The following is a 68812-nucleotide window of genomic DNA, read 5'->3' on the forward strand; positions in this document are numbered from 1 at the left end:
TCCCCTAAAGGTTTAATAAGCTTAGGTGCTAGGGTATAGTACGTAGACATTACTAACAAATTGTTGTTATTGGAATATACGTATGTGCATTATTTGGTTTAGGTAGTGCATTATGTAGCTGTTAATTGTCATTATCTCAGTATATTATGCATTATTAGAGGTATTGTGTATATGGGTTAATCAACGGATTGAAGATTACATACGTGCATTTAGTAATGTCTACGTACTATTACCCTAGCCCCTAAGCTTATTAAACCCTTAGGGGAAACAAGAAACGTGTGTCAAACATCATAACATGGTACATCTTATTCGTATGCATTGCAATTCACATATTGTGCATTATATAGTTAATAACATCCATTACTCGTGACAATTTGGTGAATTATTCGTATCGTTTTATAATTTGTTATTAATGCGTACGTACTATACCCTAGCCCCTAAACTTATTAAACCCTTAGGGGAAACAAGAAACGTGTGTCAAACATCATAACACAACACATCTTGTTCGCATGCATTGCAGTTCACAAATTGTGCATTATATAGTCAATTATATCCATTACTCGTTACCATGTGAAGATTACATACGTGTCTACGTACTATACCCTAGCCCCTAAGCTTATTAAACCCTTAGGGGAAACAAGAAACGTGTGTTCAAACATCATAACATGGTACATCTTATTCGTATGCATTGCAGTTCACATATTGTGCATTATATAGTCAATTATATGCATTACTCGTGACCATGTGGTGCATTATTCGTAGCGGTTTCCAGCCATTATTAGATTACTATTGTACCCTCATAATGCACAAAATAGGACAAATAATGCAACACGGGATTAATTACCCAATGTTGATCTTGACCGTCCATTTCTCTAATCTAATGGCTGATATTAAGAAGGAAAAAGGAGGAAATATAGGAAAAGGAAATGAATACATGTATTCATTTCATTTTTGTATCTTTTGTCCTTTGTTCTTTTTAATCTCAGCCCCACGATTTTGTCATCCGACGGTTAGATTGGTGACACGTATAATTTAATAATGCAGATTTTCAGTTGAATATATATATATATTTCACCAATTCGTATTATAGTACATTGTAACATTGCAGTAATAATAATTACTAGGGCTGGCAATTTTAGATCCAACACGATAATCCGCACGAAGTTAACCCGACACGAACACGCACGTTTAGGATTTAGGTCCTTATAGGGTCGACCCAATAAGAACCCGGAAATTTTGGGTTGGGTTGGGTTGGGTTATCCGTTAAGAAAAAGAATAATTATTTTTATTAATTAAAATAATATATTAAATTTTAATTTTATTTATTTTTATTAATTAAAAAATATTATATTTTAATTTTATTAGTAAAAATATGATTAATACTATTATTAATTAATTTTTATGAAAAAAATATTACTGCATACTTAAATTTTATTAAAAAATAATTATTTTAACTTTATTATTTAGATTTAATTTTAATATAATTTGATTTTATTATTTGGATTTAAAAATTATTTAATTTAATTATTTTAATTTTGTAATATCTTATTTTATCGTGTAATATCAAATTTTAATTATATGATATCATATGTCGGTCGTTATCGTATAGCGTTAAACTATATTGTGTAGTACTTACTATCATTAAAAGATGACCGATATTATTTTGGATGACACGAAATCCGCACGAATCCGACACGAATCTGTTGGGTTGTACCCGATAAGAACACGGTGATTTCGGGTTGGGTTGGGTTGGGTTGGGTTGGGACCCGATAAGGTTAGGTTGATATTGGGTTGACCCAATAGCGACCCAATCCGCATGATTTGCCAGCCCTGATAATTACTACTTCTTGCAGCAAGATTGCTCAACTTGGCCTTTTGGGCTAGAAGGATACAAATCAATCCAAGGAAAGCCCGATTCAGTTAATGGACTTTAAATTTTAATCCAGTGTTGGATTATCGTTAATTCCACGCAGATAAACCGTTTCCTAAATCGTCATTGTCTGGCCCACTACATAACTTTCCTAACGTCGGATTGGTAAGTAGGAATTGAGTACTATTTGCTACTAAAAAATTATAAATGTAAGGTAGGAAATGGTAAGCAAGAGTAATAATATGCTACATGTGAGCTCCTAACAAAATAATAATTCAAGTTTTGAATTTTATGAATTTTGTAAAATTAAAAGTTTCAATAATATTTTTTAATTTAGTAGAATCAAACAAATAATAGATCGATATGAATAATACTAAACGTACGTCAAACGAGAGTGGTACTCACATAAGGTATGTAGCATATCATTCCTCTAGTAAGATACTATGGTCATGTTTGATTGACGAGAAAGTAAAGTTGTGAGTGATAATTTTGTAATAAGGGGGCAAGTATTGATTGGTTCTTTCTCTTGTAAAAAAGTTTGCATATGATTTATTATAGGGAAATGAATTTTAGATATAATATCCATATTCCTTAATACACTTATTTTAGATATAGGGATTATTTATCGTAATATATAATAATCATAATAAATATTATTATTATATTTATGAAAATTATAATTAAATAAAATTTATTATTTAAAATTTCACTAGAATTTATTGATTAATTATTAATTTATAAAATAATAATATTTATTTATTATTATATGATTTATATTATATAAATATATTTTAATTATGTAATAAATTATTAATTATATAAATAATATTAACAATTATATATAATTATTATAATAATATTTTTATAATTATGATAGTTTTAATTATAGTTTTTTTATATTGAAATTAAGTAGCATGATTTATAATTTTAAATTATTTTTAAAATATTTTAATTATTAATAATAGTAGTAGTAGTAATAATAGTAATAATAATAATAATAATAATAATAATAATAATAATAAACTATAATATATTGCATTAAATATGTAAGAATCATAAAATTGGGGAAAAGAATACCTAATAAGAGTTGGGATTCAGAATCATGGAAGGTTGTACTAACTTTCCTTGTTCTCGGGATTCTGATTACTTTCATAGTTTGATTAAAAATCAAAACAAACACATGAATTTAAAATTTAAGGAATCAGATTACTTTCCCAAACAGAATCCTGACAACTAAACATGACTCATATACGATGTAGGAATAATTATGGCGCATGTGCAATGAGGGGAGAAATCGGGAAATGAGTCATGACATATATATGGAATTTAGAGTAAAATAGTTAATCTATTTATTTTTAGTTTACTGTGCAACCAATTGTCTAGTCATATATAGTACTAGTATATAATTACATTTCTAATTTATGTAACCATGATAGATAGCTCTTCAGTCAGTCACGCAGAATTTACAAAATCCTTGCAACCATTTTTATGACTCATATACAATGTAGGAATAATTATGGCGCATGTGCAATGAGGGGAGAAATCGGGAAATGAGTCATGACATATATATGGAATTTAGAGTAAAATAGTTAATCTATTTATTTTTAGTTTACTGTGCAACCAATTGTCTAGTCATATATAGTACTAGTATATAATTACATTTCTAATTTATGTAACCATGATAGATAGCTCTTCAGTCAGTCACGCAGAATTTACAAAATCCTTGCAACCATTTTTATGGCAAGTTAGTTTCAATCAATTTACCAATTTTCAATATTTGAATTGTGACAAGTTCATTTACTTCATTTTTGGTTAGTAGGTTTTATACATTATCTTGTTGTTTTATTGTGGCTATTGATTGTGATACAATAGGAACAACCTTAGGTGCAACAAAATGTGGATGAACCTTATTGTGGACTACTTGAATATCCACCTTACTGGTTTCACCACTCCCACTAGTTTTCACCATTTTCAATGAACCTAGCATTTTCCGTTTAAACTATCCTCGTACTATGGTTAGAATAATAAGTGTATATCCCTTTAATTTTTTTTCCGAATAGCCAATAAAAAATTCACTAACAATCCTTGAACCAAGAATCTCTTCATGTGGATCATATATAACATTACTTATGCTCAACAACCCCAAATACGAATATGCTTAAGCTAAGTTGCCTTCCCATCCACAGTTCAAAAAAAGTTTTAGGAACTGTCTTACTAGGAACATGATTAAGCATATAAGTAGTATTTAAAGCATAAATCCACAATAAACAGGGTAAAATACAATAACTTAACATAAATCTAACCATTTTCCTTAAAGTACGATTCCACCTTTCCGTGTTAGAGTATCTGACATTGTATATCATGCACAAACGCCTCTACTTCGAGTAACTTTACAAATACATAAACTCTCCAACTTTATCCGATCTCACAACTTTAACTTTTATATTTAACTGCCATCCTTCTCGTCAATGAATACCTTTAAGACATTCACTGACTTGGATCTATCATGCAATAGACATTTATTCTATAATGTGAGTAATCGTCAATAAAGATGATAGAAGTATTTCTTACCAACCCAAGAAGGAGTATCAAAAGACCACATTTATAGTATGTATTAACATAATAAGCTGAGTGTTTCTCGTGGCTGATTTCCTTATAATGTGTTTTGAGGAAAACTTTCTATTTAGAGGAAAACTTTCATACTTTACCAACCTTATAATCATTTCTTTGGAAATAGAACCGAATCTTTAATGCCACAATAACGCTGAACTTTTACTTGACGAACTACGCTTAACGCATCGACTTTAAATATTAAATAAGGATTCAGAAAACTTTGCATCAAGATTGTATCTATTAAGTGAATCAAATAATATACCATTACCATCATAGTAATCATTTCTGTACGATGTAGATACACCATATCCAATCTTGTTATTAAAACTTAAGTTATCCAATCTACTTACGAAAACAAGAGTTATAGCATATTCAGGCTCATATAGATAATCTTTAAGATCTAAATGACATTCGATGTCTAAGATCAATCTGTAAGTCTCAATGCCTCTATTCAATGCTTTCGTCATGTTTTCCATGAACAAATATTGTTCAACTCCTTTTATAAATTGGATTGAACTGAATCCATGTTTAATATGAGACATATGAATTATAGCACCAAAACTTAACCACCAAGTATTACTAGGCTTTTCGATAAGATTTAATTCAAAGTAAACAAAACCGTTATGCTTAACTTTCTTATCGAACCAAGCCTTCCTTTTCGGAAAAACATTCCAGAAGTGTTCTATTTACTTGCAAATGAAATACTTCTTTTCATTATGGATTTACTTTTTCGTACCTTTAAGAAAAAGGTTAATCCTTCCTTTTTGTCTTTCTTACTTGGTTTTCTTTACTGGTGCCAACACCTCCAAGAACTATGAGATTCGCAATTTTATAATTTTTCTTCTTTAATCTCCCTTCCTTTTAAACTAACATAGCCTTTGATTCTTTAAACGTCCCATTTATCTTTAATGGTTTAATAATTCACCTGGAACGGCTAAATTCAACATATAGGGAGTTCATGATAAATTGGGCCGAGAATTGCTCAAGAACCTCCATTCTCAAGGTCGTTAACTTTACTGCCAAGTAAAACATGTTTGTCACATGATCGTAATTTGCTGAGACCAGTCAAACTTTTTTGTAGTCAGCTCATGCATTATGCTTTCTACAATTGACTTATCAGCCAAACCCGATTGAAAACACTCTTTAATTTTCTTAATGAATTCCCTTGCATTTCTGTCATGGGCAAAGATGACTTTAAATTTTCTGTCATCGTCATTCTCATAAGTGTCAACCTGTTTGATCACTCTCAAGTCTCACATTGAGATTTTTATTTTCAGAGTGACATCTATAATGGTTGAGGATCCCCTTCCGTTAGTATGACAGAGTCAGCATATGCATACAAATTTTATAAAGCATTAGCCGGATCTATTCAGACCATTCTCCATAATTTTGCCCATTAATTTAATGACAGAATCCGCATATGCATACAAATTTTATAAAGCTGCAACATTTATACATGCTTATCTATACATGCTTGAGATCTTTAACACAGATTCATAAACAATAATAAAACTTTAAATAACATGCATTCAAGTAACCTTTAGATAATACTTAAGCACATGTACTTTTAGCGATGCTAAATATATACTTTAACAATTAATCAGACTAAACATATATCAAATAAGCATGTTGCCTTTGGGTGTAGACACATGAATAAATGATTAATCCACTTCGTATTTATTAACTATATACAATGATCCACCTTTGGGTAGATAATAAAATAATTGATCAATCAAACTCTTATGTCATTTATAGCATCTCTTTAATCATGATCAATTAATAAACATTCATCATTTTTAATAAATAAATGCAATATAACAAAACCACTTTGGTGATAAACAAGTTATATATTATTTAATTAGTGAAATCTTTAATAGGTAGAATATCCTACTATTGTTTTAATATTTCATAAAACAATTACCCAACACAAGCGGAAGCATATTAACCAAAATCGAAAAATCCAAGACCATTCAAATTTTGATTTTGAAATCACATAAATGGTGAATTAACCAAATCTAGATTGGCTCTGATACCAACTGTAAGCCATATCTCAATGCTTTAATGATTTCGATAATGAAATCTATTTCTAGATTTGAATTAATTCAACCACAACATTTATACTATTAAGTGGAGATAAAGCATCAACCTCCATCCATGCTTTCTTTATTTGATGTTCTAGGTTGAAATCCACCATTTTGATGTTTATCTTCTTTTAACTGGATTCTCCAATTAATATTATCCCCTCTTTTACCTCTAGTCTTTAATGATTCTTTTAATGGATAAAGAATCGACAGTTATTAACACTATAAAATATATATGTGTAAACAATTGCCGATAGTATGCAAATTGTTTTTTTAGATATCTTGTTATGAATGAACCATGCATATTTATAGCCACTGCACAACCTTTTGTCAAAAAGTGCGTCGGTTTCCATATAGCATTCCATGCACCAACTGACGATTAAAAGGAACAAACATGACTGTTCATAAATATATTATAATGTCTTGATTAACTAAGTAAATCATTTTATATAATATACTTAACTGCCGTCACCTTTTATTTATTAAATATGGACATAACCGCTACACACATATTTACATGCATGTCACCCGTTTCCGATTTCCGTTAACTAGTGTCGGTTGGAATTGTGAATTAGTTTAGTAATAATAAACTAATTAACATTATTTCACACTTCAACCGTACCACACTTACACATGCATAGTAATACATATATGTATAGCAATTCCAAATGTCACGTACATGCTCATTCATACATATACGTATACACAATAATCATTACTTTATATATTGTAATGAAACCTTTCATATATATACATATATTCCTACACAATATATATTTATTACCATAATTAGAGGTAAGAGAGGAGGGTTATCAATACACCCAATTCTAATCCTTTAATCGAAACCGGTCCATCACTATGTCGTCTTTTATATTAGAATCATTAACCTTTAATATGAACTTAATCTTTAATATTAAACCAATAGATACATAGGTCACATAAGAATATAAATATTCTTACATTACTTTCGTCCGTTCTAAATGAAATATTTTTTGTCCGTTAATGAGTTTTTATGTAATGTTATTTTGTTAGTTAAATGAAAAGAAAATTAAATATAAAAAATATATTTTCACTTTATAAAATAAATATAGCAATTAGAATGAGATATTAAAAAAGAAAAATATGTCACTTGAGTAATTGGGATAAATGGAGTATATGTTAACTCAACATTTACAGTAAGGGAAATTTGGGTATCTCAAGATTTTAATAAGCTCTATTGTTAATAAATTAATTTTGTTTGATTCATATTTCATTGAAAGATTGTGATTGTAAAAATTATACATACTCAATCAACAGAATTATTATTTTACTTTTGTGATAAATATGAAGTGTGCTAAGGCCATTACTCGATAGCGGGGCTAAGTGCCCAATAGTACAAATGAACTAGAGCCAGCACAACTATTATTTCTTGACCAATCTTCACCACAAAGACGACGATGAATATACTAATACTAATACTAATATCAAAAACCAACTATTGAGGTGAAGGAGAAGCAGGAGCGTTTGCGAGCAAATCAACGGCCGCATATGCGGACAACCCAAATACTTTCACAAGTTGGTTACCTTGTACAATAATTTTGTCTTTAATTACCCTCGAGGCCACTACTTCTTCGCAATTGCGAATGTTGTCTGACCCAACCAGAAGTAGATCATACGTCGCCGTTTGATACTCTTTTATTTCTACTTCGCCAAGGGCACTGTTGAGCGACATTATGACCGAGTCATACGACGCCTTGCATTTTCCAAGTGCAACTTTCAAATTGGAATTCGTGCCGTTCTCCTTGAGTAGGGTTTTGATGTGGTCGAGCGTAGTTTTTGACTTTGTGATCCCCGATTTTATGATTTCGATGGAGAGTTCGTATAAGTTTTTCGCGGATGCCACTCTTGGTTCTGATTGAAGAGCTTTCTCGCACGTTGCGACGCTTATAAATTTTCCACTAACACATACTTTCTTGATCAAGGCTGGTGGAGAGGCGGCTTGGGGTGTTGAGGATAGGAGTAAAATGACGGATATGAAGACGATTGAAGCAATTGAAGAAGACATTGTTGTGGTTGATTTTTGTCTAAGGTGAGTTAGCTAGGTTATATAGTGTTCTTGTGGGTGATAATTATGTAATGACGGGACAAGTTAGTGATTGGTTATTTCTCTTATAAAAAGTTTGCATATGATTAATTCTAGGGAAATGAATTTTAGATATAATATCCCTATTCCATAATGCACTTATTTTTTCCCCATAGCTATATTCGAACTAATCATTAGATATAGAATTAATGGAAATCAAATTTGTTATAAAATTTGAAAAATATCACTTAATGCAGAGCCATAATATACTTTTTTTTATATTTAAAATTGCATTATATGAATTTGCATTGTTGAAAACTCTGAGAATTTTAATTGATACTTAGTACTTAAATGATTTTCATAATCAAAGAGTAATAATTTGGTTTAGTAATAGAATAAATTAGATGGTAAAAAAATCTACACATATAATCTGATGATAATTTATTAATACTTATTAGTATCTATTTGTAACGTAGGATTAGTAAGAAATCATATGTAGTCCTTTGAAAGGCTTGATTCTTGAAGACGATACATCTGAATTCATATACCCGAGTCAATTATTATTGCAATCAATTATGAATTTATAAAATCACTAAACCACCGGGATGAGTTTGATCACTAACCCTATTCCAAGCTTTTAATCACAATTATTAGCCTTAATTTTGTTTAATTCATATCTCCTTATCTTTTGAAACATTACGACTGGGAAAGTCGTAATCTTGAGTAATAAAAAAATTACGTCATATATCTCTTAAAAATTGCTTTAAATCATAAATCCATCAGATTATAAATAAATAGAAGAATAGAAGATAAGGAAGTATTCTTGCAGCAAAATTGCTCTTCTGGGCCTTTTGGGCTACAGGAATACAAATCAGTTCATGAAAAGCCCGATTCAGTTAATGGGCTCTAATCAAGTGTTGGATTTTCTTTAACTCCATGCAGATAAATGCGACGTCACGTTAGTAGGAGAATTAATTTTTTTAGTGTTCGCATTTAAATTAATAGTCATTATTTTGGTATTAATGGTTTTTTAGTTTACTATAAAACCTAGTTCAAAGAATACATGAAACTATTAATTTTAAAGAAATTACATTAACTGTTGTTTTTCTGTATTTCCTACAACGAACAATTAAGATAAAATCAGAAGTAGAGTTGGAAAACGTGTGTCTTAATATTTTAGGTACGGCTAATTAATGTCATAACTTGAATATTAAGTTAGCATGAATATCATCCATCTTGTCTCTTCATTTTCCGTTTTCTTCTCCAATCAAACCACCCCTTTTAAAGATCCAGCTGAGGCTTGGCTTCTTCAGACATTTGTCACATGTCATCTTCCTTCCTCTTTATCGTTGAACAACCATGGTCAACGAGTTGATGTCATTGCTTCCCATCTCATCATAGCCGATTTCCGAGGAGGGAGACTATATGCGTAGATCGTGCGGTGGAGCATCGAGGTGGAGATGAGGAAGTTAGATGGAGGAGGTCGCGCAAAGTTAAGATATAAGAGTGCAATGAAACATTTCCGGACCAAAGTAAAATGAAATTTAATGGGTTATTTGAATGTTCTATTTATGTTAGTGTTGCATTTGCATGCTTCCAATCCAAACTTTAATTTTACTTGAATTTGATTCGTTGTATGCGCTACTCAAAGTGGCTGCGCATCGCATCTGTCATGCCATCACACCACTTCTCCTCATTTAGTCACCCTAGTCCTTGTTGGTATATAGAAGTATTATTGTTAATATTAATCAAGATTCCAATAGGATTCGTGGGAGAATGGTAATGGACAAGAATAATTATGTATACGTATTATACTCAAGCTAACAGGTGTCAAACTTTGATTGGTTGTTAGTGTGGAGGCCCATCCTTCACCCACCACTACAATGAACAAACCAATCAGCTTTCGTCTTCTCCAATCCATTGACAAGAAAAACAAACCTTATCTATTTAACAATAATGCGTACAAAGGCAACTATACAGTACAATAATTACTACTCCCTCATTTTTATAAAAAAACTTAAATAAATTACAAGGTCGCATTGCATTCTAGATTCTAGAAGCTTCAGAGTAGCACAACAAAAGCCTATTTCCTCAGTCATCTGCTTGTCCTTCTCCTTCCTTTGGCCACTCACTCTTGAAATTCTAGGAAAATAAAACTTCAAAATGGCTAGCAGCCGCTGGATCAGACCTGAGGTATTCAAGATCCATCCTTTTTTTTTTTTACTGATTTGAGTTGATTTACTGTAAAACTTCTACTCTGGTGTTAAATTTAAGGGGGATTTGCATGTGTAGGTGTACCCACTGTTTGCAGCTATGGGAGTTGCTGTGGGCATCTGCGGCTTCCAGCTGTTCCGCAACATCACCATCAACCCTGAAGTCCGGTACTTTCTCTCTCTACAAATTTTGTATTCTGATGAACATGTTTGATGAGGAAAAGGTTAATCGCTAATTGGATCTAACTTATCACCGGTTTTTCAAATTAAATCCTAACTTTAAAGCGATGCAATTGTCAAAACCGTTCGATCCGTGCCAAGTTCTAGTATTTTGATTTTCGATGTTTTCTATGTGTTTAAATCTCAGTTTGGATGCTATTGCCATGTTTCAAAATTAGGGTTTAATTTGTTAAAATACTGAATGATTGAGATTGTATTTGCAAACTTCTTGGGCTTGGTAGTGATTCAAAGATTGAGATTGCTTTCTTCACTTAGTTTGGACTCAAAAACACAAATTCTTCAAGATGTTAGTATTCTTGCTTGAGTAGCTTCTGTTATCATTGGTGTGTTTATTTGAATAGTGTTCTTCGGAGTTTATCAAGAATGGTTCTTTCAGTTTCCTGATTGACATCTACATCTATAAACTGTAGTGATTAAAGGGCATACGATTATATCACCGGTGCTCCTCACACAAATGTGTTGAGGGAGATGTCTTGTTCATCGTTTTTTCTTGTTCAAATAGATCAATCGTCATAGAAATGGTGCTACCCTGGTTGGATTTTGTTGCCTAAAATCTTTGGTGATTGTAAATAGGGTGAACAAGCAAAACAGGGCTGCTGGAGTGCTGGAGAATTTCGAGGAGGGGCAGAAGTACTCTGAAAATTTTCTCAGAAAATTTGTTCGCAACAAGAAGCCTGAGATCATGCCGTCCCTCAACAGCTTCTTCTCTGACCCACAGAACTAATTGCCTTGTTGGGCTGATCGGAACGTGAAGGTTTCTATGTCCCATAGATGTGGTCGCTCATTCGTCTGTCAGAGATTGTATGTCTTTTCTTGGCTTTGAGTGAGGATTAATGGTGTACCTTAATAAACTCAAGGATCTTGCTACCTTTTAACACATGTTGTGATATTTCAGATTTTAATGCTATCATTGAAATTTCATCTTTTGTTCAAGAACAATTCCAGCATTTAATAACTTTTGTATATGATATAAAGAAAGATGAAGATTTCATTTATTCCAACCTTAAAATGCACCTTCCAATAAGATCTCAATGAACAGATGAATAATTGATAAGAAGAGGATACAAGCATCTAATAGTTGAAAATGTGTCAATAGATCACCACAACTTGTTGAAGATCTCACAGTATAATTTCCTCTTGAACACTCACATTCATAGTCTTGTTCGGAAGAACAATGCTGTTGATCACCACAACTTCATCTTCCACTGTCACCGATTCACCTGGTTCAACAGCTTGTTTGTAAGCTATGTATGGAAAAGGAGAGGACAAAAGCCCGTTCAATGAAGAAATACGAAAGGTGAAGGTACCTAGAATGGTGACCCCAAGCTTCGCGTTATGGGCACCTGAGGCCTGCAAAATGTAAGATGAACGTTATAAACATGCTGCACGTAGCAAGAGACGTGTGAATGGCCTCTTTCAATGTGGCCAGCGCAAATGAAATGAAAAAAAGGTAGAACTTGGAAGTAGCAGCAGAGTTGGGCTGCATATTGCTGAGAAAAATGTTGATTAAATAGGCATACCTGGACTCTAGACCACCTTCCTATGGACGATTTCCATCCAATAATCGCATGAATCACCACCGCATTTTCCTTATAATCAATAGGATAAATGAGTTTAAATACTCAGAGATACAGCATCACGAAATTTGAGTGATGAGTACCTTGATTTCGACATCATCAAGAATAATGCAGTTGACAAGCCTCACACCAGCTCCGATTCTAGCATTAGCTGAGATTGAAGCGTTGGGACCGATCTGTTTCACATTAGATAACACTAAATCAGAAAACGAGAGAGCATGCATAAATTACTATTAACTGTAGCCTACCTTAGCAGTTGGATGGACTTTTGCTGATGGATGGATGTATACGTTGCCAGAAATTGCAGCATTCTTCGTGCCGTCCCCACTAGCCAAGAGATGTGGTGAGGTGCGCCTGAACTGGGCGAGGTACAAACCCGAGCATCTCAGGGACATTCTGCACGACACCATGCCACGTAAGATAGGATCCAAAGGCACAAGACTCATGATAGAAGAAGAAATAATATATATCTTTAGCTCACCCGGGAGTTTTGATTTGTTCCCAGTAATCTGTCGTTTCATACACATAAAACTGCTTTTTTCCAGCAAGTGGTGATAGAATGTCCTGATCTAGTCTTACAAAATCTGACGGGAGACTCCTGTTTATGAAACGGACATCAGAAATGAAGATCAACAGATTTTCTAGCCAAACAATGTAAGCATTTTTCCGTGAAAAAGATTTACAATACTCTTGTGTAAATACAGATACTTTACCTGTTTGCTGGTTCAAGTGCTTCAAAACTGGATATACGCCTAAGGGTAGCTGAAAATACGAAGAACGGCCTAATTAATAAAACGAGGAACATACACCTCGTTACAATAGTTTTAATGCTACATGCAAGAAGATGAAAATAAGATTTCAAGAGTGCAGTGATCTACATTGTAAATCAGTAGTAGTAAATAAGTCTAGAAGATTAAAAACACAAAGATTTCAGATATTTCAAGCTTCTCATTATATACTTAACGTTTCTGTTTACATATATAAAACATTTACAGAAAAGCGAAATCAAATAAGCCAAAATCACAACTGTCGCTAGTAAATAGCATCTGATTTTAAGGTGATACAGTATAACTAAAGAAAATGTGTACAATCCCATCCATTATAACAAAGAAGGCAGGGTATGACTCACCTCGGTCTTTTCTTTGGGAGGACACGCCTTGAATGGCCGTGAATATATCAGGGGTAAATATATACACACCACAGTTGATCCGGTCGCTCACCTGTTTTATAGAGAGTTGGGAAAGTTAAGAAGTGACGAAGCACACATCAAAGGCATTAGCAAACTGTGAGCAGAAACTAAGTCGATCTTAGAAGTTTTACATACAAAAGTTTCAGGCTTCTCCGTGTAGTGCAACAATTCATTTGTAACGGGATCAGCTACAAGCTCCCCAAACTGGCTTGCTGACTCCGGAGAAACCTGCAGAAGATAAAAGAGGAAAGCATCAGCCTCTATCTTATAGTGAATTTAGTGTTAAGAATGACGAAGATTTGTGAACTATTTGCCCGAAGGAATTAGAGGTACCGACCTTGATCACCAAAATGGTTCCCATCCCATCATAGCTTGTGTGGGCCTCTGTATAATCAACCAAAAATTCAATTCACAACCAAAAAAAACACATCAAATGTTGACTAAAAATACATAAGTGATTCTCGGCCTGTGATGCACCGAATAAATAGCTAATATTCAGAAGCGACAGAGTGAGAATTACCAAGCATCTCTGCTAGAGGAAAACTGCAGCAAACATCACAATTCAGTAAAAAGATGTGAGACTGCAAGGTATAATACACCTCTATCAACAATATTGCCAAGAAACATTCAAAAGTGTATAGTAAATCAAAAGTAAGTGTTCATTATCCACTCATTAGTATAAAAAAAGTAAGCAACACGAGAATGGAGTAAGAATAGCAACTGGGCTCTCTTCCATGATTTGATCCCTGAAGTTATAAAGTCCACCTGCTGAACCATGTGGCCTGTCCTCTTTCAAGTATCTATGAAATTCCAAATACAGAACAACGAAAAGGTCACAATCTAACCTTTGGAAATGAGAAAAAAAGATATGATCTCATATAGCAATGGAAGTACCGGACAGGAACTCTGAGCTCATTGGATATTGATGCGACAAACAATGCAAATTCACGCTCCTCATAGAAACCAATAAGGTAGATCTGAGCTAAATTCGGTATCTAACACGAGCAGCATACATTAAAGGAGTTAGTCAACCTCTCACCTTCACAGTCATGAAGAAGGAAACATAATTATTTTGCTTTATTTGATTTTCACATACTCTCAACTTCATTAATACCACAAATCAAAATCAACTATCAAAGGATGAAACGAACAATACGCAGCATACCCTTTTACAAGCATATATAGGATGATTAACCATTGGCTGTCCAGCCAATTGGAATAGGGGCTTTGGAGTATTAAGTGATAATGGCCTAAATCTGGTCCCTGCATTTGCAAAACCATCACCAAACAATCAAGAAAGAGGACTAAAGTTGTCATTATTGCCCAACTTTCTCTCCTAACAAACTCACAGAATCTATAACATGGACATCAAAAGCTTAAGCAAATCACAATTATACAAGACACAAACATTGCTGATCAATCATCATTAGCCAAAGCTAGCAGCATTAAGCAAGAAAGAAAAGCTAAAGATGATACCTTTAGTTGGGCCACCCACCATGATCACAGCAACAACTCTCTCTTCTGAACCCCCCATTTCCCCAAACACCAGGAAAAGAAGACAAGAATGAAAAAGGCCCTAAACAACCAGATCTCTAAACTCACTCCCAGATTAGTTCAACAACAGAACTTTGAATTTAATAGATGAAATAATTGATTTGCTATAAAACACTGCAATAGGACAGGAAACCTTGAACCAATCCTGTGAGCTGAAAAGGGTAAGAAGTGATCAATAAAAGAGTGTTTCAAGATTGACTGAACAAATAAAAACACAATTGAAGATAAAATCTGTCAGTCAGGTAATTTTCAACTGGGGTGTGGGGTGAGGTGGCAAGCTTCCACCTTAAATTTCAAGAAAGAGAGAGAGAGAGAGAGAGAGAGAGAGAGAGAGAGAGAGAGAGAGAGAGAGAGATATGGGGTGGCACGTTGCTTGCATGTGGGGCAGAATGCATTGCCAATGACAGCTTAATACAAAGAACACATTTTTTGATAGTGAGTGAATGCTTCAGAGACAAGGGTATAATTCAGTTGGATTAATGGCAAATCGAATTCAATTGATGGGATTTTGGATTGCTGAATCTCTGAAACTACGTCAACAATTATTGAAATTTGACGAAATTAAGAATTGGATCGGATTTTAGAATTAAAAATTTATGGATAAAAAAATTGGAATTTGATTTGATTTGATGTGTGCATGTTTTTAATCGTTATGAAATAGACTTGTTGTCTTTTTTTTGTTTTTCTTCTAAACAAACTTAATTTCGTAATGTCAAGAAACAGTCCTACTTAATGCTTAATTACTCTGAAATGTTCAATTGGATATTTTTTTTGGTTATTAGCTGTAACACCGTTTAAGGAGTCATTCGGACTAATTTTTCAATAGTTGTTGATATGATTACAAATTTACAATCATGATTTTTAAATAACGACAGTTATAAGTAGCTCTGGCTTTGTAAGAGTATCCACAATGGTTATAGCCCAGCAATAGCTCAGTCATATCCCAGCCACAAACTCCTCCTGTCACATCATCAATACTAAAAATCCTCCTGCCACATCAAAAATAGCTCAGCCATAACCTAGTCATATCATAAATAGCCCAGCCACATCAATAGCCACATCACTAATAACACAATATACGGAATTTAATTTACGAGACATATACGAGAAACATTAATAATACTATTTTAATTTTAAAAAAAAAGTACAATAAATTAAAAAAAGTACAAAAATTTTAAAAAAGTACATTAATAAAAAAAAATTACATTCATAATCGAAAAAGTACATTGCTTAAAAAAATCACACGTCGGCTCCCTCGCCACTGTCACCGCCGCCTCCGTCGCCACTGTCACCGCCGCCTCCGCTGCCACCGCCGCTGCCACCTCCACGCAGATCGTCATTCATGCTCTCGAGCAATGTGAAGAGAAATCTCTTCTCCTGGGGGTCCGTTGCCGCTCGCCATTCGGCTAACGTCTTCACCATCATCTGGCGCGTTTGTTGACGCGCGAAGTACTTGAGATCCTCTGTAGACTGGCGGTCAAAGGGGGATGCCGACTGGACCTCCTGGGAACCCCCGGTGACCCCCCTCGCCTCCCGTTGCGCCCGCTTTTGCCCAGAGGGGCGAGGTCGGCGGCCGAACGAACGAGGGTTGGGGAGCACCTGGTCTGTCTCGGGGAGGTCGTGGGAACCACCGCTGCTGCCGTTGTAATCCCCGGTATAGTTCAATCGTTGCTTCTTCGGCCAGCCAGCGTCGACACCTACTCGGAATTTCTCGGAGTCGTTCAGCACAAGATAGCAGTTCCAGTAGGTGAAGTCCTTATACAACCCGGGCTAGGGGAAGGCTTTCTCCGCTATCCTCCTGCAGTCGTCCTCCGTTTGGCCACTACTCTGCATGCGGAGGGCGTTGGCGTACAAACCCAAAAATCGGGAGACGGCAGCCCTGATTCGGTTCCACGCCTTCCGGCAATCCTCCCCATTGTGTGGCCTCCCCTCCGGGCAAAATAGCTGGTAGGCTGCTGCTACCTTGCCCCACACGTTGACGATCCTCTGGTTATTAGAAACAAGAGGATCGTCGCAAACACTCACCCACGCCTTTGACAGCGCAACATTCTCCTCATCCGTCCACCTTCTCCGTACCGTGGGGTGATCCCCACCCGGCTGCGACGACTCCCCGACCTTCTTTCCCCTGCCCTTCTTCTTTGGGGCGCCACTACCCTGCACTGCTCCCCCGTTTGAACGGGAGTTTCCGGAACTCCGAAACTATCAAACCCCAAATCCGACAACGCAAAATCATCAAAACCGCTCGGCGTGAACTGCGCATCCGTTGGGGTCGATGTGTGCGACGAAGCAGTCAAAAAATCAACACTGGGGCGATAGACGTCCCCCCGCGTCACCTGCGTCGCCAGTACGCCCCCCGGCGTCCCCTGCGTCGCCGAACCTCCCCCGGGTATCATCTGCATATTGGGTGCCCACCCCGGCATCATCTGCATATTGGGTGCCCAACCCCGCATCTCCGGGAACCCCCCCGGCAGACTCCCTCCGGTCGGCATCCCGGGTAGCATCTGCTGCCACGGGTACATGTTGTAGTACCCGGGCATCTGATTCCATCCGCCTCCAACGGGGATTGGGGGAGTTTGAGGACCGCTCGTCCCTGAACTAGGCTCGTTGTTCAGATCCATTTCTCGGTGTTGATCTTGTACAGAAATTAAGATAGAGAGAGTACTCGTTAATACAAGTGGTGCGAATGAAAATGAAGTGCAAATCGCGTATATATAGTGTTTCAAAAATTAAAAAAAAAAAATCCGCTGGGCTATGCGCTGGGCGATCCGGGCGCTGCAATGGAGCCGAGCGGATCGCCCAGCGCATAGCCCAGCGGTTTTCGACCGCCTAGCGCTAGGCGAAATTGATTTCCGAAAAACCGCTCGGCGGTTTTCGGATTCTCCAATGGTTCGCCTAGTGCCGGCGCTCGGCTAGGCGGTGCGCTAGGCGCCATTGTGGATGCTCTAAATCATTTCTACTCCATCCGTTCCATAGTAGTAGAGTCATTTTGTCATTTTAGTACATTCCATAGTAGTGGAGTCATTTCCCTTTTTAGTAAAAACCAACATATTTCTTCTCACTTACTTTACTCTCTTTTACTTTATTCTATCTTCATCTCTCTACCTTTTTCATTTCCTACTTTATTCTTCTTTTACTTAATTCACTTAATACAATTTTTCTTAATATCCGTGTTGAAAGAAATGTCAATACTACTATGGAACGGAGGGAGTACTATTTTCGAAAGCAACTCATCTATCCACTTTCTGACACTACGAATTCACTAATCAATGTCTTAATTGAGAGTAGTTAATATCAGGAATGAATCAGGGAGTACTAAGGCCATCCACAACGTTGTTCCTATACCGTTCCTAAACCGTTCCTTAAACTACTATTTGCGAGCTCCACTGTACTTTTTTACTCCATTCCTTAACTAAGGAACGGAACCTGCAACCCTCCGTTTCTTATCCGTTCCTTAACCGTTCCTTAAATTACTATTCATTCAATTTCATTTCTTATTTTTATTTCCAATCCAATTCAATTAAAACAAACACACTTTATTAAATAAAATAAACTTACAACATAAAATTCGTAAAAAAAACATAATTTAATAATTTCCTAAAAAATAAAAGTACACAATTTTAATAATTTCATCCGCCAAAGTTTGCCCAAATGTGCTCAATTAGATCATGTTGGAGTTGGGTGTGGGCGCTAGAGTCGCGTGTCCTTGCACGAATAGATAACCGTTCTTGTATAGACGGATGCGCTCCACTTCGAGGCGGACTACTTGCGGTTGAGCTTCCGGAGGATTCAGGGTCGAACCAATTTCCCGCCTCGGGTCCTTCGTCTTGGACAATCATGTTGTGCAAGATTATGCACGTATACATGATGTCGACCATGTTCTCCATGAACCACGTACTAGCCGGGGCTTTGATGATGTTGAAGCGCGCTTGGAGAACCCCGAACGCCCTCTCCACATCCTTGCGAGCAGCCTCTTGCTTCTGCGCAAAAAGAGCCTGCTTTGGGTTAGCAGACCCACTGCACGTCTTCACGAAGGTAGGCCACTTCGGGTAGATGTCATCGGCGAGATAGTACCCCATTTTATAAAGCCGGTTGTTGGCGACGAAGTTGATGGCTGGCGCTTTACCATCCAAAACTTCGGTCAAGAGGTCGGACTGGTGGAGCACGTTTACGTCGTTGTTCGACCTGGGGACCCCGAAGTACGCGTGCCAGATCCAAAGGCGGTAGTCGGCAACGGCCTCGAGTATAACGGTTGGGTGGGTGCCTTTGTGGCCGCTCGTGTAGGAACCCTTCCACGCCACCGGGCAATTCTTTCATTGCCAGTGCATGCAATCGACGCTGCCGAGCATCCCGGGGAATCCGTGCACTGTTTCGTGATGGTCGAGCAGGAACTGACAATCGGTCGTGCTTGGCCTCCGGATAAATTCGTCGGTGAAGGCTGCCCGGACGCCTTTGCAGAATTTGAGCAAGCACATTCGCCCAGTGTTGTCTCCGATGTGGAGGTATTCGTCGAACATGTCGGCCGTTTGTCCAGTCACAAGCTGGCGGATTGCTGCAGTACATTTCTGCAGCGTTGTGTGGCTGGGACGGCCGACCGCGTCGAACCCTTCCTGGAAGAACTCTTCCCGGGCTGCCAAAGTATTCGCGATGTGGAGAAATAACGGTTTCCCCATTCGGAAACGGCGACGGAAGTACGTCTCTCCCCAAACTGGGTTATCGCAGAAGTAGTCGCGTACTAACCTTGCGGCGGCTTCCTCCCGGTTACGATGGATGTACGTAAGGGAGCGTCGTTGGGGCGACGCGGCTTCTTCCGCCTCCCGTCGTCGATCTTCTTTAAGTGGTTGTTCCAATATTTGACGCATTTGTTCAAAAGGATTCATTAGTTTGATTAAATTTGGGAGAAGAAAAACAGAGTTGATTTGAGATGAAAATTGGGGTGGAAATAGAGAGGATTTTAGAGGAATAGAAGTGTGTTTGTGAGTGAAATGAGTATGATATAGGAGTATTTATAGAGTAAATAAATTTTAAAAAATAAAAAACGGATACAAAAAACGGTAACAATACCGTTGCAAAAAAAATTTTTAATTAAATTCGATTTTTTTTTAAAAAAATGAATTATTGCGTCACCGTGACGAAACCCACTCGCGGGACAGCGAGTGGGCGTCACGCGTCGAATGAGAGCCTGCCACGTCGCCTCGGCGCGTGGCGGAACGTGTCGTGCCGCGTGCCGCGGCAACGACACCCGGAACGGCATCGGCATGGAATGGCGACGAAACGGCTGCTGCAATGCGTGCCGCCGCGGAACCGTTCCTCCGGAACGGCATAGGCACCGCAACGGCACAGCGTTGCGGGTGCTGTAAAGATTTTGACTGTGGCGTTGCGGGTGCTGTAAAGATTTTGACGTTTTGCTTCGCATTTCAATTTTCAACTCTTTGGTTGGTCTACCTATAATGCCCTGCTACAGTGACGAGCTTAATGAAATCATTTAATTCTGAAAAAGTGGCCACATTTCATAATTGAACAAAAATCTTGTGCGGCGCCCATAATTATAGTAGTATTATTTATAGTTAATGAAGTGTTACTCAATTTAGAAATTTGTTTTGAATTTATAAGTTCATAAAATTAAATTAGAAATTTAGAACGGATACATTGTACATTCCGTTACACATAATTTACAGCAACGTTTTATTGTTTTCTAAATTATTTTAATTTGACTAGTATTAGAGAAAATATAATGATTCCGTTACAATTATTACGACTATAGTCTATAATATGCGTGTGTTTTAAACAAAAAAAAAAGCTAGTTGGATGGATATTTTGCAATCGACAATTTTGATCAATTTGTTAAATTAAAAAAGAAAATTAAGGTTGATCCAATATATATTTGATTTTATCCTATCATTATTGTAGTATTTCATAAAAATATCTCAACGGCTAGTTGCAAAACCTACCTAGCATTTTAATTTTCGTATAAAAATGTCCTAAAAAAATTTCAGTCCACCGAAATTTGATGCGTGAATCGAATTAACAACAATTAAAAAATGTGCTTGGTTGAAAAGGTGTTGATGGAAACACACACATCACTTAGAAAAAAAAAATTATGCCTACTTAATTGAGGGGAGAGTGATCAATGGCTAACTTATTCTCTATTGGTTAACTATAATTAATTTAAAACCATAAGATTTTAGAAATCTAGTGGTCTAAAATTTATCACGTGTAATTTTTATTTTTATTAATTTAATAAAAAAAGATAAAAAAAAAACTACCAAATTAGAGTTTTGGATGAAAATGTCAATATAGTGTTTTGAAAATATCAACACAATGCTTTGAGAATGTCAACACGCTTTAATAATGACATTCCACATGTATTATATTGACATATTTTATATACTATGTTTGACATTTGTTATTGTACGAAAAAATTGAAAATTTTCGAAATTTTTTTTTCAAATTTTGACATCGAAACATAAGCAAGCGAGATATCGTTAGAATCCTTATGAAATTATCTTTAATTTGATATATAATGTAGGAAAAAATAATTTAAATCGAGAAAGTTATATGCATTTTAAAGTTATGTGATATTTTTAAAAAATTAGTTACAACTAATTTATTGTGAATTGACATTAATACCCTTATTGATTTTTTTGTTGATCATATTGACATTCCGAGGCTGATGATCTAGGCCCTTAATTTGAATATCTAAGGTCTATTATTTAATTATAGTTAGCAATTAAGCATTAAGTTAGCAATATAACACTCCCTCCACTTAAGTGAATGATCATATTTAATTAATCTCATTATATTTGATTGAACATTTATTATATTTATTCATTAAATTAATTTCAAACTTAATTTTAAATGAATAACTACTACCTCCGATCCCTGAAAGTTTATTCCATTTTTCTATTTCCATCTGTCTCCCAAAGTTTGTCCCATTTCACTTTTTACCATTTTTTTTATAGTGGATCTCATATTCCACTAACTTATTCTTATTCACATTTTATTATAAAACTAATATATAAGAGTAGGACCCACAATCCACTAACTTTTTCAACTCATTTTTCATTACATTTCTTAAAATCCGTGCCGGGTCAAAGTGAGACAATACTTGGGGGGCGGAGGTAGTATATAATAATGAGTCATAATCACCACATCCGACTAAAATAATCTCGCAACTTAATCCTAAATGGATAATCATATTATCATATGATAATGAGTCATAACAACCTACACATAAATAGTCCTTTATCAACTTATTAATCATCGAAAAAATGAGGCCCCAAATCCCCCAGCACGGGCACTGTAACGCGACATTAGTTCAGCATTAGATCTAAACTCAATTGATAGTTGCAACAGAGTCCAACGCCTTTGTCTTAGCGGCAAGGAGCTTAGATATTATTGTATGAGGTGCTGAGTTCGAGTCCTCTTGACATCAGTTGTAATTTCCTCCTTGCTATAGGAGTTTATTTGTAAAAAAAAAATTGATAGTTGCAACAAACAAATAAAAGACAAAATAGAGAAGTTTTTATTTTAAATTGATGAGAGATTCGACTTCAAACATTAGTTCTATAGACGAATTAACGTAATAGAACCTGTATAGAGCAATAAGGCTATAGCCGTATAGGAATGTTGCCATTTTGGAAGCTTCATTCTCCATTGTAAAGAAGTAATCACTCTCCAATCTAGGGAATGCAGAAGCTTCTTCATAGCTTGGAAGGAGACTTGTACCAACCCCATGGCTCGTCGGAGATGTACTGCGTCACCTGCTTCACATTCAAGTAGTTGTCCAGTCCCCTATTACAGAGACACAGATTCAATCATGCTAAATCAATGGGGGGATGAACGAAACGAAACGAAACGAGACTTGAGGCGATAAGGATATTATGAATACCATTCCCCAAGTTCCCGGCCAAAACCGCTGCGTTTCCTGCCTCCCCAAGGTGCTTGGGAGAAGCATGGCTGTGAGCAGTTCACCCAGACGATGCCAGATTGAATTGCCTGCAAAAAAATAATGACATTCAATATAATGTGTGGCGATCGTCGTTGTTTCTAGAGGTCCGTGTGAAGATACTCACCTTAGTCAGACGCTCACATCTTTCCAGATCTTTGGACAATACAGCAGAACCTAAGCCATATCTGAAAATATAAATTCACACATGACAAATTTCAGATACAACAACCGAAAGAGAAAAAGTTAGTGGGGATTAGTTAGAGTGTGAGAGATGGCTCACTGGGTGTCATTTGCAAGTTCAATGGCTTCCTCTTCGGTTGCAAATGTTTTAACGCAAAGAACAGGTCCGAACACTTCCTCTCTCCAGATATGCATCGATGTCTTTACATCTGTTATTATAGTTGGAAGGACGAAATAGCCTTTCTTTAGATGCTGCAAGTTAACAATAAGGCTTCGTTAATTCCATTGCATGCTGTTCCACAAGCACCCAAACGTTAAGGGAGTCTTGTACCTGAGGTCGTGAACCTCCATACAATATTGTGGCACCTTCCTCCTTAGCTATCGAGATGCACTTGAGCACTTTCTCATACTGTAAAATTACAAGATTTGAATAACAGAGTTGTGTACTATTTTTTTCTTTTTTTCCGGAAACAAAATTGGGGAGGCAAGAGGGACGGATGGAGTTTTAATCCTAGACCTCACTATTCACACAATTACACAAGAGAGGTTTGCTATCAGTGACTGAAATAATTGGTCTCATCACATTAGCCAATACACAAGAAATATGGATGGTTACTCACCTGTCCAGCACTAACAACAGGACCAAGCCTGCAGCCTTCCTCTAAGGGGTTAGATACTTTAATGTTCTCACACCATGTCACAAGCTTTTCCAGGAATGCTGCAGCAATGCTTTCCTGAAATATTTCCACAATATCGGACAAAAAGTTTATAACAATAACTAATTCGATATTTCGAAAAGGGGGGGGGGGGGGGGGGGGGGTGTTGTTGAGTGGGTGGGGTGGAGTTTGGGGTAATCAATATCATCTCCAAGCTTACATGCACTATGAGTCGAGAAGTAGCGCTGCATATCTGACCATTTGTCCAAAAGCAACCAAAGGCAGTCCACTCGGCAGCTGATTGAATAGCAAACATGGAAGAAAGAAAGTGAGCATCCTTTCTTGAAAAATCAATGTATTAGGCCAGTTCTACTTCAAATAATATTTTTCATATTATTAAAAGGCTCAAACCTTTATCAAGATCAACATCCTCAAAGACCACAATTGGACTTTTTCCACCAAGCTCAAGTGTTACTGGCTGAAATTAGGAACGGCTTTCATTTTCTTAGAAGTCTGAGAAGAAAATCACGTGCAATCAAAAATAAAACACTGCAATGAACATACTTTCACAAGCTGTGCTGCAGCTGTCATAATTTTGCTTCCTGTGGCAGTGCTCCCCGTGAATGCTATCTGTTATATCAAATATGATCACCACATCATTGGTATCGAAGCCCATGCAAACAAGTACTTGAATTCCATTATATTAACCTTGTCAACATGAGGATGAGAAGCCAAAGGAGCACCGGCTTCTGGCCCCAAACCAGTCAAGACATTGAGAACACCAGGTGGAAGACCAACCTCCCTACACACGTCGGCCAACTCCAAACACGTGCTGCAGTTATAATAGTAGAGATTAATTTAGGGACTTCCAGCAACTAGTTGCATCTAGAAGAGTCTAACACTCTGCCTCAACTGGGGATCGATAAATACAGCTAGCTCGTTTAAATATAAAAAACTTATAGTTATGGCAAAGTATATATAATAATCATTTCAAAATAAGACTTTAAATATGTAAATACTACTGTATTACATAGTACTGAAGGTATATGTGTATATAGTTTAATAGATAAAGCATTCTAAATATGACAAGTACATTCACCAGGATTACTGGAACTTATCATATCTAGGTTTGGTTATTAAAATACAATAGATTCATTTTCAATACCTAAAATGAACAGGTATGCTATATATTAATGAAGAAAACGTACATGGATGCTAATTCGGATGGTTTGAGTATTGCAGCACATCCAGCTGCCAGGGCAGGGGCCACTTTCCATGTTGCCATCAGCATAGGGTAGTTCCTAAATGACAAAGCAGTAGTTCCAGAACAATGAGTACTATTGCTCCTCCATGTAGATATTATGAAATAGCCAATATTAATTGGTTAAATTAAAACGATCAACACAATTGATGAGTATTTAAAGAATTCAGAAAGTGACCTAAATGCATCTGTAGCAGTAAGAAACATAAAATTCACATTAAAAAATCATCCAACACAAAGTTTATAAGTATCATTTATACAGTAAATAACATAAGTATAAATGTCAAAGTCTAAGACAAGGATTTGTACTACTTTAGAGATGAGTTTCTAAATTACTCGAATAGCTTGAATAAAATTCCATTCTGAAAACTATTGATCAAAATTCATGCTCACATAATTCACTGAGGTCTTTATATACTCATCCAGAAACATAAAAAGGGAACTTGCATGTATAAACTATCCCCTCAGCCAACTCAAAACTAAGCTAAACAAGTAGTAGTATATCTTAATCATTCAAGTGTAACCAGGAGAAGCCAAAATATAGTAAATGCTCACAAACACATAAGCCAAAAAGATACTAATTGCTTGAAAATTATTCACATGTCTCTCTCAAAGGGAAAATAATATAACAAGAAACCAGTACTCCTTCTCTTTGTAATTTTGGAGAAATATAGTAAAATTCAACATACCATGGCGTGATCAAACCAACTACCCCAATAGGTTCTCTTATAACGTGACATTTAAATGTATTCATGGGCAAGGCAACAGGACTCTTCTGTTTTTTGTCCAAGGCCTCAGCTATGTCAGCATAGTATTCGAAACACCCAGCAACATCATCCTGAGTATGACTTTATATCAGCATATGCAGTGATAAAGAAAAAACAAAGGCATTAGAAGCATACTATATCCCAAGCCGCTTCGTCAAGCGGCTTCCCAGAGTCGAGTGATTCAAGTTTTGCAAGCTCTGATTTCCTTTCCGTGACCTACATGTGACCAGATAAAGGTAAGCATCCAAACGTCTAGGACACTTCCACAACAACCCAGAATATTGGTAAATATGTTAATTTTGAATTATAAACATCTAATTTAAATCACCAATCAGATAAAAACTAAAGCACCTTCGCAGCAATTGCTCGTAAATACTTGGCACGATGAGCACCAGTTGCTGAAGCCCAATCCTTCCCCCCATTTCGACTAAGTGCTCTGCGGGCTGCTTCCACAGCAATATTTACATCCTCTGATGTAGCTGCCGGAATATCCCCTGAAACACACAAACACCAGAGCAGAAAACATCTAAAGAATCAGACTTCAGCAGCACTACTAAACATTGATATTATGTGAGATTGTTCGGTTTGCAAGATTGTATCTCGAGATTAAATATGTAGTGATTTTGGTTCATGAGATTGGACCCCACAACTCAATCCTAGATGCATAATCATGAGATAATTAGTCATAGTCAACCCCCTCCAACTAAAATAGTTTCACAACTCAATCCTAGATTATATCCTGTACTATTTTATCTAGTAAACCGAACACGGCCTGTTTGTAATCTTATTGTTAGAGATATAAAAGGTGAGGAAAAATAGGAACAATTTGCGGATCTACAGTGAATCACAAGCATATCGCTATTTCATTATAACCGATCAGGAGTTTTAGTTTTCTGCTTAGCTCAATGCGAAAAAACCAAAAAAAATATACAATCTTGAACACAAATCGAGTTTAAAACAAAAGAAAGAAAAGGAACTAGAAGTAGAACTAGGAATATCAGAGGCAAAAATAGTTAGGGAAACATACCGATAATTTCTTCGGTGGCGGGATTGGTGACGGAGAGGCGTTTTCTGTTGACGGGCTCTCTCCATTCACCGTCGATGAAGAGTTGGCGACGAGGAATTGGGATTGACATAGCTGAGCCTGAGCAGAGCTGTTGGATGATCACTGTAGTTGATTTTTTAAAATTGGTGTATATACTTTTATAATTTAATTTCTAAATATAGCGACAAACAAAACATGGGCAATTGGGTAATTCGACACATATCTCGTATTCTCAAATCTCAATCAAGTCCCTTAATTTCTTAATCACATTGAAGCAGTATAAGTTTTTAATTCATTTCTTACTTAAAAAATAACGGTTACAATCTACTCCATTACCCTTCCTTTTTAAGTATTTATAAATCTCATTATTATTTATTCTTTCCGTCTCATTATAAATGTTAAATTTGAATGACAGACACAAAAATTTGAGAAGATGTTATTTTATGTTAAATGGTAAAAAATATATTTTACATATTGATTTGAGAATAATTTTTTTCTAAAAAATAAAATATGACCGAAACTAAAAAGAAAATGTTAGGAGACCGACGAAGTACTATACTACTCCTTCCGTACCCAAATAATATGCACTTTGGGTTCAGTACGGGTTTTAATATAAAATTAGTAAAGTAAAAGAGATGTAAGAGAGAAAAAGTAATTAATATTATTAGTGGAGAATGAGTCCAATTATATTAGAAAAAAAAGTTTTCAAAATTAGAAAATGCATATTCTTATGTGGAAAAAGAAAATAGTACATATTTTTGTGAGACGAAGGGAATATACTGAACTAATTCCCTTTTATGAAAATATAAAATTCATTAAAATAAATTATTGCTATAATTAGAGTCCCAATTGTGCGGTTTGACCCTGACTCCAGTGGTGAGTCTGATTCTATGCTACATTTCCTCTTATCAATGAAGTTTTGCTTAGGCCACTAGCTCATTCTTTTTAGTCATTGTTGTAGCTGAGTCTGACCTGGCCCACGACCTTGTACCCCAGCCAAGGTATCTCGCTAAGAGTGTCCACAATAGGGAGTCGCGGCTCCCGCCCAGGGACACGACTTGGCCGCGACAACCTATAGGGGTGGAAACCGAGGGCCGCGACGGGGGGGAGGGGGAGGGGGTGTACGGGCGTGAGCCGACTAGTGGACACAACGGGGGGTAGGGCCGCGGCTCCCTATTGCACGGCTCTGACGGGCGCGGCGCCGGAAAAGTTTTTTTTTAATAAAATAATGTGTTTTGTGGCAACAATTGATAAAATAATGTGATTTGTGGTTGTGGTTTGTCCACTATTGGGCTGGACAAGTTTTTTTGTGGCTGTGGACAAAAAATGTGGCTTGGCCTTGGACTGTCCAAACTATTGTGGACACTCTAATGTCATCTGACATAGCATCCACATTGTAAATTACAAAAATGACAAAATGAGATATTTATTGATGGAATGGTTCAGAATTATAGAAACGTGCAATTGAAGTGTAGGTGGGCAGCTGGCGGTTGTGAGTTAGAGTATCCACAATGGATGCCCGATCTTGCGCCCAATTGCGCGAGGTCGGGCTCGGGCGTCGTTGGGAAACCATTGCAGGCGCCCGATGGATAGGGCGCCCGAGTGAGTAGACCGAAAGATCGGTCATCCCACTCGGGCACCCATTGCAACGCAATGCCCGATCGAGCCCGAGCCCGATTTCGCGTTTTCATTTTTTTTAATTTCTATCTATAAATATACCTTATTTTAACTCATTTCTCACACAACTCTCAATCCTCACACAACATCTCTCCAATCAAACATCTCTCTTTCACTCACTTTTCCAAAATGTTTCCCGGAGAAGATATAAATTGGGCTATGGAACGCGCAATGTTTGCTTTCGGGAACCAGATTCTCACAGGTATTCGTGCAATACTTGAGCAAGAGCAGGTCCCGAGGCCCATCCGCCACCAGACATCTGTCCGTCGAGAGCATGGCCTAGCTCATCAACGTGTGTTCGAGGACTACTTGGCCGAAGAGCCTGGTGGGGACCGACGATTTTTTGCCGACGGTTTAGGATGCGGTGAGAACTGTTTCTCCGCATTGTTCACGCGATGGAGGCCTGCAACGAGTACTTCCAGCAACGGCAAGTTGCGGCCAACAGAATCGGTCTATCCCCGCTTACGAAGTGCACGGTTGCGCTACGCCAGTTGGCCTATGGCACCACGGAAGACATGTTCGACGAGTATCTTCACATCGATGATACAACTGGCCGGGAGTGTGGAAAAATTCTGTGAGGGCGTGATTGACGCCTTCGGCGCCACATATTTGCGCAAGCCGAATGTCGAAGATTGTCAGTTCCTGATGAGGATGCACGATAGGGTGCACAGCTTTCCTGGAATGTTATGGAGCATTGATTGTATGCACTGGGAGTGGAAGAATTGTCCGACAGCGTGGAGAGGCCAATTCACCAGTGGGTATAAGGGTACTCACCCGACGATGATCCTTGAAGCCATCGTTGACCACCGTATTTGGATCTGGCATGCTCAAGTTGGCGTGTGGGGGTCAACAACGACATCAACGTGCTGAACACGTCGAGTCTCTTCACCGAGCAATTCAATGGCAATGGTCTGGTTATCTATTTCACTGCCAACAGACGACAACATCATATGGGGTACTACTTAGCCGATGACATATACCCGAGATGACCAGTTTTCTTGAAGATGATCTCCTGCCCAACGTTGCGAAGAGAGCCCTTTTTGCACAGCGGCAAGAGTCTGCACGGAAGGACGTGGAGCGAGGATTCGGTGTGCTTCAAGCACGTTGGGCAATAGTGAAAGGCCCGACTCGTTCCTGGTACATGCATCATATCGCCAATGTCATGTACGCGTGCATCATCTTGCACAACATGATTATTCACGATGAAGGTGCAAGAGCTGGCGATTGGTCCGACGATGAAGCTGAATCAAGCGCAGGTCATGCAACCCCGACGGTCATTCGAGATTTCCCCTATGGTGTCAATGAGAGATTACAAGCTCGGGAGAACATGCGCAACCAACAAGCTCATCTTCAACTCATGAACGACATGGTTGAAGAAGTTTGGACACGTAGTGGTCGTTGAAATTGTATCTCTTTTTAAGTATTTTTGTTGTAATTTTTTTTAATGTATATTTTTTGTTAGTTCTTTAATTTAGAGTCTAATTTACTATTTATAATGTGTAAATATAAAAAAATAATATTAAAATTGAAATGAAAAATGAATAATTAATAGGGCGGACATTAAGAGAAACCATTGCAGAAAGAAAGAGTGTGCTGATGTTGCAACCAATAGGGCACCCCGTGGGGCATTCGCTGTGGATGCTCTTAGTAATAGATTTTGACAACACAAGCGGGGTATTGGACCGACTTTGCAAAACTACATCAGTTACACGTCTAAATCATCAATAATTCAATTTTTTGCAAAACTAACTTTAGAATTTTCGGCACTAGTGCACCATTGTCAATTTGCTGAAAATAGAAATATTTTAACTTGTTAATGGAGAATTTATTAGTAAGTACCACGTGATAAAATAAAAAACGAAATCCAGAATCAAGCAATAAAAATTGGAAGGTTGTTACTCAATTATGCTGATATCCAATTCTCTTTGCTTCCATTTCCCACGTAATAAAAAATACTAGTAATAAAAATTCCCGCGGCACAATCTCAACCCCACTAAACACGCCAACACACACGGCACACCAACTTTGTTTTAGAAAAACGGCATTACTTTTTTTTAATACTGCTACAAACTACTCTCTCAACATTCCAATAAAAATACTAATTTTCTGTTTTTCATTTTATTCTCTCTCACAAAATAGTCTCTTCCTATTCTTTCGAAGTCTTTTTTTCTTATAAAGTAAGTTTCATTATTTCCTAATAATATTTCAATCATTTTTTCTTTCTATATATCTGCTATTTTACTGTATTAAAATTTATATAGTTTTCAAAATTCTTATTTTATGAAATGGGGAGAGTATTATTATATTAAAAGAAATTGATGATGCAGACGATATAAAGGATTGCCCAAGATCAAATCGTATCGATTTTCGACGCCAAGATTCAGAGTGAGGTGGCCGTATGGCATCAAGATTACACAAGATCACTTTGAGCTGGCTGTAAATATATAATAGGAGTAGTACTATATGGAATTTATAAGAATAAAATAAATGTACTGCATAAAACTTATCCTTCAGTTTTAAATCAAATCGCACCGATTTTATTTATATCATTTTATTATCAACATAGGTCAGGTGGGGGCAGGTGGGGGCGGTCGCCCCTACCCGACCGTCCTGAGAGCCTAAATTTTTCATTGAATCAAGTCGAAAATAGCATATCCGCTCACTCCGTAGAGTGTAGAAATATTTTTATTTTCAATAAATGTCATATAAAATGCGGTAGTTCAATGGTTTGTTTGTTGGATTTTTAACTAAGATGTCTAGGGTTCAATCCTCAACAAAAATATATTTTTTTCATTTTTTATTTTATCCATTCATATTTCTTCTTATTATCAAAATAATACCTTTAAATACTTTATCTAATCTAAACTTTTACTAAGTTACAGTGATTTAAAATGTACATATATTTACAATAATTTTATATTTTAAAATGAATAATACATATTTGCAAGCTAAAGCATGTTTATATTTATATATTTTTTTATTTTAAAATGAATAATACATATTTGCAAGCTGTAGCATGTTTATATTTTATTAATGAAGCTAGTGCTACTTAAATATTAATATAATATTTATTTATTTTATTATTAAAAATAATATTAAATTAAATTTTTAATATTTAAATATAAGTTCCGCCCCCGCCATTTTTGGGTCCTGGATCCGCCACTGACATAGGTTGAAAAAAATCTTTTCACTTTCTTTTATTTATGGGACTAAAATTGCATAAATATCGCCACCACCGGTAACGCATGATTATCATCTATGGATTAACAAAAGGCATGTTACATTTTTAAGGAAATATGAAGCGCATTCAATTGGTGAAAGGGGCAGGCAGGCAGACACTATAGGGCTTGGAAAATTCAAAATTGCTTTTATGGGTACATGTTGAAGGGAATTTTGATCGCTCTCGAATTAAATTGGATAAGTTTACTTATAATAGCAAATCCAATCCAATCCAATCCAATCCAATCCAATCCAATCCAATCCAATCATCGATAAACAAATTAAAATTAAACATTTTCATATTTATTTCAATAAATAGAAAAAAAAGTTAAACTGTAATTGGGGGTAGGTATTGGGAGGCCCGCCTGAGCGAGTTTGCAAAAGAGGCAGCCTATTACCCGGCGACCGGTCGGTTCTCACCGACCGCTTTGTTTTCCACTGCTCATTATTTATACCACACTCACTCATACGTGTCTTCTCCACTTTCGATGTGGGACTTAAACACTAATATTATTCCTTCAAATACTTTTCGTAGAGCCAGCTCGATATGTTGAGGGCGTCGCCGCTGCTACTGGTGGAGAACACGCCGCCGCCGCTCTGCCACTCGTTTGTTAGCTTGATCCACTCCTTCCTCCACTCTCTCATCTCGAAACCCTCCCCTCTCTCCAGACTCTGTATCATGAACTTGAAGTAGATCGTAGTAGCCGTGCAGGTGCAACATCCCACTCCAGTACTTGTTCCCGTAGTCGCGGTGCAGGTTAGCTTCGTCGTCTGTGTTGTCGAACCACATTGTGATCTGAGTCCTTGCGTTCCACTCGATTCGCAAGTTAAACATAGTGATGAATGATGTTGGGACGAGGATTCTTACCTGTTTCCTCTGTTGGTCGTCTTGGGCGAGATTCTTCGCGCTCTCCAGCCACGGGTCATCCACGAGTCCCAGGAATTTCCGGCTGAGGCGCCTCACGCTGCCGCAGATCACCTCCCTGATAGGCACCTCTACGAAGAGGTGGTTTGCGTATTTGGCCAATGCTTGTCTCGTTAGGTCCACAACGTCGCACGGCCTGAAAACACTAGGAGGGTTAGGAAAGTGGAGCTACCTGTAAGTGCTGCTTTCCGAGAGCTGGTCGATGAACATTTGCAGCGCACGGATTACTTCTGAAGTCGGATACCATAGATGAGGGTGAGTATAGTCGTACCTATTTTGTTCATCGACAGCTCGGCTGAGACTTAGGCGACGCGCTACGTGTAATGGCAGTAGGGAAGAAGTAAAGAGTGAATTCTGGAAATGATACAACTACATCTCTGTTCTTGTCCTGTTACATAAATGAAATGAAAAACCACATACAATTGTTTCAATATCATCACTGTAACAAACTCAATATTTATGATTCTGAATTGTTCATACTTACCATTAAGCCATCTGTGCAGTTATATAATGTTTGATGTAAGATTTTCCAGGCATCTTGAATCGATGGAACCAGCTTCCCATACCGTCGTTGGACATACGTGGCAATCCATGTCTGGAGGCGAGAAAAAGAAGCTGCGGTTACATTTCAATGCAAAGAGCTAATGATCAGCGGCAAACAGATTTAAGTACCGTCACGTCAACTCTGTCCCATCGAAACGCCATTTCAGACATGAGATCATAAACAGCGGGATTCTGCTCTATGCCTTCCATTGACATCCCAACACCAACCTAAAAGGTATGAACAAGGAAGAAGCATGCAATGAAAGTGAGACTGGAAATAGGTAAAAAGAAAGAGAGGAAATCCGAGAACAAAAGAAAACACTAATTTGAGTCAGTGGAGTTGCCATGGTTGAATTTTCACTAAGACGGGCATCTATAGGTCCAGATCCCACTGAGTCGACAAAACCATACATTTCGATGTTACCAGCAAAGTTGTGCAGCATACACCTGAACACATCAACTTGCAAAGATATAGCCTCACATAACAAACGGAACATACACAAAATCATGAGGAAAGAACGTACCAGATGTAAGGTACGCCATAGAACTGTTCTGAAGTAGCCCAGACTGGTTTAACTTCCGCGAATAGATCAAGAACAACCAACTTTCCAAGAGGAACAGAATGCAAGAGTGCCTGTAAATGATAATGTTAATTGAAGGGAAAAAAAAGTAGAAAATATTATGGCAAAACCGCGAAGCCAAAGCTGCTGCATTCTATGCTTTTGGTTCAAGTCCTCACTGTACATGTTAAGGATTCCCACGTTTGTTCATATTACTTAATAGGGTATGTGCATGTTTTTCTGGGAAGTTAAATCAAAAGAAAAAATCTAATTTGTGAAGAATTAGATTCTACCTTCATCTGTGGAGGCTTCCAAAATGGATCGTCAGTAAAAAGCCAACCCTACATAACACAAGTAAAACTTCTAGAGTCACGATGTATTCACTGTGGGCTCAAGGCATCGGAGTTACTTCCCATCATTATTGCTGCATTATAAAAAAGTGATAATGGGGCTTTTGTATCTCACCTGCATCAGCCAAACAGCATCATCATCGCCACTTTCCATGCCCTTATAAATGGCAGCAGCTAATGAAGAGATGTATTCCGGGTCAGCTACTGGAGGCGTGTTCTCATCAAAGGTATCGCTGCAATAGATATTATTGAAATTCAAGTAACCATAAAACTAGAATAGGCAGGTTTATAGGAAAACACATCAAACAACAATACAGAATATAATGGAACTTATGTGGAGAGATATAGACTTCTGCTAATTTTATAACAATGAGACACAAAAGATTTAAGGGAAGTACAAAGTGAAAGCGGAAGAAATAGCCTTGGCAAGTGCATGCAAACTTAAGCCCAATTTGGAGCTTACCAGTTATATATGTGACTGGTCTTTCCATATTCTGAAACAGATAAATATCCAAATAATCAGTAAGCCAATTAGATGCTAGCTTTAGTTCATTTCAGACATAAATGCCCAACACAAGCTCAGATTTCTGTGAATGTAAGTAACTAGCTTGAATACCTGCCAACTGTTGTGTGATAAAAGCCCTCCCTATTTCGACAAACAAAGGATCTGTTGCATCCAGGAGATAGGTGCAGCACCATTTGGGGTCACTCCTAACAGTAAACCTGAAGAAGGTCAAGAAAAGGAACAACTGAGTTACATATAATTCATTATTTTTGTTCAGTGTCAAGCTTCAAGAGTCATGTTGCAGAAAAATGCATTGCATGATTATTTTCTGATCTTTTCACTTCCAGGAGAAAGAAACATGAATGACTATAGTCTATCTATTTCGAAACTAATAATGATGGTTTTGTTCAATATAATATGCTTTTGTTCAAATATATTACAGCGGCATGCATTGAGATAAAAAAAAATACTCCGTATATAAATAAAACATCCTAACAAAGTACACACCAGTTCCCTAGACGAGTTATTTCTGCAGATGGATATACTCTTGTAAGAGCTGCTGGAACATTACCGGAGAAGGCTGGGAGAACTGCAATGCAACTCATATTTTCAGTTCAAAAAAGAAAAATTGTATGAAAATTTATAACATGAATATTAATATTCCAAATTTTTTGGCAAGCATAAAAGGGGGCTGTGGTTCAGATCCTTATTGCGTAATTTCACAAGTACTCGACCATAGGTGACATATGTAGTTTGCTTGTCTACCGTATTAACATATTATTTGGGGATGGAGAGAGTATGAAATTGCATTTTGCATTCAACATGGAATGTCAACAGTAAGCATGGCTCACTCAATTACTGAAGCACCTGGATTCATTTCGAACTCGTACATTCTGTCAAGAATTCTCTTCTGCATCTCCAGTTGCTGATCCAACCAAGTTTGAGGCAACGGACCACCCCACCTGCAATTAAAGGCCAGTGAGACTAAAGTAAGATAAGTTGGCAAAAATGTCCAGAACATAAGCTCTTCTTTTAGTCAGACTGCCCATGTCGATTTACAAGTTAGTTTAGGGCTGTAAGCTTACCCGTGGAGATTTCCAATACGTGACCACGCTAGAAAAGCTGGACCTCCGAAGAAATCATCCAAATCTTGAGCACTGATGAATCCGCGAATTTCTGATGTTTGTAAATGCTGGTAGAAGATAAAGACTACGACACACTTATGGTGGCGGACACTTCCCACTTCTCGTACGCCCAATTCACGGCCTGGTGGAACGGAATTGTTGCTATGGCAGCACAACTTGACCTTCCGACACCCCCTAAACCTCGACCGTCTCCAGAGGATGATTCGCCGGCGGAGTAGTTTTTTTTTTGTGTGTTTTTTTATTTTGTGTCTTTTTTATTTTGTGTGTTTATTTAGTTTGTGTGTTTTTTAATAAAGTGTGGTTTTTAATAATGTGTGTTTGTTTAAATTGAATTGGGTAGAAAAAAAATTCTAAATGAAATTGAATGAATAGTAATTAAGGGACGGTATAGAGACGTTTAAGAGACGGAGCGTTCCAGGTTCCGTCCCTTAGTTAAGGGATGGAGGAAAAAGGACAGTGGGGCCCTCAAATAGTGCTCAAATAGTAGTTAAGAGACGGTTTAAGGGACGGTATAGACACAGCGTAGTGGATGACCTTACTAATTTAGCATTAATTGCAGTAAGGGGACAAAAAGGGAAATCACAAGTCCATTACTCCGTAAATTTTCTAAATCCAAAAACCCATAACATGAAGAAAGAAAGATAGTGAGTGAATTGAATAAGCTATAAAGCAAGATAAAGAGAAGATGGAGAGTAGTAGGGTGCCTTAGAGATGATGCGGAACTGAAAACTGGAAGAATGGGAGGGAATGAGGCGGTTGAGGGCAGTGTGAGCGGCGGCGACTTGGACAGACGGCGGCGCTCTCTCGCGGTCTTGAATCTCCAGCAACCGTGAAATATACCCCGCCCCGAGAGTGGAGGACTCGGCCAATGGCACGCCGTTGATAGAAACAAACAGGAAAATCAAGAGACCTATCATCATCATCGCGTTCAAATATGAAAAGGTAGTCATTGACTATGTGAGCTGCAAGGGGTTTGCGTATATATATAAAAAGGGTGAAATTAGGCATCTTTTAGTATGTGTAATGTGTGTATGAGTAGAGATGGAACGGGATGAAGACAAAGTTGCCGGCCGGAGAGTGTGTGTGTGTGTGTTTCATTATCGATATTCAACAACCTATATTTGTCTGTTTCTTTTATGAAGGGAAATAGTTTATTTTTCTTTTTTAAAAATTGTTGACTTAGTTCTGTCTTGTGTATGTGTTTTGTTGTTTTATTCAGTCACCTCTTAATTGTCCTAGAATCTTATATAGAAAAAATTATGGCATAGTTTATTAGTGTTGGAAAACTAATAACTTCATTGACATAGAAAAGATAAAAACAGCAGCAGCCACTTTCCATTCTAATACAATCAAATCCTCAAGAAAAATACTATACAAAATTAAAAATTTTCCCTTCTTGATTGATTAGTTGTAGCCTAGAACCGAAATTTTGGCTTGAGCTCCACCTTGAATGTAGACGAAAGAGCACTCCGAATTAGGCTGTAGTGTTTGAATCCATTGTGGAAGCTCATAAGTATTCTTAGCCTGTGTTGGATTGAGCCCCCACAGTGATCCTGTCAGCCCCTCAAGCTGCAGCTTCAGCCCCCCTATAGGCTTCTCTGAGATGTTCTTCACTACCACTTTGTGACGGTAATACTTCTCCGACCCAACCATCCACGAGTTCGTTATGGAGTGAAGAAACTCAACTGGGACAGCTGGAGCTGATGATCCATGGTGTAATTATGTTAGGATCATAATAAACTAATATGGAATCTTGTTATAGTAGTTCATGTTTGTTGATGTTACTTTACCTGCTTTGGGTTGGGGAACTGGTGCATAGTGTTGAGATGGAGGGCCTTGTGGTTTGTGGTAAGGACTGGAAGAGAGAATGTGCAGTCTTGTGAAAACTCCAACAAGAGGGGCAGTTCCAGACAATGTAGGCTCAGTCTGGTCGTAAACAGATCTGTCATCTGTGAACTCATCATTGGCATTGGGGCCTCCCACAAGGGCTCCATGGATGACATTGGGGTTGGCCTCGTTGCGCTTGTACCAAGTCTCGAACCCCTCAACACATCCAACAGAAGCGTGTAGGATAGAGACGGGAGCGATGGAGGCGCCCCTGTGGTGGACATGGATTGGATAGCTCTGGCCATAGCCCACCAAGTAGCTCAAGGACTTGGGGTTCTTACCAAGAATGTAGTCAGCCTGCATTTGCAATGTTAGGGTTAAGACAAGACAACAACCAATGTTGGTAAACAGGGAAGTGGGAAAAACAGTACTTGTGATTTGGCAAAGTTGAGGATTTGTTGAGGCTGGATTAGGCCATCTGGGCATTGCACGGACTTCTTGGCTGTGGTGAGGTAGTCAGAGTAGACGGTGAGGAGGAAAGAAGCCGAGGCAGAGTACTGCAAGTTGTTCCACTCACGTACATAGATAAGGCCACCTAATTACCAACAATAACCAGTCAGTCAAAAAATGCAGAAATTCTTGGAAATGGATTACATATATAGAAGAATGTGGGCTAACCATGAGTCAACTTTACGTTGTATCCATCGTTCTTTTGCATGCACGCGCAGGTGAAGTAGTCGGCCTTCGCCTGATACTGCTGCAACGTGGAGGCGTAACTTCCAGCACGGCCTTCCAGAAGCATCTGCAGGTGGATATCATAATAGTTGAATTAGTACATTGATTGTTTTTGTGTATGTGTTTGATGATCGTGGTTTACCTTTGTGAGAAGGATTTGAACTCCGGCATACTTGTTGTCCCACGAGAATTCTTTGACGGCCCAGCCGGTTCCTCCAAAGGCGGCGCAGTTGTCAACAACATATTTCAAGTAATATTCATCGTTTGTAGCTCTGTGTAGCCATGTTGCACCCCATAACAGTTCATCCTAAGAGATAGAATGTGATTAACTAATATTTTTAGAAAATAAATGAAATACTATGTAAAAGAAATGGGAAAAAAAACTTACATAGTAACCAGATGATGTATAGAATTGCTTGGAGTTTCCAATTGAATCACTAAACAAGCCTCTGAATCTGTCTGCAAATGAGAAAATCTAGAGAGAGAAAAAAGAAACTCACTTGTCAAATACTTGTATAGTTGAGTATATTTAAGTGTAGAAATTGAATAAGTACTATACTAACTAACCTGTTTTGCATGTACTAAAAGAAGATTAGAATATGCAGAATCATAAGGCTTGAAAGCTAGAGAGGCGGCAGCCAAGGCGGCCGCGGTTTCTCCAGCTAGGTCGGACCCGGGATGCTCGGCATCCAGCTTGTACGCAGTCCGGGACGTCGTCATGTCCTCCGCCCGTTGCCAGCAATAGTGATCCGACACTCCATCTCCAACCTAATTAAATCACATTAGTTTCACCATGGTCACATTAGCATTTTTTATTTATTTTGTTGAATGATATATATACCTGCCCCCATAGCACATTTTGTTGAGGGTGGCATTTGATGAAATAATCAGTTCCCCATTTTATTGCCTCCAAAACATGTCCCATTTGATTTAATTTAATGAAATCTTCCTTAAAATCAATAGCTGCCCATGACAACATTGTCACACTATACGCCATTGGTAAACCAAATTTTACGTGGTCTCCTGCATCATAGTATCCTCCCACCAAATTCACCTAAAATAAAAATATAAGTTAACATCATCATAGAATATATAAACCTATGAAATTAATTAATGTAGGTGATATTTGGTATGGGACTTAATTATTACCCCTTGCGAATAACCGTCGCCAAGGCCGGAATTACCGCGCCATTTTACACGTTGGGTTGGAGGTAATTTACCGGATCTTTGCGCCTCCAAGAAGAGCAAGGTTTTATCGAGGGCAGCGCTATAGTCGAAGGACTCGACTGCAGCGGCAACGAGGCCGAGTAAGAGGACTAAAATGGCGTGTGTGGTTGCTGCCATTTCTTGGTTTTGGGTTTAGAAGATGTGATCATATTTTTGTATGTCACGTCTATTTATATAATTATAGAGGAGGGTAGGTAGAGTGACAATGTATAAAGGTTTTGTGAGGAATATGAATGAGTGGGAGGAGAGCATAGGATGGTAGCCTCCACGTTCTTGTAAATTGATGCAATTAAAGATTGAGCTTCCCACGTTGGGTTTGACGAATTTAAATGATATTAATTCAATGAATTTTTTTGTTGAATGGTTTTGAGGGGACATGAAAATAATCTTTGTTTTGGACCAGATAGAATCATGTGTGTTAGTATTTTATACTACAAGTTAGGAATCTATGGGGATATATAACGTTGGTGATTTGGTGTTTGATTGTATTTATGGTTTTATTCAGTAATTGTCAACCTTTTTTGCTATGGTCCTATATATATCTTGGAAGTGTATCAAACTCTATTTGAATTTTGAAATAATATTAAATTTTGATTTATCGTGTTACTAGCGAAAATAAATCACTCCGGCTCATATTTATTAGCAGCTTTCTTGTATGCATCAATAAACAATAATGATCATTATTGTGATTATTAATTAACGTCTCCATTTTCTGCCGTACATGAAACTCAATTGTGATTTAAAATGTATCAAAGAGTCACTAGTCAATAAGAACATTTCGTATACCCATAAAATTGTTCCGAAAAAGAGAACCCCTTTTAAAATGGACTATGTGAGTTTTATGTGCAACTATAGGCTATAGCAATCAATGCAAAAATATCTGTCTAAAAAAAACACCAATCGGTGCAAAATGAAAAAGGAAAAAAAGGAAAACAAAAACATTTTATTACATCTTTTACTTAAGTTGTACTATTAATTTTTAGAATTAATAAAAAGAAAAATAATGCAAAATCACTAATTAAATCATATTATAGCACTTTGGTAGAGATATTATGCCTCAAAATCATGAATCATGATCCTTGAATAGAATAGTATACTAGTACTAATATGTAAATTATGTAATGGATAAAACTACTTGTAATATTTTTAAATCATGGGCCCATAATTTACATTCCTCCCCACATAAAATTTCTTACCAACTTGAGTGAAGTTAGAAAGGGAAGCCATAGAAAGGAGTGAATGACTGGAAAAAAGCATATCTCCCATTTTGTATATACTATGAAGTATATTATATTAGTTCCAACTATCATCAACATAAAATTGCCCCCAAATAAATACCAATAATTCTACCATCTAAACATGTTAAAAATAAGTGTTTGAAATTATCTTTTCTGCATGTTGTTCTTCTTTACCAATAGTTTACATGGGAACTTATGTGGAAACTAAGGACTTAGTATTGTTAGCATATTTTACTTAAACAAGGAACAAAAGTACTACTCCTTATAAGCTTTAAGAATGTACGTGTATACATTGAAAGCAAATGCAGTGATGAAGCTTAGAAGTGTCTCTAGAAGTTTGATCAGACTTCAAAAGTTGGGACCGGGGAATCGAAGCCATGGTAGCTCTGATAAGACAGACGAACTAAAAGATTCCTATATGGATCCTTTTCTCTTCTGTCCTTCAAATATTCGATGCATTTCTCTGCCTTTACCTCTAAATACACTTCTCTTGCTCTGTCTTTGTTTGTTAATACATCCTTCTTTCCTGCATCAACACACCAAAGCAAGAATGTTACTTGATAGTGGACTTTTCTAGCTTGATTCAGACACTATATATACTGCTACCTTCTGTGGAGATTGGCTCCCCGAACAAGAAATAAAATCGGCCAGGTAATTTCGGTAGAGCAACGGGACAGTACATAAATTGCTTCCCAATCTCTCCTTCTGCATTACTCCTGTATCACCATTTTTACTCTAAAAAATGAATAAAGACAGATAATCGTAAACTTTTACTTCAAATCACAGGAAGACCATTGCTTGCATAAAAGCTAATATTGACTATTGACTTACCTCAACCTGGCAGTCTCATTAGTTAATTCTTCTATTAGGGCCTTGAGAGGTGGAATCTTCATCTGATCACCACAGTCTAATAACAACTGGTTTCAAAGAAAAAAAACAATCATGGAACAAAAATTGAAAATGCATAAGGCCAATAAAAGCTGTTGGAATCTAGGCAGACTTACTTGAAGAATATCATCCTCCCCAACAGTACCAAAAGGTACAATTTTCTCCCCAAATCTAGCCGCCATGCGGACAAACTCTGGTTCGTCTGGCCAAATCAATTTGTGTTCCTCACCCCGAGGATGATGATTGAAAGATTATATACGCCTAAAATGTCGTATATTATCTGTCCAGCAAGTCATAAACTGGATGTACCTTACGATGGAGTGCCTCCCTCACTCCTCCCGGGTACAGCAGAACATGAGACTTCAATGAAAACAGTCTGTATAGATTATTTGCAGAAACTGGAACTCCACCAGTCATCCTGACCACATCAAACATTGGATAGTCTTGTATTTTTCCATCCTTCATTTTTTCAAAGAATACTGGGTGAGCAATCGTGCGGAGTTTGCTGTTCTCTTTAATCCAGAACCTGGACAGAATCGGGACGAGGTCCAGTCCAAGCATCATATGGTTGCTGACTAATAACACGGGTCCTTCTGAAGGAATTCCTGCTAGCCCTCAAACTACTTTTCCACCTACAGTTGATAGCATCACTGGATCCACAACCACATCCATCCATCTGAGGTTTGTTTTTTATTCATACTATGTTAGTTTTTGTTGCATCGTGTGACATTGACTATACTTTTTACCTAAATGGTTCACAAGCTGACTCCAGTTCAGAAGGGCTTGGTGGCAAGAAATCTGCCACATAATCAGCGGATGCTCCACAACGGTAAAGACTGGCACACTTTATTGCTGCTACTAAATCAAACTTGTGATCCTGTTTATAACATGTTTATAACATGAAAAGTAACACAGTCTACGTTTCCACCATTGGAAAACCATAAAAAACGGACTTTGTTTCCTTACCCCAAATAGAGGATCATCGTTGCCAATAAATGAATGAGTCTGACTATTTTGCAGCATGCTGCTAAGCCTTTCATCTTCTGTTATGCTTGTCAGGAGCATATCCTTCCCACTGCACATGTTTGATCATAACTAAGATTCATCAATTGTGTGTGAAATTAGTTATTTGAAACATGTAGAATCGAGGCAGCAGAGAATCGAACATAACCTTGTAAATATCATTGTCAGAGCTTTGACAGCATTAAGATGTGAATTCAAATATGTTTGCATCTCCTGAATCATCTTCAGCTTCCACATAACAGTTTCTACTTTTGAATACCAACGGTTAAAGCAAGTAAGAAACTTGATAGAATTATAAGCAGATTCAGATGATCGGCGTTGGTTAGTAATAAGTAGGACAACCTGGTATTGAGCTCATCCAGTTGAGCAATCCAGCATTTAGTTGATTATGCAGGATCATATTCGACAAAGGCAAAACACTTTGCACCAAGCATTTGCTTAATTTTGTAGCTGTCCTTATGCAAAATAAGACAATAATAAATATTACTTATCTGTCTAAAGATTCATGGTTGTCTTGATGATATCTAACACACAACTCCCTGCCTGGATTTGTCAGGATTAGAACAAAATCGATATCGGGATTGTGTGCAGCAACAAGAAGTGCAAGAGATGCTCCAAGGGACTCTCCAGCTAGATATATTGGCCTTTTTGTTGATTGATCTTGCTCTTCCCTAACTGTATTTTGAACTAGCACAACTAGGTCTACAACACAAGATATAAATGAAAATGCAGAAAAAAGGTATAGGAGAATGAGAGAGAGGGGTGGGGACCAGCCAGTGGCGTTCGGTCTGATATAGGAACGTGCAAGCACCACATATCGAAAATCCTTTATACATGCAAAACATAGGAAATATGACACATGTATGAGGTAAAGGCTTGATTACATGAGTATGTAGTCGTATAGATGTTCATCAAGTGGAATACATGTTGTACAAAGTGGAAGAGCTTACTGTCCAAGTTTTTCATGGTGCAATGTTAGACCAAGTCTGTTGCCATCGATCCCTGTGAAACTACATCATCATCAAGCTACATATACAACATATACAAGAGAGACAGAGAGACAGACCTGGTAAGAAGAGCAGTAGAGGGGAGTTTGTCGACCTGCGACCACACTCCAAAGGCGACACCATCATGGTGGGCCACCATCTTCATCAAATTTCATCCACCCCGTTGAGCTCAAACTACAAATAATCTTGAAGGTGCTTGCATTAGAGTGCAAAGCAAATGAGGGGTTGCAGTAAGTTGCCTAAAAACTCTTGATATTCCCAACAGCCATCATGAGTGGCCGGAAACTGGCGGCCTGGAGACCATTTACTACAGCAGCTGCTGCCATTGGGTAAGAAATGGACATGATCATGTGTATAGATGGTTAAACATCCTAGCACTCGAAATATTTATTAGCTAGATTGATGATAGTTGCACGAAATTAGCATTTCAACTAAAACTTGGAACACATGATGTTTGCTCGCCGAAATGAAATGAAAAGAAATAAAACTTGATAGAATTGAAGCGTGTGGGTCCCACGGGAATGGTACTAGTACAGGTTGTTCGCTATGAACGATTTGCATCCACAAATAGGTTACCATTAATGCTGTGAGTTGTTTACCAAATAAGCCCTCTGTTGGAAGGAAGATCCTATGGCAATAAGAGACTGATTTCCTGCAATCACAATTAGTAGAAAGATAAGTAATAGATTATTTACTTTGTATAGGATATTAGGTTTAGGGTAATTAGACTTACCTTAATTGTATTCTTGATGGCCTATAAAGAGACATGTAAATCTGTATTCTGAAAAACAAGAATGAGAGGAACGATTTCCCCTAAAACTTGTTTTATCATGGTATCAGAGCAGGCTTTGAACTAGGGCTCAGAATTTCTTTCATCATTGCCCATACCAATCTCGGCCAAATCAACCAAAACCAGTGAGCAAACAAATTCAAACCAATACCTAAAATGTCAGACGAAGAGAAACCAACGATAGAATCATCAAGTAGTAAGATACGAGCAAGTAAGAATGTAACTGTTGCACTCAAACTCAACGGAGGGAACTACCCACTGTGGTCGCGGCTGATGAAAGTTGCGATAGGGAGTAGGGGAGGTTACTCCCATATAACCGGAAAACCGGCTCCACTGTTGCCGGGAAGCAAGGAGTATGATGACTGGGAGGAGACGGATCTAATCGTCTTCTCATGGATTGTGGACAATATCGAAACCGATATCATTGTGGATTTCGCTCATCATCAGTGAGGCTGATCTCTACCTCGTATATGACCTAGAGGACAAGGCAAACACAATTAGACAGGGGAATATGGATCTGGAGACGTATTATCGGAAAATCCACAGAATGTGGATCAATATCGATCGGTGTCAGAAACAACCGGTTGACTGCTGCGAGAAGGGGGTAAATCAATTCAGAGTATACACAAACACCAAGAGGATGCTCCGATTATGGTGGGGCCGATTGAAGAACACAAAGGGGTCCGACAAGATATCCTCAAGGAAGTATCGCCCCCCTCCCCTGCTGGAAACCGCCTATGGGTGGATTAAAAATGAGGCGGCCCGACGGCGACTAGGGCCACCGGGATCCTCAAACACCATCACCAACACTCACGGTGGGGGAGATTCACAAGGAATCGGCCACGGGCTTGCGGCACAAGGACATCGACAAGGTCACCGGAGTGGAACCTCGCGTCAAACCACCGCCGCTCACCGCCCGGGGAGCAAACCGGTGGACAAATCAAAGCTTTGGTGCTCCCACTGCGGTATGCAAAAGCACACACGATAAACGTGCTTCCAATTGCTTGGGTATCCCGAATGGTGGGAGGAAAGGCAGACGGCAAGAGCAAAAATGGCAATCGGAGTTTTCGCCGGGAATGAGGCGGCGAAATTGGTATCGGGAAATCGGGACATGGTGACTGGACGGGGGAAACAGAAGGAGGAACTGGAGGCTTCCGGCGGGAGCGGTGGCGGTGACGGTGTGATCGGCACCGGTAATTTCACCAGCAAGACCTGGAACCAGGAATTGGGGAGGCGGTGCGAATGATGGAGGTAAAGGGTTAGGGGATAATAACCCTAACCCTAATATTCTTTATGCACATAATGCACCCCCAAATTTTGTTTAAGCACAGAATGCACCCCTAGATTTTCTTAAATTACGCCACAGACCCCATTTTTTGCATAAGAGCCCCCAGATTTATGATGAGTTACACCATGACCCCCAGTTTATAGATTATTGTGAAAAACCCTCTGATTATTTGAGAACTGTGCAATTTAATCCTATCCCACTTAAAAATCGATTTGAGCCCTTGGATCGTATTTCCGCTGCATTTACCGTGAAGAATGATAATGGGGGTGATAAAAAGGGTCGGATATTTGACTGTGGAGCTACCGACACCATAACTCCTAATAAAAATGATTTTGTTAGTTTTAGTGATATTACTAAAACCTATATACAGACTGCTAGTGGGGAATTGATTACTGTGGCCGGGGCAGGCACCATTGAAATATCCCCAACCTTGAGACTGTCAAACTGTCTTTATGTTCCTACTTTGTCCCAGAGATTGATGTCTATAAGACATGTGACAAAAGAGTTGAACTGTACTTTACTGATGCACCCCGACTTCTATATTTTGCAGGATATTCGGACAAGGAAGATACTTGGGCGTGGCACTGAGAGCTAATGACTCTACTACGTGGGTGAGATAGCTCAATAAGGCAGTGTGATGCTGGCTCACGGGTCCACGAAACGGAGATTTGGCTTTGGCACCAACGACTGGGACACCCTTCCCCTGGTTATTTTAGTTTACTTTTTCCTAAACTCTCTATTCCGAAAGATTTTTCTTGTGAGATTTGTGTTTTGGCCAAGAGCCACAGACAATCGTTTAAATCTACAAATACTCGTACGAATTCTGTTTTTTTCCCTTGTTCATGTTGATGTGTGGGGTCTTGCACCTATTGTTGGGGGAACGGTTTTAGATATTTTGTAATTTTTGTAGATGATTGCACTAGGATGACGTGGGTATATTTTTTAAAACACAAGTCTGAGGTGATTGACAAATTCATCCTTTTCTTTAACCTTATCCAAACCCAATTCCAGACCATGATAAAAAAACCATTCGATCCGACAATGGGAGGAAATTTGTGAACCAAAAAATGACAAACTTCTTTATCGAAAAAGGCCTAATCCATCAAACCTCATGTCCTTACACACCAGAACAAAAGGGGCAGCAGAAAGAAAAAATAAAACCATCCTCGAAATTACTCGAGCCTTGATGTTTGAATCCAAAGTTCTTACCCACTTCTAGCCCAAAGCTGTTGCTCCCTCCATCTACCTCATAAACCGACTCCCTACTAAAATCCTAAACAAAAAAAACACCTCTTGAACTCTCCAAACTCACCAAAATACCCGAACACCTTAACCTTCAACCCAAAGTTTTTGAATGTACCGTTTATATCCATATCCCAAAACATGAAAGAACAAAATTGTCCCCCTGTGCTACCAAATGTGTGTTTGTGGGTTACGGGATTAACCAAAAAGGGTATAGATGTTATGACCCAACTACAAAAAGGGTAGTAACCACAATGAATTGCAATTTTTTCAAACAGAGTTTTATTACCACACCCACCTTAGTAGTCAGGGGGGAGTGAGTTAGACAACACATTGGACTACCTAAGTTGGTTTGTGCTAAATCTCTCCAATGAGGACTCAACAGAAAAGGTTAGTACTGCCGCCGAGCATGTCCCAACCGCACCAGAGTACTCTCAATCGCGTCCCAATGTCTCTCATCAACCGGTATCCGAGGCACCAGAGGTAATTCCCGATTCACCACAAGAAAATACTACTCCTACTGACCCTGTTGATACAGAGATTGTAGATGAAAGTACGACTCTAGATGAGAGTACAGGTCGCTATATACTCCCACCATGAAGTACTGGTGGAATCCCACCGAAGAGATTCTCCCCGGAGAAAATAGCCAGGAAGAGTCAGTATGTTGTGGCAAACTTTGTGAAAGGGAACTTAGCCAAGATGACTAGGGCATTTGAAGCTGCCCTCTACAATGAAGAAGAAATTCCCTATACAGCAGAAGAGGCTTGGAAAGTTAAACATTGGAGAGATGCTATGCTTGTAGAGATGAATGCTTTGTTGAAGAATAAAACTTGGGAAGTTAGTAAACTACCCAAAGGAGCTACTACAGTGGGGTGCAGATGGGTATTCACAATCAAAAGAAGACCCGATAGATCCATTGACCGATATAAGGCAAGACTGGTAACAAAGGGATATACCCAAACTTATGGCGTCGACTATGCAGAAACTTTTTCGCCGGTTGCCAAGATCAACACAGTGAGAGTGTTATTTTCAATAGCGGCTAACTGTGACTGGCCCCTACATCAGTTCAATGTGACAAATGTCTTTCTACATGGAGAACTGACCAAAACCGTTTATATGGTTCCCCCGCCCGGGTTTACTGGAGATTTCCAGAATGGAGATGTCTGCAAACTCAAGAAGACACTATATGGCCTCGAGCAGTCTCCTAGAGCATGGTTCGGGAGGTTCACTGAAGTAATGAAGAAGTATGATTACCATCAGAGCAACTCAGATCACACCTTGTTCCTCAAGAAGAAGAATGGTAAGGTTGCATGTCTTATTATTTATGTTGATGCTATGATTATCATTGGTGATGATGAAAAAGAAATAGATCAATTAAGAAAAAATCTGTCTAAGGAATTTGAGATGAAAGATCTTGGCATCCTAAAGTACTTCTTAGGAATAGAAGTATTTAGATCAAAACAGGGGATCTTTATCAATCAGAGGAAATATGTACTTGATATTCTAGCAGAGACGGGGATGATAGATTGCAAGCCAGTAGACACTCCAATGGTCTAGAATCACGGGCTACAGATTCGGGAGGGAGCCAAACTCGCTGACCGAGGGAGGTATCAACGGTTAGTCGGGAAACTTATCTATTTGTCCTACACCAGGCCAGACCTTGCTTACGTTGTTGGGGTAGTGAGTCAGTTCATGCATACACCACATGAAGAACATTGGGAGGCAGTGTTGAGAAATGTACGATACTTGAATGGTAGACAGGGTCATGGAGTGTTGTTCAAGAAGCACGGGCACTTAGAAATACATGGTTATACTGATGCAGATTGGGCAGGGAATCCAAATGACAGGAAGTCAACAGCGGGGTACTTTACCTTTGTAGGAGGTAACTTTGTGACGTGGATGAGTAAGAAATAGAAGGTGGTCGCATTGTCCAGTGCCGAGACAGAATTCCGGGGAATCAAGAGTGGATTGACAGAAGTACTATGACTCAGAAGACTCATGACCGAACTTGACCTTAAATTCACTCAGCCATGCCGGTTTGTGTGTGATAACAAGGCTGCCATTAGTATCTCTGAGAATCCAGTTCAACATGACCGAACCAAGCATGTGGAGGTAGATCGACACTTCATAAAAGACACGATTGATGCAAAGGTGGTAGAGTTGCCCTATGTCAAGTTGGAAGATCAACTGGCGGACATCTTGACAAAGGCAGTAATTAATCGTGAGAGAAGAGAGACGAGTCGGCGCCTAAGCAGGAGATGGTGGCGGGTGGAAAGCGCAGCTGTGAATTGCCGAGTAGGAAGACGGCGGTGTTGAGTCACGCAAGAAGTTAATTGGACAAATGAGTAAATTTACTCCCATTTCTAGATCCACTTGTCAACATAGAAATGAAAATGACCTCCATCGTGAGAAATAAAACAGACGAATTAATGATGCTACAGTACGGGCTTTCACCCATTTCGAGGGGAAGTGAAACCGAACATCCAGTATTACCCAGATTTGAGTGTAAATCTTGGCATTTAGCACGAAGCGAACACGCTAAATATTGGCCCGTTTGATTTAGTCACCAATAACTAGGGCTGGCAATTTTCGACACGACACGATAATCCGACACGAATCCGCACGAAATTATTGGGTTTGGGTCAAGTCTTATTGGATCCGTGTCCTTATCGGGTTGACCCATTAAGAACCCGATAATTTCGGGTTGGGTTCGGGTCGGATGCGGGTCGGATACGGGTAACCCATTAAGAAATAATATTATTATTTTTATTATTATTTAAAAAAATATATATTACTTTAATTTTTTAATTTCTTACAAATTAGGTTTAAATAGTATAAAATGAATTTTAATTGTGTAAATTAGGTTAAAAATTAAGGTTTAATCGTGTAATATTAGGTTTTAATCGTGTAATATCAGGTTCGGGTTGTTATCGTGTCGTGTCAACCCATATTATATCGTGTCGATAACGGGTTCGTGTCGGGTGCGGGTCGTGTTCGGATTTGAAGGTAACAGGTCGGGTTCGTGTTCGGATTTACAGTTTCCTTAACATGTCGGGTTCAGGTTTGGCCTTATTGGGTTGGGTCATTATCAGGTTGACCCGATAACGACCCAATCCGCACGATTTGCCAGCCCTACCAATAACTTGTATCACAAGTTTAAAGTTTATAGAGAAGAGGCCTATGTGTATATATTGTAATGGTTGCTTATAAGTGTTTGCCCCACTAAATTATGTATAGTTTAAATAAAAGTAAAAATAGAAATAGCTAAGTTGCGTTTGCAATCTATCTGTAAGGGGAAAAAATGATAAATAAAACCAAAAGTATTTCTTTAAAAGCCCACGGTTGTTGTTGCTCTTTTCTAGAAGAAACTAAGCCCATAACTGAAAAAAAACTAAGCCCATGACTGCGGTGCAGTTTTCTCATCCTTCTGAAACATAAATACAAAGTGGTGAATTGATTGAGTAATGAAAATAAGGGCTGTTTATTTTGAATGATAGAATTGACTGATAAAATAATCAATTATTCAATTGAATACACATGTTTACATAAATTTTATATCCCCAAGCTCTTGGTGATTCTTTTGAGTTTTGATTAAAGTTTAAAATTCAACAACATACGAAAACATGCATCCACATTAACCCACATTTTTTCGTAAAAATATGTATATAAATAGTTATAAATCTATAATGCGATTTACTCTGTTATGCAGAGTGCACAGAAAGTAAATACTACTACTATTAAACAAAAAAAATTATTTTTTTTCATCTTAAAAAATGTCACTTTTATAATATGATACTATTTGTTATTTGTGTTTTAGCGCACATTTATTATTTGTTATAAAAGAACAAAATAAGAAATGGTCCTTCTCTATTTTCTTCTTTGTTAGAATTAGGAGAAACGGTCCTTATCAATTACTAGTAGTTCAAATTCAATTCCAATATAAATACCAATACAGCATAAAATCCGAAAGTACTAAATATTTGTCCTATAAAAATAAATCAAGCCAACAAAATTGATAAATGAGTGGGGTTGTATTTATCCCTAAAGTCTGATATTGAAAGCTACATATATTGTTGCTTTTCCACCAAAATTGAGTTGGTTTGCACCATTGAAACAACTTGTACGATTACAACTGGATTTTCTTAGACTTTGACTACAACTTTGGGATCCAAGGCACTTTTCTCCATCTCTACTACAACTGTGTCGTTTTACATGCATGTACATTGTAAAGCGGTAACGATGATGGTCTTGTTAGCGTTTTGCGTTAGTGTAATGGTCTTGTTAGCGTTTGAGCACTAAGAGAGTTTGCTAGCTGGGATAGCTTTTGTACTTGGTTTTGCCGCCTTGTGAACTTGTGCTCACTACTCATGGTTTGAGCCTTTTATTTTTATAAAAAAAAAGAGAGGTAACAATGATGATCGAATTGTTCTAATTGGGTGGCGGTGCGAGCATTGTTTAGGATGACATGATTTCTCAAAAGCAAATATGACTTCAAATTTTTTTCATAAATCGCTGAAATTGAAGCAGTAAGATTTTTTTATCGATAATAGCTTTTTTTTATAGTCCCATAACTTTTTTTTGTGAAGGAACTACAAATGAGCGAATTTCTAGTCCCAAAAACTATTTATGTAGTTAAGTGTAATAATTTTTTATTCTAAATGAGACTTCCAATATGTAATCAATGCTTTTTCTTAAATGCAAATGACACTTTTTATTCATAAATGATATTTTTCTTAAATACAAGTAATACTTCTTCAGAAAATCAAATAAGACTTTTCTCTAAAATAATTAATATTTTTCTTAAGATAGATAAAAATTTCAATTTTTTTATAAATCATATTTTTTGTAAATGTTAATTAATTTTACAAAATCAAATAGGACTTTTATTAAAACTCGTTTGTACCGTTAATAATATAAGTAGTGGAGTATTACTTATCTAAGCAAATAACTTACGCATAAAAAAATTAATCATTATTATGAAAAGTCTCATTTATATATGTGTTAATACTTTTATTTTAATAAATAGTCTTGTTTTTATTTAAAGTTCCATTGCAAAAGTATTATACAAGTGTAATAATAATTTATGAAAAGAAAACGTGAGAATTTTAATTTTAATAAAAAAATATTATTTATTTTTAAGAGAATTCACATTTGTTTTAAATTAAATACTAGTATTATTTATTTTTAAGAGAATTCACATTTAACCACATGAAAGATGTCAAAAAAATTGTTAAGAAGTGCATATTATTTTGTGGGACATATTAAAATAGTAAATTGTAGTACATGATTTCATGGGACTATTTTGTGAGACGCATTAAAATAGCTATTCTTGTAGTGGAGTACTATTATTTTATGGGATCTAGAGAGTAATTACATTGAATAACTATTCAGTTAATATAGATTTTTATTAAAAAAAAAGTAATGCTGATCTTGTTGGTTTTGCTAACAAAATATCAGTATATGTGATATAGTAGTATGATAAGTAGTACTCCTTCCATTCCATAATAGTGGAGTCATTTTGTCATTTTGATATAATAGTGGAGTTGTTTTTCTTTTTAATACTAAAAGTCAACATATTTCTTCTCAGTTACTTTAGGCCATCCACAACGCTGTCAATAAACCGTCCCTTAAATTACTATTCGCGGGCCCCACTGTACTTTTTTACTCCATCTCTTAACTAAGGGACGGAACCTGCAACCCTCTGTCTCTTAACCGTCCCTTAAATTACTATTCATTCAATTTCATTTTTTATTTTTATTTCCAACCAAATTCAATAAAAAAACACACTTCATTAAAAATAAAATAAAATTATAACATAAAATAAAAATACAACTTAAAATTCAAAAAATAAAAAAAGACATAATTAAAATCCTAAAAAAATAAAAATGACATAATTTAAATACAATTTTATAGAAAATAAAAAAAACTACTCTGCCGACGAATCATCCCTCGAAGGCGGTGGAGGTGCACTGAAGCCTTGAGGAGGTGGAATGTCAAGTTGTGCTGCCATAAACGTAATTCCGTTAAGCCAGGCTTGGTATTGGGCGGGCGTCATGCGGGAAGTGTCTGCCATTGTGGCGGTCATGTACATGGCCATAAGGGAGTTGGGGGGTCCCCCGAGCCCGAGCCCGCCTGGCTTGATTCGGCTCGGCCCCTCCTCCCTCTAGCCGCCTTCTCCGCATTTCTCCCTTGCGGCCGACGGCGCCCACGGGAGGACCCCCCGGCATCGTCTGCCGGGGTCTCAGCCTCCTGCGAGTCAAACTCTTGTGGCCTGCTGCCCGAACCGCCCTCACCAGAAGAGTATTGGCCACTCGTCGTATGCTTCGTGCGCTTCGAGGTCGAGCCAGTGCTGGACCGCATACCGCCGACCCACCTTTCCTCGTCCTTGACGACCTCCCAAACATCGACATATTTGAAATGTTTGCCGGAGTCGTCGTAGTAGACCCGCAAACCCGACCTCAGAATGTCGGCTCCCGTGGCTCCGCTTTGGTAATGAGCCGCTTCTTACTTGTGGATGGCGCATAATCGTTTGACCTCTCTGTCGACTCGGTCAAAGTGAGCGCGAAGCATCTTATATGTGCGGCATCGGGTCTTTTTCGGCTTAATCTCGTGGTAGACCTCGGTGACCTTTTTCCAGAAGCACTTTCGGGGTTGTTGATTCCCGACGATGGGATCGTACGAGACGCTGATCCAGGCGTTGTACACCGCCAGCGTTTCTTTGGGGCCGTACGGATGCCGGCCTAGATCCTCCTCCTCGTCCGCCTCCGCCCTAGAGCTTCCCCCGCCTCGGCCTCCTCCCCCGCCTCGGCCTTCTTCCGGAGTGGGTTGAACCGGATAATCCTCCTGAATCTGGGATAATCCCTACGAATACCGCGGGGCGGAGGGACGGTCGTATGCATCAACATCAAAATTGAGTGGTTGGTACCCCCGGCGTCCACGAAACCTGGGTGCCCGGCGTCAACGAACCGGAACCACCCAATGTGTTGTACATGTTCCCAGTCGCCGAACGCGTTGAGATCCCACCCGCCGGAGCCGCCACCGCCGGAGTTTCCGTCGCCAGACATTTTGTGATGAGATGTTAGATGAAAATTGGAGATGATTTGGGAAGAATAGATGTGTAGTTGTGTGTGAAATGAGAATGAATTAGGAGTATTTATAGAGTAAAAAGAATTTAAAAAAAAAAGGAAAAACGGCTATTAACGGTAATATTACCGTTTCACATTTTTTTTATTTATATCATATTTTTTAAAAAAAAATGAATTATTGCGTTAGCGTGATGATGCCCACTCATGGCCTGGGAGCGCGTCAAGTCGCCTCGGCGCGTGGCGAGCCGTCTCGCGTTTCGTCACGGCGGAACGGGACGGGTGACGGGCTGGGGACGAGACGGGGCGCGGCAACGCGTCACGCCGCCGTCCCATCCCTGAGTGACGGGATACGGGTCACCCGCGTGACGCGTTGCGGGTGGCCTTACTCTCTTACTTTAATTTATTTTCTATTCATCTTCAACCTTTTTCATTTCTTACTCTATTATTATATTCCTTTACTTAACTCACTTAGTATAGTTTTTCTTAAATCACGTGCCGGAAAAAAATATCTCCACTACTACGGAACGGAATCACATGCCGAAAAGAAACTCGGAAGAAGTATATATTTAAAATTCCAGCTGGTTTTGTATAAAGTTGGCTGATAATTTATCTGTGTGTCACCTCCAGTACATACAATTTGCTGTTACAGATTGATCAATCATTTCTGATAAATAAAGTTTTCAATAGATAAATAAAGTTTTCAATAGATAAATAAACTCTAGGCTCTAGCATCACCATTTGTTGAATATTGAATGATAATAATGGGCTGGAAAATGAATATTCTTTTAACAAAAATGTAGTAAAAACATTAGTATTTTTTTTTTCTAAGAGAGTAATTATCCTTCAAGTTATTATTTTTTTCCAAGGAAATAATCACCTTTCTATTTTTTGTGAAAGATGAGAGAGGGCTAGCTGTTTTGCATTGATGGGGAAGTAGTTTGTGGCCTTCATTAATGCACTGTTTTTTTCTATCATACTATTAATTACATATATAGGAGTACGATATTAGAGTAATCATTTATATATATTTATAGTAGCTGTAATATACTGTGAGTTTTAATTAAATCATTAATATTATGTCACATGCCATGTATCAAAACTATCGTCCAAATATGTAGATATGCATATATTCGTACGGGGTCGTTATCGTGTCAACCCATTATCGACCCAACCTAATAAGGTCAAAACCCAACTCAACCTGAAATCATCGGGTTCTTATTGTGTCTCAACCCAACGGGTTCGTGTCGGATTCGTGTGTGTTACTGTTATCGTGTACCAAAAAAAAAAGTCAATCCTCTGTTAATGATAGTCAGCTAGCTTGACACGACACGATAACGACTAAAACATGATGTTATTATACGATTTAAACATGATATTACACGATAAAATAAAAATTATCAAATTAAAATAATTATTTTCTTAATCAAAATAATAAAATTAAAGTATAGTAATATTAAATCTAAATAATAAAATTAATACTCCCTCCGTCCCGCACTACTCGCACTTATTTCCTTTTTGGGCGTCCCAAGTTACTTGCACTCTTTCCATTTTTAGTAAAAAATTTCACCTAGAGCCGTCATTTTTTACTTTCCTATACACTCATTCCTTAATCTCCGTGCCGAAAAGGAAAGGAGCGATTAGCCCGGGACGGAGGGAGTATTTAATAAAATCTAAGCATAAAATTTTCTTAAAATTCATAAAAAATTAATTAATACTATTTTTTAATTAATAAATTTAAAGTAGTATTTTTTAATTAATTAAAATTAAACTATAATATTTTTAAATTAATTAAAATTAAACAATAATATTTTTTTCAACAAAAATAACTAAAATTAAATTTTAATAATTTTTTAATTAATAAAAAGTAATTATTTTTTCTTAACGTCTAAACCTGACCCGACCCAACCCGTTATCTTCGGGTTCTTATTGGGTCGACCCTATAAGGACTCAAATCCTAAACGTGCGTGTTTGTGTCGTATTATCGTGTCGTATAAAAAATTGTCAGCTCTAATATATTTGTTGGCATTAAATTTTTGTCACAGGGGCACCATTGTCAAAATGTAATAAATTATTCTATAAATTCACTACCATGAGCTGACTGGAAGCCATAACAAGTGATGGCTTCTAAACTGGTGTTTGCACTGATCTTCTCTCTCTTCTTGGTTGCTCAAGTAAAATATTTTATTTTTATTTTTTATTTTTAGTATACCTTTTAAAAATTAGACCAGTGTAAAAAAGAAGCCTAAGAATTTTAATAACATCGCCATTTTTTGTCATGCAGGTTTCATCTGATTCAAAGAAGAATGAAGAATCCAGCCATGTTAGTTCTAACACTTAATATTTTCGTTAATTTATTTAATAATATCTGAATAATTTATTTTCCATTTTCAAATTTTTTTTTTTCTTCAGGTTTTCAGCGGAGGAGACAATGAACGAATGGACGAGGGTAAGTTACCTTCACTTGAATCACACAAGATATCGTTGGTAAAACCATCTATGTTCTTTTCTTTCACATAGTTACTACTCCATCTTTTATTTTATTATATTTCAATTCAATTTTGTATTTGCTTAATTAGATACTATGTTATTTCAGATAACTATGTCCAGCTCATTATTGTGATCCCCACCATATTATCATGAACATTCAAAATATTTTTTGGTTCATTCAAATACCAATTTAATTGTTATTAATACATCAAGAAATAGTTATGTGACCATGAACTTTTGAATTGTCACAATACTTTACAGTGCAATACTTCAAAGATGGGGTAATATCCCGAGGGCGAGGTCTTGGCCTCGCCCCATCTCCGGCCCCAACCCCTAGCCAGGGGATCGACTGCGGTGGGCTTTGCAAGACGCGGTGCAGCCTCCACTCGAGACAGAATACGTGCTTGAGGGCGTGTGGAACATGTTGTGCTAGGTGCAAGTGTGTGCCCCCAGGGACCTTTGGCAACAGAGAAATGTGTGGAACATGTTACACAAATATGACCACCCATGGAAATAAGAGCAAGTGCCCATAATCAATTAAAATTAATTAATATCTATGGGGCCCCCTTTTTGCAGCTGGATCTTTTAATGGCTTCATTGTATCAGACTATTAGGTTAAGCTTGGTGGTACTATTTTGTTTGGATTGAACTTATTGCTGTTCTTGTTTTCTTTGAACTTGTGTAATATATGGAGTATCTTTCAATGAGGAGTTGGGATATTTTTATCGCTACTACTATTTTTTTTTTTTTGGATGTTTCAATAAAACGGTGAAAATTTTAGGTGAAGGAAAATATATACTACTATTGCTGAAATCGCTGGGGTTATTAACTGCTTTGATTCAATATTTTGTGGAATCAAAGCTGAACAGGGTAGATTAATTTACATTAGTTAAATCTGTGAAAGTTTCAAATTAATGGTTGACAAGATGAGGCCACTATGAATTTAATTTACTACGTGTATAGGTAAATTATTGGGTGTGGGCTACAAAATTATTTATCGGTGTCGACATTTCTGGAAATAATTAATTGGGTAGCTATGTTGTACTTGGCCCATCTCAAATGTCAATTTTACATTAAATTAAGAAGTTCCGAGTGGCTATTTATATATAGTTGCTATTTTATCTTAATTAATTCGCTTATATAATACACACGGGAGATGGTTATGAGACAACCGAAAACATGAATATCCGTAAGATTAAGAGTTAAGACCATACATAACTTCTTTTCACGAGGTTCCCGACCTAAATTCCTTAGGTCATCTGCAACGCTGTCTCTTATTCGTCGCTTAACCGTCTCTTAAATTACTATTCTTGGGCCCCACTGTACTTTTTTACTCCATCTCTTAACTAATGGACGGAATCTGCAACCCTCCATCTCTTATTCGTCCCTTAACCGTCTCTTAAATTACTATTCATTCAATTTCATTTTTTTCCAACAAATTCAATTAATAAAAACACACTTCATTAAACAAAATAAAATTACAACATAAAATAAAAATACAACTTAAAATTTAAAAAAATAAAAAAAAACACATAATTAAAATTCTAAAAAAATAAAAATTACATAATTTAAAATACAATTTTATAGAAAATAAAAAAACTACTCCGCCGGCGAATCATCCCCCGAAGGCGGTGGAGGTGCACTGAAGCCACCTGGAGGCGGAATACCAAGATGTCTTGCCATAAACTCAATTTCGGCAAGATATGCTTGGTATTGGGGAGACGTCATGCGGGAAGTGTCCGCCATTGTGGCGGTCATGTACATGGACATTAGGGAGTTCGAGGGTGCCCCCGAGCCCGAGCCCGCCTGGCTTGATTCGGTTCGGCCCCTCCTCCCTCTAGACGCCTTCGCCGCATTTCTCCCTAGCGGCCGACGGCGCCCACAGGAGGACCCCCCGGCATCGTCTGCCGTGCCCTCAACCTCCTGCGAGGCAAACTCTTGTGCGGCGCTGCCCGAACCGCCCTCACTAGACGAGTATTGGCCACCCGTCGTGTGCTTCATGCGCTTCGAGGTCGAGCCCGAGCTGGACATGACACCGTCGACCCACCTTTCCTCGTCTTTGACGACCTCCCAAACATCGACATGTTTGAATTGTTTGCCGGTGTCGTCGAAGTAGACTCGCAAAGCCGACCTCAGAATGTCGGCTCCCTCTGGCTCCGCTTTGGTAATGAGCCGCTTCACTCTTGTAGATAGCATAGAATTTTTTGACCTCTCTGTCGACTCGGTCAAAGTGAGCGTGGAGCATCTTAAATGTGCGGCGGCGGGACCCCTTCGGCTTAATATCGTGGTAGGCCTCGGTGACCTTTATCCAGAAGCACTTTCGTGATTGTTGATTCCCGACGATGGGATCGTACGAGACGATGATCCAGGCGTTGTACACAGCCAGTGTTTCCTTGGGGTTGTACGGATGCCGGCCTAGATCCTCCTCCTCTTCCTCGTCGTCCGCCTCCGCCCTGGAGCTTCCACCGCCTCGGCTGCCTCCACCGCCTCGGCCTCCTTCCGGAGTGAGTTCAGCCGAATAATCCTCCCGAATCTGGGATAATCCATGCGAATACCTCGGGGCGGAGGGACGGGCGTATGCATTCACATCAAAATGGGGGTGGTTGGTACCCCCCGGCGTCAACGAACCCTGGGTGCCCGGCGTCGACGAACTGGAACCACCACCCAGGACATTGTACATGTCCCCCTAGTCGCCGAACGCGTTGATGTCAAACCCGCCGGAGCCGCCACCGCTAGAGTTTCCGTCGCCGGACATTTTGTGGTAAGAGGTTAGATGAAAATTGGAGAGAAAATGGAGATGATTTGGGAAGAATAGATGTGTATTTGTGTGTGAAATGAAGATGAATTATGAGTATTTATAGATTAAAAATAAATAATAAAAAAAAAAGAAAAAAACGGTAATAATAACGGTAAAATTACCGTTTTTTGATTTTTTATTTTATTATTATTTTTTTAAAATTTGAATTTTAAAAAGATTTATTGCGTCAGCGTGGCGATGCCCACCTGCGGGCTGGCGAGTGCGCGTCACGCATGGCGCCGGAGCGTGCCACGTCGCGCTGGCGGGTGGCGAGACGGCTCGCCATCCATCTCGGCGGGCTGGGGACGAGACGGGACTCTGCAACGCGTCTCGCCGCCGTCTCGTCCCGGCGTGACGGGTTACGAGCCACCCGCGTGACGCGTTGCGGGTGGCCTTAGGAAAACACATGGAAATATTCCTGCGATCATAACATTATTAGTACCAAAGTCTGCTGGGGAATGTACCACTGAAAATGATTTGTTCAATAGTCTAACTCTTCATTGCAAAACATAAATTGATCATCTTCAATTCCAGGAATGTCATGGTAGTTTTCCTTGTTGAACGAAACATGTGTGGATATATGCAGCCATGGTGTTCCTCATCCTCCATAGTCCAAACTCTGGAGTTCTCTCGTCTACAAGAAAAGTGACTGACAGTCTAGCAACTTTACAATTGTAGTCTGATCACAATTTTTTGAAATCATTCTTTTAAAGCATGGTGTACGACATTGAAATCTGTCTATACGTATTAAATTGCGATTTTTGCTACATTTCTATCAACTCTAGATTGAAGTGGGTTGAAGCAGGCCTATAAGCCCACACACTTTTATTTTTCATTTTTGGGAAAAAATAATACAGTATGTTTGAAAATCATATAATGTGGCTAACTAAATTTAAGTATATTTATATAGAGAGAGTGAGGGCATTATAATGCTAATTTTTCTTAAATTGCTAACTTACTAAGTAATCAACGCAGTGTATTAAAAATGTCAACACAAAATTTGTGTTGACATTTTAATATACTGTGTTGATATTTCAAGTATCAGTGTAAACACAATGTATTAAAATATCAACTAAGTTTATGTTGGCATTTCAATGTGACCGTGTTAACATTTTTAAATTAGCAGAGTTAACAACTTAAGAAAGTTAGTATCGGATTACACCTCTATGTATTTTTATATTTAAATCAGAAAAATAAAATTATTCTATCCGCTTCTGGGAGGAATTCTAAGTTTCCAGCCCACTCAGTTTCCAAGATTTTGTAAACTAAAACTAGAAAAGCCCACTATGATATTTTAATCAGATAGAACATTGTATTGGCTAAGCTCGTAATAAATAATCTTTTTATTTATATATTTGAGAAAAAAAATCTGAATCCAAAATCGTTAAATATTAAAGTCGTCGTGCTTTCGAAATCAGAAGAGCTGTTATTTTTTCGCATTTAACATAAAATGAATATTCTGTTCGTACCAACATAGTTGAGCTGTATACCTATCCAGGATGTCTCAATTTAATTGGGTTGACATTTCCCTTTATGGTAAAAATAAAAAATTTAATCATTCTTATATTATTTTCTACTTTTACTTAGAGCATCCGCATCGCTGGCTCAATGTTGTCTCGGTCTCATCTCGGCGAGACGAGACAACATCGAGCCAGCGATGCGGATACTCCGTCTCGTCTCGTGTCCCTCCGCCGAGAGAAGGCTGCCGAGCCAGCTCGCCACACGCGTTGGCCACGTGGCGAGCTCCCGTGCGGCCTTGACGCCCACTCGCCGGCCAGGGAGTGAGCGTCATTTATATCCGTTGAATAAATGTTTTTTTTTTGTTTTTTTAAATTCAGAAAAAAAATCAAAAATTAAAAAAAAATCCCCCAAAAATACTAGCTGTTTATAGCCGATAGCCGTTTTCCCAATATTTCTTTCTATTCCACATTATCAAATCCCCAGTCCGTACATGATTTATGGAGAATATGATCGACATCATGTATACGTGCATAATCTTGCACAACATGATTGTCGCCGACAAAGGACCTAAAGCGGGAAATTGGCTCGACCCTGAAACCCCGGGAAGCTCTACCGCAAGTAGTCCGCCTCGTAGTGGAGTGCATCCTTCTTTGCAAGAGCGAATGTGTGTTCGGACAATGACATGTGATTCTATCGCCCACGCCCAACTTCAGGATGATCTAATGGAGCACATTTGGGCAAAATTTGGCAACCGTTAGAAGATCACCATATCACTTTCCATGATTATACGTATTTCAATAAATTGTAATATTAGGATTTCAATTATGTATATTTCGTATTTTCGGATATTGTAATTTTCGTGGTTTTTAATGATTTTATGAATTATTAGTATTATTTTAATATTTCAATGAAATATTAATTGAATTTGTTGGAAATAAAAATAAAAAATAAAATTGAATGAATAGTTAATGGATGGGATGGTTAAGAGATGAAGGGTTGCAGGTGATGTCTCTTAGTTAAGAGATGGGGTAAAAAGTGCAATGGAGCACATGAATAGTTAAGGGATGAGACGGTATTGAGAGCATCCACAACGGGGCGGACGGTAGCGCGCCCGATGCATCGGGAGCGCTATCGTCCGCCACTGTGGGTGCGCGGACGACGGCGATGCGTCGTTCGCGGGACGATGCAACGCGTTTTAGTTTTTTTTTATTTGAAAATTTTGTTTATATAAATACCCCATCCTCAGATTTCATTTGTAACTTTTCGCTTCACTTTTCAACTCTCAAATTACGCTATAAAATGGATTCTGGTGGATACTCAAGTCCTGGTAGCCCGATATTTGGAGATGGCGCACGGTGGCCGGGTACACAACCTGGAGAATATCGGTCGGTCGTTGTGTTTTTTAATTAGTTTGCATTTATATATTTGAAAACATTTAAATTAATTAACAAAACAATAGTAAAACCTATAGGGCGCCCCTTAAGGCGCCCCACTGCAGTTGGAAGAGCAGGAGGATAAAATGCTGACGTGGCGGTGCATAGGGCGGGCTTTAGGGTGCCCCATTGTGGATGCCCTGAGACAGGAATATGAATGACCTTACTGTCTCTTATCTCTTCTACTTTATTTTCTTTTTATTTACTAAGTATTTCATTTAACTTAATTTCTTCCTCTCGTGCCCGAAAAGAAACCGCCTAACTAAATTGCAATGAAGAGAGTATTTTAGTTTCGTATTTAACGTACTTATTTTATAAATTTTAGAATATTATCATGAGATTTTTAACTCAATCCAATGGCATTTTAGCTTGGAGTCCGACACATGATTATGTTTTTTAATACAGTGGAGACTTTTTTATTTACTTGTGTTTTAATTTGAACTATCGATTTATTGGATTGGGGGAGAAGTGTTTTATTAAACTATGTGATAGCTATAAAATTAGAGTTGTTGGTCACAATATTATATGTTCATACTTTAAATTAAAGTTGAAAATCTTAATACTTCTAGTACATGAGTCGTGTCAGGATGACAACTAGCTAGCTTAATTTGATTAATTTGATAATTACTAGTGTTAACTCATACTCCATCTAATTACATGGAAAACTGAAGAATTAATGTCCAAATTGAAATTTATTCTAAAACATTTAAGATATACGTGAAAGCTTTTCGATTCTTTATTAGTATAGGAAAAACTAATGTTCAATCGCCACTATATATGTACCAATCTTCCCCTAGTTGACATAATAATAATAATAATAATAATAATAATAATAATAATAATAATAATAATAATAATAATAATAATAATAATAATAATAATAATAATAATAATAATAATAAATAATGATAACAAAAGATAACATCAAAACTAAAAGGCACTAAACTACTTGAAATTACAAATCACAACTTTTTAAATCATAGTCGTCTCGTTAAAGCTGCTTTCTGCAGCCGATATAATTAGGTCAGCTTAATGCATAAAAAATTGGAGATGGGCACGACTTAAGTTGATCATTTTCTTTTTCTTATTAGGCTCTCCACTATGGGGTGCCCGCGGCTATAGCCGCGGGTTGGGGCGGAGGGCGGGCGGGCTATAGTGGAGAGGTTGTCCGCCTGCGGGGCGGACATCGAAATGGGGGCGGTAGGGGGCGGACGGGCTTCAGCCGACTCCGGGGCGAGGACGCGGCGAAATGGGGGCGGACGTGGCTATAGGCGGGCGCCTATAGTGGCGGCACCGACCGCCGCGGCTATAGCCGATTTTAAATTTTTTTTTCATTTCAATTCACCTATAAATACACCTCACTCCATTCATTATTTTCACACCATTCCAACTCTACATCTATAAAAAATTCTCTCACTACAATTTGAGGTCGGAAATGAATAATTTGTGGAGAGACAGCTGGAATGCTCTGATTCAACATGTGCAACACCAGGCCGCCCAGGAGGAAGTGGCCCGTTTGGCGGCGGAGGAGGAGAATGCGGAGGATGGGATCCCTCGTGCAATTACTCATCGGAGGACAATCTCACGAGACCACATCGGTGCGCACCAGCATCTAATGGATGATTACTTTGTGGATAAACCCCGTTATCCACCCGAGATATTCTGCCGGAGATTCAGGATGTCGCGACGGTTGTTCAACTATATAGCGACGAATTTGGCGGGGCGTTACCGGTGCTTCACCCTCCGGCGTGATGCGGCTGGCCGGATCGGGCTGTCTATGCAACAGAAGTGCACCGCTGCAATCCGGCAGCTTGCCTACGCCGGACCAGCGGACATGTTCGATGAATACCTACAGATGGGTGAGACGACTGGCCTCACGGTGCTTAGGCAGTTCTGTAAGGGGATCCGGGAAATTTTCGGTGGGGAGTTTCTACGGAAGCCCAACCCGGATGAGTGTCAGCGCCTACTGGATATGCACGGTTCGATGCACGGGTTCCCAGGAATGTTAGGAAGCATCGATTGCATGCATTGGGAGTGGAGGAACTGCCCCGTGGCATGGAAAGGCCAGTTCACTACTGGATTCAAAAGTAAACATCCAACGATGATTCTGGAAGCCGTTGCGGACTACCGTCTGCGGATCTGGCATGCGTATTTCGGTGTGGCAGGTTCGAACAACGACATCAATGTTCTTCAGTCATCGCCGCTCTTCAACGAGGAGTGCTGGGGGGGAGGGTTCAGAAATCAGCTTCGTAGCCAACGGTACGCAGTACAGTAGGGCCTACTATTTGGCAGATGGGATATATCCGCGGTGGCCTGTATTCGTGAAGACTGTCCGCCAACCGGTTGGACCGAAGAAACAATATTTTGCGCGCAAACAAGAGAGTGCTAGGAAGGATGTTGAGCGGGCTTTTGGTGTCCTCCAATCGCGGTGGGCTATTATACGGTGTCCGGCACGAGTTTGGCACGAAGATGATGTCGCGAATATTATGTTAGCATGTATCATATTGCATAATATGATAATAGAAGATGAAGGCTTTGCGGCAGAGCGATGGGCGCCGGAAGAGGGCGCAAGTACAAGTCAAGGTGTTGCCTCCGCTCCGATCCAGATGGGCGTACCACGGAGCAATGAATATTTGATCAACGCTTCGCTGATATGCGCAGGACCACATCACATAACACACTGCAGGCCGATTTGATTGAAGAAGTGTGGGCACGTAGGGGAGGTGGTGGCACGGTGTAAACATGTTAGTGATTTGTACTATATTAAATGTTGCGTGTAATTTTAATTTTAATTTTAATTTAGTGTGTAATTTTAATTTAATTTTAATTTTAATTTTAATTTTAATTTTAATTTTAATTTTAATTTTAATTTTAATTTTAATTTTAATTTTAATTTTAATTTTAATTTTAATTCTAATTCTACTTCTACTTCGTATAGTCGTGTTCTTCTAATTACATATAACCCGATAAATTTATTCATAATTACTTGAAACATTATAAAATGAAAGTTGATTAGAATTTGGGGGCTATTGGAGGTGTCCACTATAGTGACGGACACAAAATTTTGGGGCTATGGACAACAAAACTGGGGCTATGGAAAAAAACTGGGGCGGGGCTATTGGGCGTGTCCGCCTTATAGTGGACACTCTTATACATATTTCCTTAAATTAATTAAATATATAAGTAAAACAATTTAAGAATGCAAATATATATATATATATATATATATATATATATATGGGAAAATGATCAATACAAAACTTGATCTCAATACAAAATCCAGACCAAATCCTGACCATGAGATTTGACAATCCAATGGTCAATAATTAAACAAAAACACGGAGGGTCATTGTAAAGCAGTTTTAGGTCATATTATAAACTTTGGATTTGAGGTCATGTTAAGACTATTTCATGTCATCCTTACTATAATGACGTAAAAATAAGCTTACAATGACCTAAAAATGACTTTTGTATGCTTGGTTCTGCATTTTTGTATTAAGAATGGTTTTGCATGGATCAAAACCCTATCTATCTATATATATATATATAGGAAGATGATCAAAATAAAAATGCATTTAAATCCAGAAATGCAGCTCAAATCTTGGCCCTAGGATTAGATGATCTAATGGTCAATAATTAACCAAAAACACAGAAGGTCATAATTAAGCAATTTTAGGTCATATTATAATATTTGAGTTTAATGTTATGCTAAGATCATTTTAGGTCATGCTTTGTTAGCATGACTTAAAAATTAACTAACTATGACCTAAAAGTGCCCTACGAGTGATATTGTTCTGCGTTTCTGTATTTAAATATAGTTTTGCATATATCAAAACCATTCTTAATACAAAAATGCAGAACCAAGCATACAAAAGTCATTTTTAGGTCATTGTAAGCTTATTTTTACGTCATTATAGTAAGGATGACATGAAATGATCTTAACATGACCTCAAATCCAAAGTTTATAATATGACCTAAAACTGCTTTACAATGACCCTCCGTGTTTTTGTTTAATTATTGACCATTGGATTGTCAAATCTCATGGTCAGGATTTGGTCTGGATTTTGTATTGAGATCAAGTTTTGTATTGATCATTTTGATCCATGCAAAACCATTCTTAATACAAAAATGCAGAACCAAGCATACAAAAGTCATTTTTACGTCATTGTAAGCTTATTTTTACGTCATTATAGTAAGGATGACACGAAATAATCTTAACATGACCTCAAACCCAAAGTTTATAATATGACATAAAACTGCTTTACAATGACCCTCCGTGTTTTTGTTTAATTATTGACCATTAAATTGTCAAATCTCATGGTCAGGATTTGGTCTGGATTTTGTATTGAGATCAAGTTTTGTATTGATCATTTTCCTATAGAACTGACTACATGCTGCATGTATATTGCCTGGATATAATATGCCTGAATACTAAAAAATTTGTGATGAAATTGGGTTTCAAGTCTCTGTCTAATTAGGTAGATAGAGTGGATGTTTGGTCATGTGGCTGAGAAACATTCTGTGACACCAGAACAAATCACATGTTGTCTCTGGTACAATTCATTAATTATGATGATGAATTGTGCTATACTTTATTAATGAATCATTGGATGCCACGTACTTAGGCTCTATGTTGGTAAAATATAGCTTTTATAACCCAAATTATTAATGTATATGCACATACTACATAGTACTCCTATAGTTTTGAATATATAAAATCAGTCTTCGATAATGGTTGGCAGCTGTGGATATTAAAAAATGTTTAATACAGATTATGATCTTCAAAATTAATTATTAGTGTTGAACATTCGTGAAGCACGTTGGTTTTTCTATTTTGCGATATGTGTCATTCCAAAACCAATGGTGCAGAGATTTGAAGGCATATTCTACGACATGGAATACTATTATATTATTTGTATTTCTCATTCATTATTTGTTAATAATTCAGCATTCATCTAGCATGCATAATGATTTGGTAGAATAAATTGATTCACACTTGATTGAAGTTTATATATAGGGGTATTATATAATCATCGATCTAAGCTCATTTATCATTGTTAATGCCAAATAATTATATACATACATTAGCTTCGTTAGAGCAAGCTATATTACTATAGTAAAATTTAAAAAAATATCGTGAATGAGGTCTAGTTCGAGTGGTTAAGTTGAGTTACATACCAAAAATTTGGTTAGTGATGCAAAATGTACAGAGAAAACAGACTGAAAGGAGAAATAATCAAAGAAACCCTAGTTTATTATCAAAAATCAATGGTCGTCTAAAACAAAAACAACGCTATTTATAAGCGTCTAGAAATCCTAGAAATTCAAAAGGAAATAAAACGCAAAATAGAAAATTAAAACTTAGTCCGAAAAAACAGTAAAATGTCGTTTTCACCCCCTAAACGATGTCAGATGGCCAAAATCCATCGTCCATCATCGCAACGGAATTTCAAGTCATTCTGACACCGAAGGTTTTAGCCCGATTTCTATGTTCGAACTGCATCACTTGGTCAGAGGTTGTTTATTCAATTTTGCTTGTATGCTAGCTAGCATTTTTTCACCTTGTGGGATGGTAGTGATATAGTTTATACACAACGTGCGTAGTTTTTCCATCTTGTGTGATGGTGTGTGTATATGTATGGAGCAGTACCTAAAATTAGCAAAAATATCAAAGAACATACACATAAGAAACCCTGAATTTCTCAAATGCAAATTGTGTTAACGCAAAAAGAATGATAATATGATAATATTAATTAATGTTTGAATTGTCTGAATTGTGATGGAGATAAGTTCATTAATTCTACAAATAAAATGAACCAAACATTTTATTTACTATATTTCAAAATGAAAATGAGATTATTATCAACAGTTGGACAGAATTTTTGTAGCACAAGCTACATTTCCGATTGTCAGTGTCAAGCAAGATCACCAAAAAAACAAAATAGATAAACGAAATTCGAAGAGGAAGCTTCGTAGAAACTACAATGCTTTTGTCACTTTGGAGACAATTATTTGCTAGTTTCCATTGCATTGTTTTTTTTATTAAATTTCTTACATTAAATCACGAATAATAAAGAATTTTACATGTGCAGAAATAAATAACC

At 37.9% G+C, this 68812-nt stretch overlaps 7 protein-coding genes and 2 pseudogenes across 7 annotated transcripts; 4 read left to right on the forward strand and 5 right to left on the reverse strand.

The window, feature by feature from the left end:
• The first annotated feature begins 10613 nt into the window (after positions 1–10613).
• Positions 10614–12012, forward strand: LOC121794963. The gene is made up of 3 exons (XM_042193378.1): positions 10614–10819; positions 10919–11007; positions 11653–12012. The coding sequence occupies exons 1-3, from the start codon at positions 10790–10792 to the stop codon at positions 11801–11803; spliced, it is 270 nt and encodes an 89-aa protein (XP_042049312.1). The 5' UTR covers positions 10614–10789; the 3' UTR covers positions 11804–12012.
• Positions 12013–12049: 37 nt separating this feature from the next.
• Positions 12050–15900, reverse strand: LOC121794962 (mannose-1-phosphate guanyltransferase alpha-like). The gene is made up of 15 exons (XM_042193377.1): positions 15322–15900; positions 15011–15108; positions 14740–14840; positions 14567–14645; positions 14366–14426; positions 14183–14229; positions 13981–14073; positions 13786–13876; positions 13370–13418; positions 13138–13254; positions 12905–13052; positions 12740–12832; positions 12600–12668; positions 12387–12429; positions 12050–12299 (listed from the first exon to the last, which is right to left on the reverse strand). Exons 1-15 carry the CDS (start codon positions 15377–15379, stop codon positions 12199–12201), a joined length of 1248 nt encoding a protein of 415 aa, XP_042049311.1. The 5' UTR covers positions 15380–15900; the 3' UTR covers positions 12050–12198.
• Positions 15901–22898: 6998 nt separating this feature from the next.
• LOC121797170 (betaine aldehyde dehydrogenase, chloroplastic-like) lies at positions 22899–27389 on the reverse strand. Its single transcript, XM_042195910.1, has 15 exons — positions 27239–27389; positions 26563–26705; positions 26347–26427; positions 26134–26282; positions 25392–25484; positions 24892–25015; positions 24748–24813; positions 24595–24661; positions 24404–24480; positions 24148–24261; positions 23859–23936; positions 23628–23779; positions 23472–23532; positions 23288–23394; positions 22899–23190 (listed from the first exon to the last, which is right to left on the reverse strand). The coding sequence occupies exons 1-15, from the start codon at positions 27345–27347 to the stop codon at positions 23100–23102; spliced, it is 1512 nt and encodes a 503-aa protein (XP_042051844.1). The 5' UTR covers positions 27348–27389; the 3' UTR covers positions 22899–23099.
• A 1715-nt stretch (positions 27390–29104) lies between these two features.
• LOC121796568 lies at positions 29105–29899 on the forward strand. The gene is made up of 2 exons (XM_042195391.1): positions 29105–29633; positions 29871–29899. Exons 1-2 carry the CDS (start codon positions 29105–29107, stop codon positions 29897–29899), a joined length of 558 nt encoding a protein of 185 aa, XP_042051325.1.
• A 19-nt stretch (positions 29900–29918) lies between these two features.
• LOC121796569 lies at positions 29919–30335 on the forward strand. The gene has a single exon (XM_042195392.1). It carries the CDS (start codon positions 29919–29921, stop codon positions 30333–30335), a length of 417 nt encoding a protein of 138 aa, XP_042051326.1.
• A 2163-nt stretch (positions 30336–32498) lies between these two features.
• On the reverse strand, positions 32499–37130 carry LOC121796570 (annotated as a pseudogene).
• A 326-nt stretch (positions 37131–37456) lies between these two features.
• On the reverse strand, positions 37457–40086 carry LOC121796571 (endoglucanase 5-like). The gene is made up of 9 exons (XM_042195393.1): positions 39892–40086; positions 39584–39796; positions 39310–39510; positions 39131–39217; positions 38885–39049; positions 38686–38809; positions 38439–38602; positions 37971–38364; positions 37457–37880 (listed from the first exon to the last, which is right to left on the reverse strand). The coding sequence occupies exons 1-9, from the start codon at positions 40084–40086 to the stop codon at positions 37585–37587; spliced, it is 1839 nt and encodes a 612-aa protein (XP_042051327.1). The 3' UTR covers positions 37457–37584.
• Positions 40087–41442: 1356 nt separating this feature from the next.
• On the reverse strand, positions 41443–44593 carry LOC121794966 (annotated as a pseudogene).
• Positions 44594–56592: 11999 nt separating this feature from the next.
• On the forward strand, positions 56593–57748 carry LOC121793630 (gibberellin-regulated protein 14-like). Its single transcript, XM_042191662.1, has 4 exons — positions 56593–56701; positions 56812–56850; positions 56940–56976; positions 57279–57748. The coding sequence occupies exons 1-4, from the start codon at positions 56648–56650 to the stop codon at positions 57548–57550; spliced, it is 402 nt and encodes a 133-aa protein (XP_042047596.1). The 5' UTR covers positions 56593–56647; the 3' UTR covers positions 57551–57748.
• The last annotated feature ends 11064 nt before the right edge of the window (positions 57749–68812 follow it).

The sequence above is a fragment of the Salvia splendens genome, chromosome 3 (genome assembly GCF_004379255.2).
Source record: "Salvia splendens isolate huo1 chromosome 3, SspV2, whole genome shotgun sequence".
Taxonomy (NCBI): domain Eukaryota; kingdom Viridiplantae; phylum Streptophyta; class Magnoliopsida; order Lamiales; family Lamiaceae; genus Salvia; species Salvia splendens.

What these genes read in the sequence shown, in the direction of transcription:
- LOC121794963 (XM_042193378.1), top strand. Translation starts at nt 10,790, where the DNA reads ATGGCTAGCAGCCGCTGGATCAGACCTGAG. An exon ending in GCCGCTGGATCAGACCTGAG is followed by an intron (nt 10,820 to 10,918) that starts GTATTCAAGATC and finishes TTGCATGTGTAG; the next exon opens with GTGTACCCACTGTTTGCAGC. An exon ending in ACCATCAACCCTGAAGTCCG is followed by an intron (nt 11,008 to 11,652) that starts GTACTTTCTCTC and finishes GATTGTAAATAG; the next exon opens with GGTGAACAAGCAAAACAGGG.
- LOC121794962 (XM_042193377.1), bottom strand. Translation starts at nt 15,379, where the DNA reads ATGGGGGGTTCAGAAGAGAGAGTTGTTGCTGTGATCATGGTGGGTGGC. An exon ending in AAATCATGGAAGAGAGCCCA is followed by an intron (nt 14,427 to 14,566) that starts GTTGCTATTCTT and finishes TATACCTTGCAG; the next exon opens with TCTCACATCTTTTTACTGAA. An exon ending in CTCCCAAAGAAAAGACCGAG is followed by an intron (nt 13,419 to 13,785) that starts GTGAGTCATACC and finishes TCGTATTTTCAG; the next exon opens with CTACCCTTAGGCGTATATCC.
- LOC121797170 (XM_042195910.1), bottom strand. Translation starts at nt 27,347, where the DNA reads ATGTCAATCCCAATTCCTCGTCGCCAACTCTTCATCGACGGTGAATGG. An exon ending in TACGAGCAATTGCTGCGAAG is followed by an intron (nt 26,428 to 26,562) that starts GTGCTTTAGTTT and finishes GGTCACATGTAG; the next exon opens with GTCACGGAAAGGAAATCAGA. An exon ending in ACGAAGCGGCTTGGGATATA is followed by an intron (nt 26,283 to 26,346) that starts GTATGCTTCTAA and finishes AGTCATACTCAG; the next exon opens with GATGATGTTGCTGGGTGTTT.
- LOC121796568 (XM_042195391.1), top strand. Translation starts at nt 29,105, where the DNA reads ATGTTTGCTTTCGGGAACCAGATTCTCACAGGTATTCGTGCAATACTT. An exon ending in AATGTTATGGAGCATTGATT is followed by an intron (nt 29,634 to 29,870) that starts GTATGCACTGGG and finishes CACTGCCAACAG; the next exon opens with ACGACAACATCATATGGGGT.
- LOC121796569 (XM_042195392.1), top strand. Translation starts at nt 29,919, where the DNA reads ATGACCAGTTTTCTTGAAGATGATCTCCTGCCCAACGTTGCGAAGAGA.
- LOC121796571 (XM_042195393.1), bottom strand. Translation starts at nt 40,086, where the DNA reads ATGGCAGCAACCACACACGCCATTTTAGTCCTCTTACTCGGCCTCGTT. An exon ending in AAAATGTGCTATGGGGGCAG is followed by an intron (nt 39,511 to 39,583) that starts GTATATATATCA and finishes TGATTTAATTAG; the next exon opens with GTTGGAGATGGAGTGTCGGA. An exon ending in TTCAAATCCTTCTCACAAAG is followed by an intron (nt 38,810 to 38,884) that starts GTAAACCACGAT and finishes ATCCACCTGCAG; the next exon opens with ATGCTTCTGGAAGGCCGTGC.
- LOC121793630 (XM_042191662.1), top strand. Translation starts at nt 56,648, where the DNA reads ATGGCTTCTAAACTGGTGTTTGCACTGATCTTCTCTCTCTTCTTGGTT. An exon ending in AGAATGAAGAATCCAGCCAT is followed by an intron (nt 56,851 to 56,939) that starts GTTAGTTCTAAC and finishes TTTTTTCTTCAG; the next exon opens with GTTTTCAGCGGAGGAGACAA. An exon ending in CAATGAACGAATGGACGAGG is followed by an intron (nt 56,977 to 57,278) that starts GTAAGTTACCTT and finishes AATACTTTACAG; the next exon opens with TGCAATACTTCAAAGATGGG.